General features: G+C 45.9%; 2 protein-coding genes across 2 annotated transcripts; both read right to left on the bottom strand.

Moving 5' to 3' along the window:
* Nucleotides 1-1,778: 1,778 nt before the first annotated feature.
* SDR16C5 (short chain dehydrogenase/reductase family 16C member 5) lies at nt 1,779-11,279 on the bottom strand. Its single transcript, XM_054180132.1, has 6 exons — nt 10,950-11,279; nt 7,825-7,956; nt 5,947-6,043; nt 4,091-4,235; nt 2,966-3,088; nt 1,779-1,887 (listed from the first exon to the last, which is right to left on the bottom strand). The coding sequence occupies exons 1-6, from the start codon at nt 11,277-11,279 to the stop codon at nt 1,779-1,781; spliced, it is 936 nt and encodes a 311-aa protein (XP_054036107.1).
* Nucleotides 11,280-19,840: 8,561 nt separating this feature from the next.
* PENK (proenkephalin) lies at nt 19,841-23,537 on the bottom strand. Its single transcript, XM_054179356.1, has 3 exons — nt 23,310-23,537; nt 22,611-22,752; nt 19,841-20,811 (listed from the first exon to the last, which is right to left on the bottom strand). The coding sequence occupies exons 2-3, from the start codon at nt 22,746-22,748 to the stop codon at nt 20,146-20,148; spliced, it is 804 nt and encodes a 267-aa protein (XP_054035331.1). The 5' UTR covers nt 22,749-22,752; nt 23,310-23,537; the 3' UTR covers nt 19,841-20,145.
* Between the last annotated feature and the right edge of the window lie 37,411 nt (nt 23,538-60,948).

Here is a 60,948-nt window from a genome sequence, read left to right as displayed (position 1 = left end):
TGAGATACTTCTGAAATGGAACACTGTACTTCCAAACAGAAAAGATATTTTCAGATTAAAACCCAGGAAGAGCATCTGATGACACCTCCTAACTTTAATAGGAGGGGTTTAGAAGTGTGTTCCAGGATCTGTAGCACTTCTGTACAAGCAGAGAATGAAACATTTCCCTGCTATTTTCATAGAAAATAAAGAGTTACTGATTTCTAGGGCTGATAAGGAGATCTATCAGCTCACTGTGAGACTTAGAAAGCATAAGCTTTACAAATTCCTGCTTGAGACAAGCAGATTAGCACAAGCGTGCCCTTGGCTGAGGCTGCAGCTATAGAGAGGAAGGCTGTGCAGAGGAGGTGAAATAAGGTGAAAAAAGAAACCAGTTCCCTTTATATTGTTCTTAATCTTCTCATGTCCTGTGTGTATAGATGGTAACTGACCACCACAAACGTCAGGAGTAAGGCTGGCATATTTTAGTGAAAAGAGAGTACTGTAAAAGGAGCCCTCCCAGTGTGCTCTTTGGGCTGCAAGTATTTTGTCATAGAATCACAGAATCACTAAGGTTGGAAAAGACCTCAAAGATCATCAAGTCCAACCTTGTCCTGATATACCAGAGAGTTACTGGTGGCTAGATGTAAGGAAGAACTTTTTTGTGCTGAGAGTGGGCCCAGGTTGCCCAGAGAGATGGTAGAAGCCCCAAGCTGGAACCATTCCAGGTCAGGTTGTTTGGGGTCTGAGCAACCTGCTCTAGTTGAGGCTGTCCCTGCTGACTACAGGGCGGTTGGACTGGGTGACCTTTAGAGGTTCCTTCCAACCCCAAAGCATTTATGATTCCATGATTCTACAGTTCATTAGTGCTCAACAGGCAGCTGCCTGCAGCAGATGCTCACCACAGAGCCTGTGTTCCTGTGCTCTGACTCTTTGGTTGCAGGAATGCTTTACAAAATTTGTTAAGGCAATTAATTTCCACATTAGTCATTTCTAGCATGGATTATTATTTTCTTACTGTCTGCTTCTTCTGCTTCTGGAGCTTCATCATCTTTCCTTGCCACCACTAGCTCTACAAATGCTTTTTATGCTAAGCCATGGCCTGTGAACATTGATCTGCTATCAGCCATGGCTATCAGCCATGGATTCAACCCTGCAGAGCTGTGCTTAGAGAACTGCACTGTGACTAAGGAGGAGCTGAATGAGCAGCACAGCACTGCACAGACTTTATCAGTGCTCACTGCAGTTCACTCCTCTCCAGGACGCAGGCTCCCCACGCTGCTCACCAGCCAGAGCACAGCATCCCACAGCACCCTGCTTCATGTCAGCTCTGTGTCAACTGCACTGCTGCTTTGGCCCTGAAAGGGAAATGTGTTAAATACTTTGTGGTTTGGTTGTTTGCTTTTTTCCCCTTCTTCTTCTTTTCCCCCTTTCTGCTGAATACTTTGTGCCTTTTTCTTTTCCTTTCTGCATGTACAGTAGCGTGTGTTTATCCTGTGCTTCGAGAGTTTGCTCAGAAAAGGAGGATTCAAAGGATGAAATGAAGTCCAACATTCCCACCTGCTGTCACTGGCTTTTATTGAGACCTCAGATAAAAGCAGAATGCTGTCTTGTAATGAAAGAGAAAACTAGAGCTAAGAAGCCAGTGCTTAAAAGACAGAAGAATTAAACTGCAGGCTAACTAATGTCAAATAGCATGAAAGAAGTTTTTTGGTGGGGTTTTTTTTGTGGTCAAAGAACAAACATGACTCAAGGTCAGTTTTTACTGGCAGTTTTCAATCAGGTGGCACTCCAGGGCTTCAGATTTTTTTGGTTCCATCTTTTTTCTTCCGACCATAGGCTCTGTCCATGCTCTCAGCTATCTTCAGACAGGACAGCAGGAACAGTATTATTTTTCTGGGAAGTAACCTGATGAAACCAACACAGAATTATTAACTTTTTTTTTTGGGTTGTTCCCCCAGAAAAATATACCCTATAAATAAAGAAATGATCACTGTCTTTCATGTGCTCAACCCTTCTAATGCCTGGCAATAACACGTTTGGTGTTCTGCATGGGACGGATGCCAGACAAAGGTATTTTGTGAAAGCCCAGCCAGCTGTGGAGAGCTACTGGAAGCAGACAGTTGTAGCCCAGGCACTGCTCCCAGTGTACCATCCCAGGAAAAGAAATTTAAGCTTCCTGTACTCAGCTATAGCTCAAGATGTGTATTAGAGACAGAAGTGGCCAGGGGAAAGCTTTTCACTTGGGCTGCATCAAAAGCAGCACAGCCAGCAGGTGGAGGGAGCTGATTCTCACCCTTTGCTCTGCTCTGGTGAGATCTCACTTGGAGTACTGTGTCCAGCTATGGGACCCCCAACACAAGAGAGACATGGACCTGCTGGAGTGGGCCCAGAGGAGGGCTATCAAGATGATCAGAGGGCTGGAGGGCTGATCAGACAGGCTGAGAGATTTGGGGCTGCTCAGCCTGGAGATGAGGGCTTTGGGGAGACCTTATAACTACATTTCAATACCTGAAAGGGACCTACAAGAAGGCTGGGGAGGGACAGTTTAGAAGCGTTTCTAGAAATAGGATAAGGGGCAAAGGTTTGCAACTGGAGCAGGGTAGGTTTAGGCTGGCCATTAGGAGGAAGTTCTTTACAATGAGAATGGTGAAATACTGGATCAGGCTACCCAGGGACAAGAGTGAGGCCACATCCCTGGAGACAGCCAAGATCAGACTTGGTGTGGTCCTGAGAAGCCTATCTAGCTGGAGGTGTCTCTGCTGACTGCTGGGGTGCTGGGCAAGGTGACCTTAGAGGGTCCCTTCCAACCTGATGCAGGCTGTGAATCTGTGAAATGAACCCCCCTGTGTCTTCATAACTGGGGACATACAGTTGGATTCCCTGCAGGAACACTAACTAAAGAACTCTCTTCACTGAGCTTTCCTGCTTATTTTGCAGGCATGTGGCAAAGGCAAGGTGGCCATGCTAGGAGTCACATTCTTACATTTTGAAACCTGCAATGTGTAGAGTTGGAGGCAGCATTACATAAAACTTGTCCTTCTGGATGGCATCCATGATCGTGCCAGCCACGTGCTCTGGTTCATAAACAGGAAGGAGAAGAGGGCACCTGGTGAAACAAGAAACAAAGCATGGCACAATTCGATCTCGAGAGTAAAGTTTTATCTTCTAACACAAAAATAAAGAAACCCTTTAAGAATGTTTCTCCCTCCCCTCAAGTAGTCTTACCAAGGCCTCCCTAGTCATCTCTGCTCCTTCTGTCATCAAAAGAAATTCAAAATCACTGAGGTGATAGTGTGCATTGTAACGACTAAGGAGCAACTTCCAGTGCAAGCCCTGCTCAGAGCCTCATGAAGTTACTGCCCACACTGATTGAGGCACTCAGCACTCCCTAGCTAATCCAGAGTGTAAGCTGTTCTGTGGGTCAGAGCTCTGCCCTCCACTCATCTCCCACTGTTCTGCCATTGATGTTGAGGTGACAGCCAAACAGACCACGGTCAGGCCTGTTTCCAGCCAGGAGAAAGGCTCTGCTCTGCACAGGATGTGCTGCTACAGGATGGTGAATGGTGGAAGCAGAAGCAGAGCACTGGAAACCCAACACCACTGGTTCTGCACTGCTGCAATAGCTAACCTGCTGCCTGCAGCCTCTCCCATTGCTATAACCACCAAGCTACCCAGCAGATACTACCACCACAGCTGTTCTCACCCAGAGAAGAACAGGCAGTGGGGCAGAGTTAATAAAGACAGGTCATGGCTTTCCTGACAGCCATACCTGTTATCTCAGTGCTAGACTTACTTGGGGCAGAGAAGCTCAGCAGTACCCATTCTACTGACTGCCTTAAATACTGCTGTGCACCCCAACAGTTCCTTGACTGTGAGGTTATTACACAGTCCCTGTTGCACATCATTTATTGGTTGTACTAAAGACTTGGACTTCTTGTGTCAAGAGACATGTTTGTGTGTGCCACCAGGGCAAAACTTGAGAAGCAAATCCACCTTATAATAATTAAAGACTGTGAGTAGTCTTTACTACTCTAAAGCCTTCCCTAGCTCTGGCATATCTAGTGAGTAGTGATGCCTTTTAGTGTCTGGGTTAGTAAATGTCACTTACTTGCTTTCAAAACCTCTAGCTAGTGCTGTATTTACAAAATAGGGGCAAACAATCGTGGTTTTGATGCCATCTTTTCCTGCACGAGACACTTCCCAGTTTATGGCCTCCATCATCCCCAGGGTTGCATATTTACTGGCAGAATAATCTGAAAAGTAAAGAAAGAAGGAATATTCCAAAGTACGTCAAAAGCACCACAGTAAGCATGAAGTACAGAAATCAATGCTTTGGAATAGTATTTAAGCCCTGATATTACTTGGTTAGATAATTAGCAGCCTTGTAATCAGTGTTTAAAACACAAGCTCTGAAGGTTAATGGCTCTTTGCCATGGCTGATGCACAGTTGTCTAAGGATAAGATTAATCCTTTCCAGAGGACTTTGTTTCAGTGCACAATAGAGAGACAGAGGAAGATGAGCTTATTCTGCATGTTCTGTGCATTTCCAGGTACTCATGCATAAGCCAGGGATCCTTTCCATTCAAAATGTCTTCATCACTTAATATGAAGTCACAGAATCATAGAATGCACTAGGTTGGAAGGGATCTTTAAAGCTCATCTAGTCCAAACCCCCTGCAGCAAGCGGGAGTATCCCCAGCTAGAGCAGGTTGCTCTGAACCCCTATCCCAGGTTACATTTTAGAAGGCATTATTTCTAGTGGTAAAATCCAAATACCCTGCTTGGAAATGTTACTTCAACCTCTTCTTCTGCTGTGCTCTGCACCTACAATACCATTTTGTTTGCCCAGGAAGACTGAATCTTGTCTCATTTTTATTGTTTGATGAATGTATGGAACTCCATCCTTGGAGATAATGAGAATTTGGCCTCAAAAGGCTCTGCACAAGCTGATCTAAGTTGGGCCTGCTTTTGCTTGGGCCAAATAACTTCCAGACATTCCTTCCAAGCCAAATTATTCTACAACTTTGCAAGCTTGTTGTAATATCTGTGGTTTCCTAAGGCTTTTTCTAATGTGTGTGGAAACAGATGCAACAAAATCCAATTTTGCTAAAAGAGCATCTTCAAAAACTGGCATCAGAGGCAGTTTGGTATTCTTCAGGAGTTCACCCAGAGAAGGTGATGGAACCATAGAGCCTAAAAATGCATGGCTAAGGTGTCAGAGGTTCTAATGCATGGGTGTGCAGCTCCACTCCTGTAAGCTTTACAGTCGAAAGATGAAAGCTGGATGTGATCTATTAGCAATACCAAATCTGACCCAGTCATAACAGGTGGCAAATAAACACATCAGCAGAAGAAATGAGGGTACTTATTGTACTGCTCCTCATATTCTCATAGGGTGACCTAAGAGAGATGTCAGAGAGGTTTGAGGAGAGACTGGGCAGCAGTCCCAGGCCAATGAAATAGGATTGCAGCAGACAGCTCTCCTGAGGGAAACAGCTGAGAATATGGAGCTGTTCAATAGCTTAAACCACAATTCATTCCAATTAGTCTTAATGAAAATTCTGCTAAAATACCTCCTGGACCTTGAAGACCATTTTTTCAACTAAAGGTATAAAGTTCCAGGTGTAACCCATGTAAGTCTGAACATTCCTCTGCAGAAAACCTGGCAGGAGACAACAGCAGCCAGCCTGCATGCAGGGCTCCCTCCTGCTGCTCACACAGGAGCTGTTTGGTCTTCCTGTGGAGATCAGACAGGCTGCAGTCAGGCAGCATGATCTACAGTGAGCTTGCTGTGCCACCCTCATCCTCTTCAATGCAGCACCTCTGCTGGCATCTGCAGGCTCTTCCCAGGTGTTCCAGATGAAACTGTCAGTCAGTATGAATGGCTTAAACCGAGCACTTGTTCCCCCAAGAGAAGCTGTTGGTATCTGGATGTGATTTGTAATGGCTCTTGATGATACCAACCTGAAAATCTGTAGACTCCCATCAGTGCTGCACTGTCTGTGGTGACCAGGTGCCCATGGTTTTGGGCCATCATGGCTGGAAGAAAGGTCTTGCAAGTCTAAGAGACATAGTGAACAAACCCTTTATAAGAAGGCATGCCCAAACCTGTTGCACTCCAAATTAGGCTTTAGAGCTCCATTTGCCTTCTGGGGCTTCAAAGTACAAGAAGCCCAACTGACCTTCTGTGTCTGTAAGAATTCACAGATGAGGCAGCATTTCCATGAGTGACTGCCTGAAGATCTGTCAGCGTTAAAATCATGTTATTAAAAGCATTATATATATGTATTTGTGTTTCCTCTGCCTCCTCATGGTTTGTGTTTGAGACGATCACCAAAGCTTTGGTACACAAGAGGGAGCTAGAAGTCAACACATCAAGGGACGCTCAGCTGTCTGTGGCCTCTATTTGTCTGTCTGACAGCTCTGCCACCCCAGACCTCCGCTGTGGGTGATGCTAGCTCCGGAAGAAGGAGGCTGGTGTTTTATGAAGGGGAAGAGAAGAAAAGAAAAGACATGAGTGGTAACAAACAGCTTTCACCAGCTGAGGTGTCCTGCGATGTCTGTTCCGCTCTGGATGTGTGTGCCTAGTACAGGTTTTTCTGGCTGTGGCCCCACAGTCACTGTCCCCCCTGCCCTATGTCTCTTCAGACCTCTCAGAAGGAACATCTCTGCCAGTCCCAAGGACTTCTCTCTGCAAGGATTTGCAGTTGAGAGATGCTATTTAGCGAGGGAGTTATTTAGTTAGTTGTAAGCTTACATTTCTCCTTGATGCAGGCTGTTCACTCAGGCATACATGCAATGAATGCAACAGGAGGTGGAAATCACAGTCCCTCCCTCCCAACAAAACGTCTTAAAGGTCAGCTGAGATCCCCAATAACACCAAATGCCTTCAGAGGTATGAAAACAAACCACAGATAATGCATGTGATGCAGTTTGGTGTTTTCTGTGTGCACTAAGCAGGAGGTGACTAGGGATGAGAACACAACCTAAATGCTGACACCAACATAGAATCACAGAAGCATTTAGTCTGGGAAAGACCTCTAAGATCATTGAGCCCAATCATAATCCTAACAGTGCCAATCCACCCCTAAACCATGATTGTGTCTCCTTGGATGCTACAGGTTTATTAGACAAAGGCTTCTGATACCAGCTAGCTCCAGGAGCAGGAAAGCCATAGAATCAGAATGGTTTGGGATGGATGGGACCTTTAAAGCTCATCTAGTCCAACCTTTCCTGCAGTGAGCAGGGACATCTTTAGTTAGATCAGGTTGCTCAGAGCCCCACACAACCTGGCCTGGAATGTTTCCAGGGGTGGGGCATCTCCCACCTCTCTGGGCATCCTGGGCCAGTGTTTCACCACCTTCAGTGTAAAAAATTTCTCCTTCTGTCTAGTCTGAGTCTCCCTCTTTTAGTTTCAAACCATCACCCCTTGTGCTGTCACAACAGGCCCTGCTAAAAGCACTGTCCTCATTCTTGCTACAGATCTGTAAGTACTGAACAGCTGCAGTGAGCTTCTCCAAGCTGAAATCACATGCCAGCATGTCAGCACTAACTTCAGCCACAGCAGGCACAGCCAGAGCATGTGTTAATCACCAGAGTTAATTTACCAGAGTGCTAGGCAGGTTTGTGTCAACATGAGTCAGACATACTGAGGATGCTGCCGATTTGGTGTGTCTCCAATTACAGGAGGATTAAATAAAACCCCAATGTGTCTTCCTCCATTCCATCTTTGTTCCAAATTGGGTTCCCCAGGGAGATGCTACCATGGTGGCTTTCACACTACAATACTTGTCTGTACCTTTTGGTCACCCAGGAGAGGAAAAAAAAGGCCTCATACATTACCCAGACTTGAGAGAGGAAGTTGACTCTTATAGTCTTTTCAAATTCTTCATCTGAAAGCTCAAGGAACTTCTTCCCAACTGCTATGCCAGCATTATTGATTAGAATAGTGACATCCCCAATCTCTTCTCTAACCTGAATAAGAATAATAAAAAGGATAAACAGAAAGCTTTAGAAGGTATCCGTGCCTTTTCTGCGTCCTTTAGGAAAATATTTAGTGATGTTTGCAGTTATTTATCTCTCTGCTGGAAGCACAAGTATGTAAGAATCATAGAATGGCCCAGCTTGGAAGGGACCTCCAAAGATCATCCAGTCCAACCCCCCTGCAGTCAGCAGGGGTATCCTCAACTAGATCAGGTTCCCCAGAGCCCTGTGGAGCCTCTCTTTGAATATCTCCAGGGATGGGGCCCCAGTTACCTCCCTGGGCAACCTGTGCCAGCATTCCACTGCCCTCATGGTAAAGAACCTGTTCCTAACATCCAGGAATTCCTAGATGAACACTGATCCTGAAAATCAGTTGCTGCCTACTTCACCAGTCTATTCTGCCTCTTCATTAGGGATTTCAGTGGTCTGATTTGATTCCTGGGGGGGGGGAAAAAAAGCATCCATTCTGGGAAAATCCTTAGGGCTTGGGTTGGGTTGGTTTTGCAGTGAATACACCAAATCAAAGCAATGTTTTTCTGCTCTTGTTTTAGCTTCTGTGTCCAAGCTGAAGCATTTGGATATTATCAACCAAAATGTGGCAGGTAATTCCAAGAGTAGAGGAGGCCCCTAGCTGAAAAACTCTCGATCTAAAGCAATTCCTGGCTCCATCATGACTGCTCAGTTCATGCAAATGCCTACAAAGATGTTGGAATTGTTAACCAGAATTTAGCATCTTCACAGCCATTCCTGCATTTTAAGCGGCTCTTTGAGTTTCTGCTGTGCACTTCAGAATACTCTCTGCTGATGCGGGCACAGCAAATTTGGCAGGCTGGAAGCCCTGTGGCTGATTCAGTTAATGTGTTTGGAGACTGAGAATTACTGGAGTGAACAAAACAAACATTTTGAGCTCTGTTAAATGAAGAACCAACAAATCATTTCAAAATGTTCAGCATGGACAGGAAAGTCCAGCAGAGAAATAGCTCATGTAAGCTTAAACTGTCTCGCTGCAAGCCTTTGCAAGAAGCAGACAGCGTTTGTGGGGGGGGAAAAAAGGATTTAATGGCAATTTAAAAGGTTATTTTTCAATAGAGATTTGATCTTGGTAAATTCTAAAGTGATTTTTCTTTCCCCTTGCAAAAATGGGATTCTAAAAGAACTGCTGTTTGATTTATGGTTATCACTGTGAGTAAAGATTAGGTGTCACATTTGCTGTGCTGACCACAAGTTGCTCAGGCTGGCTTTTCCTCATGATGAAGGGTGACAAGAGGTATTGAGATTGTTGAAATTGCTGGGATTCCTGCTCCCAAATTCTAGGAGTTCTACTCAGTGCCTTACAGAGTGAGGATCCTGTGGTCTGTATAGCCAGTTGGCAAAGATCATCTCCTTAAACACTGCGATTTGGGTCAGCACAGGCCAGAACAGCTTGCCTGCAGACATGCCATTATGCTCCAGTATCTTCTTGTCACCACTGTCCAAGCAATATTATTCTACCACCTGTGGCTCTGAGCATCCAGCACTGATGGCCCCAAACAGCATCTTTTTTTCCTCTGTGCACTGTTAGCTGGCTGTGCCCCAAATGCTGCCAACAAGAACAGGTGAAACAACACCTTGCTGAGAGTGCAAACCTGGGCACTGCAGCTCTGGATACTCACAGATCCTGAATCCAACTTGCCTTTGGGAAGTGCTTTTCATCAGGAACATTTCTTGAAGGAAATGATTTCAAACTTTCATGATTGTGTTGAGAAAGAACTCATTCTGCTTTGGTTAAGATTCAAAGCAACAACCACTAAACAAAGAGCCCCCCTCCCCCCCCCCCCAAAACCCCCAGCAACTCATAGAAAATTAATGTTGCATTTCAAGGCTGTTCCAAAACCAATCTGTCAACATTTAAGTGTCATGAAATGTTTTAGCTGAGTTCTCTGATGTATGCCTTCAGACACAGAGTGTCAAAGAGGTGACTTGAGGGTCTTGTGCATCGGTAGATGCACTGAGAATTAAACAGAGGAAGAGTTGAGCCTTGTAAAAAGGCAGAGGAGCTAAGTGGATTGTAAGTGAGGTCACACTGGGAAAATGTTTTCAGTTTAAGGGCAAACAAAAATTAGTTGTTTTAATTTAACAGCCAGGTTGTGGTCTTGGATGATGATAATAATAATAATAATAATAATAATAATAATAATAATAATAATAATAATAATAATAATAATAATAATAATAATGGAATATATTACAGAGTGTAGGTCTGTAAATTCCTTTAAAATGGAGTTGTTTTCTACCTTATTTTCCAACTGGATTGACCAAAAAATCAACTGAAATTGGGTTTGACTGGAGACCAGCCTCATCCTGGTGATATTTCTGAAACCATTACACTTCACATCATTCTGAGAGAGCTACAGTTTGCTAAACAAATGGACAGGGGACATCCTCCCATACAACTCCCACTGTCGTTTAGTTTTAATTGCTTTTATTTCTTGATATCTTAAAGACATTTTAAAGCCTAACCAAGCTAATACAGGCCTCTGTGGCATGTTTTCCCATACTCCTTTAAAGAAGTTTCCATCCCACAACAAAGGCTGGCAATAAAATCTTGACAAAGCAGATTCATAGAATCATAGAACGGTTTGGGTTGGAAGGGACCTCCAAAGGTCATCCAGTCCAACCCCCTGCAGTCACCAGGGACATCCTCCACTAGATGAGGTTGCTCAGAGCCTTGTCAAGCCTGACCTTGAGTATCTCCAGGGATGAGGCCTCAGCTACCTCCCTGGACAACCTGTTGCAGTGTTCCACCACCCTCATGGTGCAGAATTTGTTCCTGATTGTAAACATAGTTTAAGTTTGATCCAGAAGCTGCTCCTCCAAAGCCATTGCCTGACATTATTTCCCTTTAGTGAGCAGTACAGTTTCTAAAACCCAACTCCAATGGCATATACTGTCAAAAAAGAAGCAAAAAAAACCCCAGAATCAAGAAGCCAGAAGCTGTCCCTTACCTTGTCTGCCTGTTTATAGACCTCCTCCTTGCTGCTGCAGTCGCAGTGGTAGGTAAACACTCTTCTAGCTCCAAGCTGTTGGGCTAATTTGCTTGTTTCTTCGTTGCCTTCATCATCAATGTCCCAGAGAACCAAGGTTGCTGCCATTGGAGCGAATTTTAAGACAATCTGCCTGCCAATCCCATTTGCAGAGCCAGTAATAAGCACAACTTCCCCTATGAAGGACTTTTTGCGCCGAGGTCTTATTAACAAGATCAACTTCTCAAAAAGTTGAAAGAGGAGCAGTTTCAGGAGCCTTAGGACCTTCAGGAGGCTTCTGCAGTTGAACATCTTTCAGGCACCAGCACAGCTCCTCTGCTGTACAAACCTAGAAAGAGAACATGTTACTGTCCCTTCAAAACACAGAGAAATTGATGAAAACAAGAGATTAAGTAAAAAAAGAAAAGAAAAGAGAGAAAATAAATTGATTTTCAAGCAGCTCTTTTACATTGTCCTTTTGTGCAGGTGCAAAATAGATCACTAAAGGCTTGCTTTGTGAAAGCTGCTGTCTTCTTACTAGAAGGATTAAAGCAAATACACTCTGCTAGATCCTAAACATGTTTGTTTCAGCTTCCCAGGTAATGAAAGAGGTTTAGTAACATTTGACACGCTTTACATCCACTTTGCATACATTTTACTCGTGTATGTTGTGGCAGTGGCTACAGAGCACTTTGTTTTCATAGCAAGGTGCTATCAGCTGGACACTAAGGTGTAAGGAGTTCAGTTAGACGCCCTGTGCCCGGCGCTGCCCCAGTCCTGTGCCCGGTGCTGCCCCAGCCCTGTGCCCGGCCACAGCAGCCGGACAGACCTGCCCGTGCTCACCGCCGGCCTCTGCCTCGATCTGCCCTCCTGTCCGCCGCGGCTCGGGGGTGGCCTGGCCTGGCCTGGCATGGCATGGCATGGCATGGCTCGGATCTGCCCTGCCCCGACCTGCCCGCCCCCTCGGGGGCGGCTCCGTGCGGGGGCGGAGGCGGCCAGCGGAGCGGCGGGGCTGCGGCTGCGGCGGAGTTTGGGGTTGGCATCTCGCTTAGGACTTGAGAAACGACCTGGCCAAGGACTTTCCTTCCTCTCCTGCTGCTTTATGATGGTTATGAACTTAAACACTTCTGACTTTACCATAAATTGCACTTTGGGACTAAAAAGGAAGGTGCTGATCACAGCATCACAGTATATGAGAGGCTGGAAGGGACCTCAAGAGATCATCAGGGCCAAGCCCGCTGCCAAAGCAGGATCACTTAGGGTAGTCTGCACAGGAATGCGTCCAGGTGGGTTCTGAATGTGTCCAGAGAAGGAGACTCCACAACCCCCCTGGGCAGCCTGTTCCAGTGCTCCATCACCCTCACTGTTAAGAGGTTTCTCCTCATGTTGAGGTGAAATCTTCTATGTTCAAGCTTGAACCCATTGTTTCTTGTCTTATTAGTGTGCACCACCGAAAAGAGTTTGGCCCCCTCCACTCTACACCCATCCCTCATCAGCGTCTCCCTGTTTGTGATCCTCACATCCTAAGCATGAGAATTGTGGTTCCTGTTTTTCATACACACATCACCCAGCTTTAAAGCCCCAACCTGCACCACTGTAGTCACTGCTTTTTCTCTAGGACTGAATATAAAGCCATGCTCCTACCCAGCCCCCTAAGACTATCCTCCTCCTGCTGTATTCTCAGCCAGTCTCCATCACCGTGGCATCTTCCACACACCACTTGTGTTAAAAGGCAGCTGAAAGGAGCACTGCTACTGCACTTTGCATTTGAAATAGCTAATACAAAAATTATTGTTTACAGGCAAGTCATGGAGGTAAAGAATTTGAAGGAAGTCATGGTGCACCCTGCTCCACACATCTGTGTTGTAAACACAGTGCAGGTTGCAGCTGATGGGGAGCCATGGAGCGTTTTGCATTTCAGAGGATAGAGAGTGGTAGCTCACATCATTTGATGTCATTTACACCAAGAGACATGGTGCAAAATTCTACACTGTCCATGCTAATAATCCTAGGGGAGTGATGCACTGCCATGCACAAGTAACTGTTGCATATTCTGTGAGGATGCCAGCAAAAGGGGAAGCTGAAATACATCTGCTGAGGCTGACAGCAGAGCTCAAAGCCTGAACAAACTTGGATCCAAATAAGATGCCAACCAATGCAAAACAGGTGGCTGAGGCAACGACCCAGTGTCTTAGGCTATAATCAGTAATCACATGGCCAAACCAAGCAGCTAATGGGAGGGGAAAATGATTCAGCCATCAAATCATGGTTATGAAACAAAACCAGAGGCAATGCTTGTTTATTAGGACAATATTTCAGGGTAGACAACATTGGTAAGGGATGTGGTTGGAACCACAACTTGGCAAGCTGTAAGGTAGCAGGAGGAGCCTCTTTCCAAAGGACATGCTTGGATGAGCTAATACAGAACTTCCTTGCTCTTGCACTCCACTGACCCAAGGAGCAGTGGCTGCTGTTCCACAAGTAGTTGAGATGACAAAGATGATTAATAATTCATACACCTAAATTAAAGGCTGTGGTGTGGTACTGGAGGGTTACAGCTCGTTGCAAGCTTTAGGTTGAGAGTGGATGTGGTATATGAGAAGGCACTTCAAGGACCCATGTTTTATTTAGGTGTCAAAGGTTAGGGCTGGGCTAAAGGCATGATAAACATTCTCTCTTCCTTCCCAATGGAGATCTCTGAAGAATTCAGAGGGAGAAGTTAGTACTTCTGAACTCCTAATCTAGCCTGAGAACCTTCTTTAAGTAATTTTTGTCTCAATTACTACAGAGAAACTCAGTATGATGAATACCTGGGAGTGGAACACCTTCCATATCTCAAGTCTGCTGCTCTGCAGCTCAGAAGGCAGTTTAAGCCTGCAAGGGTTCCCATGGAAGTTCTTTGCTTTGACTAGTTTCCACTGCTTCTCTTCAGATGGAAGCTGACAGCTTATTTTCTGGCTGATGGGCAAAGAATGAGTTAATCACTTTCTGAGAATGACTTTGTCACATCAACTCTGTCATTAGCTGTCATAGCATGACAGCTATGCCATATTAACAACAAAAAATACAATAAAAAAGAAGACATTCTTCTATGGAATATTTTTATTCTGGATGGAGAAATGTGGTGCAGTTGAAATCTCAGCCCCCTTTGCCTCCCTTGTCAGCTTGTTATTTGCAGAGATGAAGATGGAAATATGAAAGTCTCACTGTAAAACTCGATTCTACTGCAGGTCATGACTGGAGAATGCTGCTGTACATGTTCTAAGAGGGCTCATGTGGCTTATCTCCCTCAACTGCTTTTATGAGAGAAATTCACCTCTTATTTATGCTGCTGCTGCTGCCATGGTCTTCTGCTAATGAGAGGGAGGGGAAAAAAAAGCATTACCCAACTAAATGTTCTAGAATGTTTCCCAGAGGTGCTAAGAGTTACAATGCAGATCTCCTAGGAGTGCAGGAAGAGTTTTTAGTAACTCAGTGTCCTGTAATTTTATATGGATTGGAAGCAAGATGGACTCTGATCAGAGGTCTGCACAGAGATCCCACTGCCCATGGGGTTCAAGTCACAGCATATATTTACATTTAGTAGGAAAATAGAGGGTTGGTAGGATCATATGCCAGCAGTCACTGTTCATGGAGTCATTCCTAGAATCATAGATTCACAGGATGGTTTGGGTCGGAAGGGAGCTTAAAGATCCACCTAGTTCCAACCCCCCTGCCATGGGCAGGGACACCTGTCCAACTTGACCTTGAACACCTCCAGGGAGGCAGCAGCCATGACCTCCCTGGGCTACCTGTTCCAGTGGCACACCACCCTCAACACAAAGAATTTCTTCCTAATCTCCAGTCTAAATCTACCCTCCTCAAGCTTCAGTCCATTCCTTCTTGTTCTATCACTGCAAGTCCTTGCAAAAGGTCTCTCCCCAGCTTTGTTTTAGTCTCCTTCAGGTATCGGAAGGTTATTCTAAGGTGTCCCCAGAGCCTTCTCCAGGCTAAATGGCCTCAGCTCTCTCAGTCTGTCCCCATAGGGGAGGTGGTCCAGCCCTTTGATCATCCTTTTTGGCCTTCCTCTGGACCCACTCCAACAGGGCTGGAGAAGATTGCGTTGAGACAAGGAGTGGAGGAGACACTGTTATCACAGTATCACAGTATCACAGTAACTAAGGTTGGAAGAGACCCCAAGGATCATCAAGTCCAACCTGTTCCAACAGACCTCACAACTAGATCATGGCACCAAGTGCCACGTCCAATCTCCCCTTGAACACCTCCAGGGACGGCGACTCCACCACCTCCCTGGGCAGCCCATTCCAATGACGAATGACTCGCTCAGTGAAGAACTTTTTCCTCACCTCGAGTCTAAACCTCCCCTGGCACAACTTGAGACTGTGTCCCCTTGTTCTGGTGCTGGTTGCCTGGGAGAAAAAGAGACTGTTGAAAAAGGGAGTAATGTCAGAAAGGCAAGAAGCAAGTTCATGTGTGCCCACATATACCTAGAGACTTGGATAGCCATGGAAGGGTTCAGGACTCCTAGTCTGAGTACCAGGACGTGGCAGCCTTCTCCTGGGGGAAGCAGTGCAGGGCAGTGCTGTTAGCACAGCTTTCAGCAGGGTGATGATGCACTTTTGTGGTGTCTGTTTAACCTTGAGGGATTTCATTCCGTAGTTCCAGCAGGGATTACAGTAAATGCTCCATTTAGGTAAAGTCACAATCTAGTTAAACAAATTCAGCCTAAATCCCTGCTGGGCCACTAAAGATTTGCCTGTCAAATACCTCTAAGCGTTTTCGATTTCTATAGCAACAGTTAATTGGATATGTGACTGTCAGTTTAAATGCTTTAAATGAGGCTGATGGGATTAGTAATTGAATGCTGGGATCAATGATTTATAGCTGGCTTTGCTACCCTGCTCCTTGCTTACAGCTATGTGCACGCTGGCTCCTTACCCCTCGCAGGTGGGTGGAGTGAGGTGATGTGGATCTGCAGCAGAGGAAATACAGTTATGATAATGATTTGATGTAATCAGTACCCTCCATACATTCAACTCTTTTGAATGCTGTTGGGCAGCAGAAGGTTCTGATCAAAACATTAAAAGCAGAAAAATAATCTAGCAAATAGCAACCTACCCTCCACAGCTAGGACCTGCAGTGTGCCCAGGCAGCCAAGAGGGCCAATGGCATCCGGGTCTGGATCAGAAATGGTGTCAGGGAGGTCATTGCGCCCCTGTACTCAGCACTGGGTAGGCTACACCTTGAGTCCTGTGTCCAGTTCTGAGCCCCTCAGTTCAGGAAAGATGTTGACTTGCTGGAACGTGTCCAGAGAAGGGCAACAAAGTTGGGGAGGGGTTTGGAACATAAGCCCTTTGAGGAGAGGCTGAGGGAGCTGGGGTTGATTAGCCTGGAGAGGAGGAGGCTCAGGGGAGACCTTATTGCTCTCTACAACTACCTGAAGGGTGGTTGTAGCCAGGAGGGGGTTGGTCTCTTCTCCCAGGCAGCCAGCACCAGAACAAGAGGACACAGTCTCAAGCTGTGCCAGGGGAAGTTTAGGCTTGAGGTGAGGAGAAAGTTCTTCACACAGAGAGTTGTTAGCCGTTGGAATGTACTGCCCAGGGAGGTGGTGGAGTCACCATCATTGGAGGTGTTTAGGAGGAGACTTGATAGGGTGCTTGGTTGCATGGTTTAGTTGATTAGATGCTGTTGGATGATAGGTTGGACACGATGATCTTGTAAGTCTCTTCCAACCTGGTCTGGTCTGGTCTGATCTATTCTATTCTACCTGGGAGTGGAGGTCTCAGTCATTCTCAGGTTAAATGTATACCACTGTCTTTTATGGCTTGTGTGGGAAAACAAACCTCAGCCTTGTGGGTGGGGAAATTACATCCAAGGCTGAGAGTGGAAGCTGACCAAGGGATTTCTATGAGAGAGGGAATGGAAGAGATGGAGTCTGTGCTCTGCCTAAGTGGCTGCTCCTGGAGAAACCAGCCTGCAAAGCTTGCTTAGGTGGAGGGATCTCTTTGGTGATGCTTCAGCCACCCATCTTGGTGGGAACTGGAGAGAAGCATCAAAGTTTTAAGACTGATAGGGAAGTGGCTGCACCATTCCATGTGTGACTTTTTACATCTCACTTCAGGGATTTAAGAGGCCAGCAATGTGGAACATTCCTTGGGGCTGTCCCAGGACATCACTATAAATAAAACAGATTTCAGGGCCAGCTAACCCATACCAGGAATTTCCTCATTCTCAAAGCAACCTGGGGTCAGGGAGCTTAACCATTCATTTGCCTTCTAAGTCGTGAATTCTAGGATGCTTCTGTTGGCACAAAAAGGAATCTCACTGTTTGTGTCCAGCTGAGCTTGAGGAAGAAGGCTGTAAAGAAAACTTTCTGTGGCACTGAGGTGCCATAGTTTTGCTATGGGTTTGTCCTCCTGCCCTTTGCCTAGGCCTCCTTAAGGACAGAGAAGCCCTCCTATACCATACATTGAAAACTTTGATTCTTGTTAATTAAGCTCCCTTCAGAATCAAAATGAGCCAGTGCATATTGAGAGTCTATGTGGAACTTCATTTAATAATACTTATTTCAGCTGATTCAATTAGAACATGTTTCTGTTCTCATAAAGATTCTATCCTGGGAAACATTATCTGAAGCAGCTAACAGCATTAATGTTACAATTACTTGTATTTATGATATGGTTATAAACAATTATGAAGTAAATTATCATCATTATTTAAACATCATTGTGAAATAGTTATTGTAGTTACTTATTTTATACCATACTGCATATGCATTTAGCAGGAAAAAAGCCCCACTATGAAATTCATAGCTATGCCCTGCATATTTCAGCTCATAGAAGTTCATTAGAGAGGTGGGAATGGGGCTGTGACCTTTCCTCATTATCCAAAGATTTAAGCTTAGGTTTTCAGGCAGAGCTCCAGCTGCATGAGGTTTGGTATTCAGAAATCACTGCATTTATCAGCTTCTCTCTCCCTCCTGATCTGCTCCTGTATGTGAACCCCATTTGGTTTAGGAAATACTTTTATTTCCTTCCTTCCCTCCTTCCCTCCCTCCCTCCCTCCCTCCCTCCTTCCTTCCTCCCTTCCTTCCTTCCTTCCTTCCTTCCTTCCTTCCTTCCTTCCTTCCTTCCTTCCTTCCTTCCTTCCTTCCTTCCTTCCTTCCTTCCTTCCTTCCTTCCTTCCTTCCTTCTTGCCTGCCTTCCTGCCTGCCTCCCTGCCTGCCTACCTGCCTTCCTCCCTGCCTCCCTGCCTTCCTGCCTTCCTTCCTTTTTTCCTGCCTGCCTTCCTTCCTTCCTCCCTCCCTGCCTTTCCTCTAATTAGTTCCTATTATAAAGTCCAACTCATTTTTCCCAAACCACCACTAGACTTTCTTCTTCCTCCTTTTGTTTCCTATTGCAGAGGCATTGATCTCTTTGACTGGCCCAGACCCTTCCAGCATTCATTGTTCTTATTCAGCTTTTATTATACTCATTGTTCAGACCAGTGACACTGTATTGGAGCATCCTCTGGAGTATTGATTGCTGTGTAAAAATGACAAGCTAATGAGAACAGCCAGGCAAAGGAAATGCAGAATCTGGTTGTTGGTCTTGGAGTGAGGTGGGCTGTTAATTTAAGAGGGAAGTAACCAGTAACTTGCAGTAGTAGGTGGGGGAAAAGTGCTCAGACCAAGCATGTATCTATCTGCTATCCTCTGCTTGAGAACAGGCTGAGGGAGCTGGGGTTGTTCAGCCTAGAGGAGAAGACTCCAGGGGGACCTTAGGACTGCCTTCCAGTACCTGAAGGGAACCTAGAGGAAGGCTGGAGAGGAACTTTTCATAAGGGTGTCTAGCAATAAGATAAGGGGGGGATGGCTTTAAGATGAGGGAGATTAGGATTAGACTGGATTTTAGAAAGAAGTTCTTCAGTATGAGGATGGTGAAACTCTGGAACAGGTTGCCTGGGGATGCTGTGGATGCTTCCTCCTTGGAGGTGTTCAAGGCCAGGTTGGATGAAGCTTTGAGCAACTGAGTCTAGTTGAGAGGTGTCCCTGCCTGTAGTGGGGAGGTTGGAGCAGATGATCTCTGAGGTCCCTCCCCACCTAAGACAGTCAGAATTTTGGGGTGGGAGCTGGCCTTTGATGTAAGTACCACCTGTGTAGATGCCAAAGGTTCTACAGTGTTAGTGCTGGGTTTTCCTGTTTGCTGCCAGCTTTACTTACATTGCTTTTGTTTGAAACAGCAAAGTCTGAGCAGCAGTTTCCCACATTTCAGTGATCTGTATACCAGCCGAGGAAGCAAACACAAAGCTGCTCCATGGAAAACCATTTGTCAGGTGCTCTGTAAAATTGGGATGTTGAAGTTGTTGTTTTTTTTTTTTTTAATGCAGCTTTGGGTCATGTTTAGTTTGCACACACTGATTTTTTTTTTGTTTGATTGTTTACTTAGTGTTGATAACTTTAAGGACAATTGTAGAACCCTGCATTGGATGGCTGTGAAATGTGTAACTAGTGAAAGAGGGCATTGTGCTGTGCACTGAGAAAATGCTTTTAGTGCTTAAAGTCACACACAGTTATTTTTATTTCATGTGAATGGCTGAACACTATGAATTGTAAATGTGGGCTTGAAACAGTTATCCTGTTCACTGGTTCAAATGAGAGCAGTTAGAGCAAATACAGATATATTCACTTTAGAGCATGTTTATTGTTCTAGTATTGTAAGAAACTGAGAAAGCTGAAGACAAAAAAGCGTGTTTCAGCTGTTGTGTGTGCAGTACAAGTCCTGCAGTTACAGAAGGAAAGAGGTTGGCATGGCTCTGATGGCTTAAAGATAAATTGAGATGATGTTTGATTAAATGTCTGAGAGAAAACAAATAACATTTCAGGATTTATGCAGTTAGGATGAAGAATTTATTATATATACAGTTAAGCAACTCTACTGTAGATGTACTTCCTCATTAAAGAAAATGAATACAGTAATCAAAATAGTTCTAGCATGGAAGCTACAACACAGACTGAAACCGGACTGGGACAGAAATCAGTTCTTTGACTGGAAAGAACACAACCTGAAACGACAAATCGCAGGTGGCATCAACCAAGGACAGTATAAAACTGTACAGTACAAGCAACACATTACAATAAGTTATGACCAATAAGGCAGTCTTTCTCATTTAGGACAAAAAGGGATAAAAGGAAAAGGTATTAAAATCTCATAAATCCACCATATCTCTTTTCCATCTCTGGGCCCTCTTTGGAGTAAGTTTCGCCATCATCATCTGAAGGGAGAATGGAGTCGGCGAAGCGCTTAAGAAAGCCTCCGTATCGTTTCTGGTAGTCCAGCCACCATTCTGGCCTGCCCACTCTTCTCATGAACCCACCATATCTCTTTTGCAGCTCCTTGGCTTCATCTTCCATTTCTGGGCTGCGCTTGACGCTCCTCATGAAGCCTCCGTACCTTTTGCTGACGTCCCCCTCCTTTTCGCTTAGCTCTCTGTATTGCCCTGCTTCAGGGTTATCTCCTGTTCCCAGAAGCTCCTTCAGCAGATCAGAGGAATTAGCAAGGGCATCATCATCTGAGTCTTTCTTCATAAACCCTCCATACCTCTTAGCCAGGATTTCCCCTCCGTTGCCCTCATCCTCCGGTTCTACCCGGTAGAGCTCGTCCATTTTCTTCATGAACCCCCCATATCTTTTCATGAAGCCTCCATACTTCTTTGCAAGCAGATGGTTCTCATCCAGCTCTTTCTTGTCTCCTGGAGTAATGCTGCCATCCTCAGAAAGATCCAGCTTTGCCAGCTGCAGGAGCTCCTTGCAGGTCTCCCAGGCTTTGGCAGAAGGCAGCTTTCCCTCACACTCTAGTGTACATGCCTGAAAAAAACCAGATGCAGTGTACTGAGAAAGATTTGATAGTAACAAGCCCCTCACTGCCACCTTGTCTTAGTCCTGTTTGTTTTAAAAAGAGCACCAGAGAGCATCTCTTTGTGAGTGGCTTGGAAGGACTGCTCTTTGTGAGCAGCTGATTTGATTCCTGTGTGTTCTCCACTTCAAGACATAGAACACCAGTCAGGATGGATCATAGGTCCTGTGTGTCAAGGCTGCCCCTCTGTTTCTGTTTCAAAGGAAGCCACAGGTAGTTTCCCTTTATGCTCAGATGCATTACAATATGTTTTTGTCCATATTTACTGCTTGGGAGCTGAAAACCAGTGGTGGTTTCCTTCATAATGGAAGTGCAGAATGGTAGTCAATCTCCACAATTATAGGTAACATTCAGAAATCTTAGGAATTCTGAAACTTCAGGGCATTGGCACTGCAAAGAAGCAACTTGTACCTGAATAGCTCTGAAGGCTGCATTTCTAACCCCTTACTATTAGTTTCCCTTCATGGGGCAGTTCTTTCAAATGTATACTAAATAAAATGGAGAAATAGAGACTCTCTTAGGCAGGATCAAATGTCTGGTGTTGCTAGTCTGACAGACAGGCCATCAGAAAAAGGGGGAAAAAATCCTAAGCTGTGTTGCCTTTCACTGCAAGGAAAAAAAAAATAGGCTAACACATAAGAAGTTTTCAGTACCTGGATGTGTACCTCATAACCTGTCATGTAAAAATAACAACACACATATTAGCTCCTTTTCTCTCTCTTTTCTGTCATGAGAAGTTACTTCTGGTGAAGTCACAAGGACTGCCCTTAGGAACACATTGTTGAGAGCATATCCTTGCTTTGGGTTTAAGCAGAAGTGCTCAGTGATTCCTGACTCTGTGTAAGGATAGGGTCCAGTCCTCCCTTTGTGTGCTCTCAAATAATCACTGACCTCTCAGGAACCAAACTTTTATTATCATTTAGATGTGCTGAGAGCACGATGCCTCAATACCTCTCTGAGGTAAGGAACTGCAGGTGACACTGGCAGAGGACTTGGCAGCCTGAGTTCCACTGTCTGCTAGGAGGGATGAGGGACCCAGTTTCATTATCATTAAAATTACAGATACTCTGGGGTTTTCTTGGCATGATTTGCCTTAGGAGACAGCCAAAGGCATCCTTCGGTCATATATCCCTAACGCTCTGTAGCGCCGTGCAACGAGGAAAAGCTGCGGGAGGTGTTGCTGCTCAAACCAGGCTTGAGCATCACTTTCAGTGAGATTCAGACAAGTTTTCAGGCATATCCATCACTTATCAGCTGCCTGGAGCGAGCTCATCCTGCCGGGTATCCCAAAACCTGGGGTGGAGGCTGCCCTCCCGTCCCACCTGGCTTCCCCCGACCCTGCCGGGGCTACAGTGGCCGGCAGCAAGCTCTCCTTTCCCCGCAGGGCCGCTCGCTCCGTCTGGATTTCTCTTCTCCTTTACTTTTACACGCGGCTTTTCGTTGCTCCCCTTGGTGCTGCCCGAGCAGCCTGTCTCCCCACGACCGCCTCTGGCCGTCGGGCAGAGGGAGGGACGGGCGGGTTGAAAGGGATCTGCTCGGGGCTCGCTGGATTGATATTGGGCTATTCCCCCCTCCTCATCCTGTGACCATCGCTCCGGGGTCCTCTCCTCCAAATCTCTACCCCTCCAAGCAACCCCGGCCGCTTGCCCCATTATGCACTTTTGTTATTTCGCTCTCTCCCAAAGGTAAGGCGGGACAGGGCCCCCACTCCAGCCGCGTATCTCCCCCTGCAAGCCCCCTTCCCGCTTACCAGGGGGTGGATGCCGGCGCGGGGTCCCAGGCGGTAGGCGCAGGCGGCACAGTCGCGACCGCAGTCTGCCCGTGCCCGCGGCAGCAGGCAGGTGCTGAGCGCCAGCAGCGAGCAGCCGAGTCTCAGGAACAGCGCCATGGGGCTGCGAGAAGAAGAGGTCAGCCAGGAACAGCTTCCTCCCTTTCCCATTCCCGGTTCTCCGCTCCCATCCCCGGTGCTGCCTCCGCGGAAGGGTCAGCAGCCAGCAGCTTCCCCCAGCTACCTCCCCCGGGCACTTCCTCCCCTAGCTTCGGGGCAGGAAAAGGTGGCACGAAACAGTTAAACGCCGCGGTTTAAAACTGTGTCCAGAGTCTCACGGAACTCCGGTAACACTCGCGTTGTGGAGGCGTGGTGGCTGCGCTTGCAAGGTAAACGGGCGCTTAAAGCAAGCGGACCCTTAGCGGCTGCAGGGCAGCAGAGCTGCGCCCGGAGAGGAGCAGACCCGAAGGATGCAGCGCCCAAGAACTCCCGTCCGGCGAAAGTCCCCGTCCCAAACCCCTTCATCCTGCCGTTCCCGCAACAACCGCGCCTCACGGGGACAGCCGCCCGTCTCGGACGGCACATAGCTCCTCCCGGGAAACCTTTCCCATCGGGGCGCCCCGACGTCGCGCCCCAGATCCAGCAGAGACAACCCCCTGCCCGTCCCTGGTCGTCACTCACACACAGGCTCCCGTCCGGGCTCCCTGGAGTCGCTGGGTGCAGAGCGGGCTGCGCCTTGCAGGATCTTCGGCGTCGGAGCCGCTGTTTTTTTATAGGGAGGCCGAGCAGCCTCTGGAGAAAGCCCGAGGGGGAGGAACCTGAAGCCCGCGGCCGCTGCTGTCAGCCTCGATGAGGGCAGCGTGGGGATGCCGAGCCGGGGGCCCGATGCCGAGCCGAGCGGGTGCGGGCGGCGGCACTTTATAATTAGGGAAAGGGGGGACAGAGCGGCCTCCCCCAATCGCCGTCGGGCTCCCTCTGACGCAGCACCTACGACATCTCCCCCCCTCCTCCCGGCACCACTGCCCCGCTAACGGGGATTGGGATGGGCGGGGGGAGGGTGCCCCTGCCATCGGGAGGAGCGGGGGACGGGCACCGGGAAAGTTACCGGGAGAAGTTTTCACCGGGAGTGGGCAGGGATGAGGCATCGCCCTGACTCACGATGTGGGGGGGATGAAGAAGAGGGGCTCTGGGGCTGGCGGCAGTGACCTTCAGTGTTGCACAGGGGTTGGGGTTTGGGGTTTTTGGTTGTTGCCTTCTCTCTCTGCCACCCTGCCACCTCCCCCAAGCCGCTGGTACTGAGGGTCCTTCTGCGTATGAAACAGCTTGGGGGAAGCAGGTTTTACTGGAGGGAGCAAGAAGACAAGTATTTTGAGTTGCAAATGCTGGAAGTTCACAGGTATGGATAGATTTGCCTGATTTTTGGTGTCCTGGAAAACACGAATATGAAGGAACCAGACAAAGAGAAACCCTCAAGCACTTCTGCACTTCAATCCCATCAGCTGGGGCAGCTCACTCGGCTCTTCTCCCTTTGACATCCTGGGGAACTGGTGCGGAGTGATGATGCTGATCTCTGACACCTCCTGTTCGTAGAGGGCTCTGCCCCATCTGTGCTAAACTGTGTTCCTTAGAGTGTCAGAAGCCACTGTTTATTTCCAGCCTCATATAATTTCTCTCTGGTTTATATTTATTTGCTCTTTCAGCATTGTTCCCCTTTCTTCTTCCAGGTGTGTTTCTGGGATGGGATTTTTCTCCCTAGTCCTCATTTTGCTGAGGTGAACAAGTTGTGCTCCTCAGCTTTCTGTCTTGAGATGGGTCCTTCTCAGGTGAATGTTCTGCTCTGCATTTGCTGTTCTTGGAGTTCATTATTTCTGGGCATGAATGATGGGAACAGTGCACAGTACATTGGTTGAAATTTCATTAGGGCATTAGCACACAATTATCTCCCCTGGAAGAGGAAAACACCTCGGTTTATACCTCCTCCTTCCCTAATGCTGCAGTACATTGATGCCACACATCTGGTAGCTGAGCTACAGCCAGGTCTTGATCCTTCAGAAAGCAGCACAAAATCTAATACCATTATTGTATGGAAATTGTGTTTTCTGCCACCTGTTATTCTTTACACCAGATATTTGACTGAGACTAAGGACACTGCAATGAGTGTCTGGATTGTCAGAAACACATCCATTCAAGCTCTTGCCTAGCCTTAGTGTACATGAGCAGAGAATCAAGCTCTCTAAATAGTAATATCAGCCAGCTTTGTAGATGAACTCTCAAGAGGAGAGGTAGACATTTAAAAATCATCCCAGTGGGTATATTTCTGCTAGCCTGTGAGGGCTCAGCATTTGGAGCAATGTGCCACCAAGTCAGCAGCAATGCCATTTTGTTCCTAAGATGGTTTGGGAAGCACTGACTACCTCCAGAGGTGACACATTTAGTGCCTTTTTTTTTGCTTTCTGGAGGCACAGCTTTTTGTGGTGCACATCATCAGATTAGTCCTCTGGGTCAATTACCAACCCTCCACTCCACCATCATTTATTTGCTTGCAGTCTAATTGCATGGTGTGATGGGACAGACATCCCAGCAGCCTGCTGATTATTCCTCCTGCAGCATCCATCCCATGCCACTGGGCTCACTGGCTCCTGCTCTCATGGCTCTGCTCACCAGCATCCATGCTCAGCCTGCCCACTCAGCTGCTCAGGCTGCCGTGTCCTCCAGTGCTCTGTTTAATGTCACTGTGTTTCATCTGGCTGTGATGCAAACCCACCTCTAGGTGTAGCAGTGCTGGCTACACAGAGTCTTCTCCTTCCTCCCAAGGGATGCTAATTTACACAGAGAATGTGTAGCAACACAAAGAAGAAGTAATTAAGCAAATATTTCTCAAAGAGCTCATTTTTCCCCCCAGTGTCAGCAGAAGAATGCTCTGTAATTGCCAGTCTGAGTCCAGTTTTGTGTGGGGAAGGTATTCTTTGCAGAGAGAGGATGAAAGCAGGAAAGAATTTGGAAAATTCTGCTATTTGCTATTGTTACTAAAAAGCAGAATCTACATCAGGAGGATTACTCGCTGCAGGAGCCGGGGATAATGTACCCTCAGCAACAGAGGAGTAAGAAACAAAGGAATAAGGGGGCATGAAAAGCAAGAGAACACTTTTCACAGCGGTAAAGATGCTATCTTGTTGCTCCCTCCTAACTTTATGTGCTGAGAAACACTCCAGCATGTATATAATCCAGTCCAGGTTGGACTTGATGATCCTTGGGGTCTCTTCCAACCTTAGTTACTGTGATACTGTGAATTACAACCAACACCAGCTGCTTTTCATCTGTCAGCAGCACACACCTGCCAAAAGAATCCTGTTTGTATCTCAGCGTTGCTTGCAGCCCCCCAAAGCCCTCTTGTCCTGCACTTTGTCTGGGAGCCCAGACTTCAGCTAGAACAAGGTGAAGCCAGGATGAAATCATCTTCATTTTACTGACTGGGAGCCCAATCTGAATGATTTTACACAGTCTTGCCAAAAGTGGGCAGCGGAGTTAGACATGAAATCCCTCCCTCTGGGATTTCACATCAGTGTCTTTACCACAGGGCCAGCTTTCCTTTCCAAACTCTACTCATTGTGCTAATTGAGCTGCTACAGAATCATTACATGGAGATGGATTTATGGAAATCAGGAGGAAATGTGCTGTTAGCACCCCAAGCAACCCTCCTCACGAGGCAGAGGCTTTTGGACAGGACTGAAATGAGGAGCAGGGAATGCAAACTAGCATGTTGATTATTTGCTTCAGCTCAGTGCAAAAGGTCACAGCATTTCTTGTAAGACCAAACAGTCAGGTTCCATTTAGCTCAGTCTAAATGAGCTTAAGTTTTAATGCAAACTTATAGAACTGGTATCAGAGCTGAGAAAGGCATTGCAGGTCAACTCTCCTATTCCAAACATCATCAAAATAATTGAGAGATGTGAGTTATTCACCTTCATAGCATCAATAAGGTTGGAAAAGACCTCAAAGGTCATCAAGTCCAACCTATCACCCAAGACCTCCTGACAACTAAACCATGGATTCAATCTCCTCTTGAATACCTCCAGGGACGGTGACTCCACCACCTCCCTGGGCAGCACATTCCAATGGCTAATGACTCTCTCTGGGAAGAACTTTCTCCTCACCTCCAGCCTAAACCTCCCCTGGTGCAGTTTGAGACTGTGTCCTCTTGTTCTGGTGCTGGTTGCCTGGGAGAAGAGACCAACCCCCTTCTGGCTACAACCTCCCTTCAGGAAGTTATAGAGAACAATAAGGTCTCCCCTGAGCCTCCTCTTCTCCAGGCTGAACAACCCCAGCTCCCTCAGCCTCTCCTCATAGGGCTGTGCTCGAGGCCTCTTACCAGCCTTGTTGCTCTTCTCTGGACATGTTCAAGTGTCTCAGTGTCCTACAGATACAAGTATGCATTGCTGCTTGTAAAAATAGCCTTTCCAATGCAAGCAAAGGGGCAATGCAGAGACTCAATGTGTGGCTCATATGGTGTAGCCCAAAGTATGCCTTTACAGGACAGAGCTGCTTAAAGTATACCTCTGCAGTTCCAGTGCTTCCCTTCTCTCTCTATCCCTTGGGATACCTCTGTGTGTATCATTTAAGATATGAAGATCTAAGAAAGGTATCACTGTTGCAGACATCTCTGCTGAGAGCTGCTAAAGGCAATCTTTGTGTGAAGAACTGGAATGCTGAACTTTTCATCTCAAGACAAAGCTTGGTCTTATTAACACTTTTACCCTTAAACAAAAGACACCTTCTCTATCTATCTCTATATCTCTATCTCTATCTCTATCTCTATCATCTCTCTCTAACATTTCTATCTGTATATCTACATCTATCTCTATCTCATCTGTATCATCTATCTCTATCTATCTATATATTCTGCACATTACTTTTCATATATATATATATATATATATATATGGGCAGAACTAATGATGATAGGGAGATGTTTTCACTGGCAGAGCACTGACAGCTACTGTCCCTGTCTGATGTCTGTTGATATGCAGCTTTTCAAGGGAGAAGGAGGAGGTTTTGTGCTGCGTTCTCTGAGTGTGACATTTGGGGTAAGCATACAGCAAATACATCTTTTAGTGCATTTGTTTGCCTGCAATTGTATCAGAGTAGATAAGAACGAAGCAGAGAAGCTTATCCTGTTCTGTGGAGCTGGAAGTTCACTTTATTACCTGCTTCTCTGCTTCTCACAGAGGTATGAATTGGTCCACTCAAAGATTTCTGGGATCAGACCTGAGCTGCAGTGAGTAGAATGTGCTGCAGAGCAACTAGAACAAGCTGTGCAAGATCTGAACTCGTTACAAAACCATTAAGTTGTTCATCTCCACAGGGGCCACAGGAGAGGTATTTCTAACAAAGTAAAAAGAAAACAGGCAGCTTGGTAGCAAAATGCATTGTGATGGAATCCAGGCACGCTGATTATTATTTAAGACAATAACTACTCCATGTGAGAGGGGTGATTAGCCTTATTTTCTGTTAAATTAAGAAAACTCATCCATAACTGACAAAGGAAGCATTAGATCCCATCTGTGAGAAGGATTGCAGTGTCTGCTGCACATGTGGAAGGATTAGCTGAAAATTGTAAGTGAGAGGTTTTGATCACTTCAGCCATACTAAGGAAAACAAACAAGCAGAGCCTGAACAATGTATCTGCAGTGCAAGCTTCATCTGTTTTCCCAGTATTCCCATTCTTACAGCAGAATTTGGGAGCTTTATTCCCCAGCTGCAGCCCTGCGTTCTCATTGCTAGTATTTTATTGCCCGGTTGGGGAGTGCTGTGCTCACACTTCAGCACGACGCTCAGAGCAAGTTGTTTGTGCAGACTGCAGCTGTAAGGAGAGCCTCACATGCCATGCAGGCAGGGAAAAGGCTGCCTGGATTCGTTCCTGGCTGTGCTCCTCACAGGGAACAGCTTGGTGCTGCGGGCAGGCAGAGGTGACCTGAAACTCCCTTACGTTGGGCAATTTGGAAACATAATTTAAAGTGGTTTCAGTGGTTGCTGTGATTTCCAGCATCCCAGCAGGGAATGTTTTCTGGCCAAGCACCAAGCTCTCTCCTTTCCAGTCCTGCCATGGGGGTGGGCATGACCTCTCTCTTGCTGCCTCCAGGCCATGAAGGAAGCAGTGGAGGGCCATGTGTGTTCTCCCTCTTCTGCTTGTGTGCCAGAGGTGATTTGGATAGAATCATAGGATCACAGAATGCCAGGCTGGGTGGGACTTCAAGGATCATCTGTTCCAGCCTTTCTAGGTAATAGTCTAGTTGAAATGATCTGACCCAGCCTTTCTAGGTAATACTCTAGTTGAAATGAGTTGGCCCAGCACCCTTCAAGCTGAGTCTTGAAACTGTCCAGTGCAGGTGAATCCACTACTCCCCTTGGGAGATGATTCCAATGTCCAATGACTGTCCTCATGGTGAAAAATTTTCTTCTGTAGTCCAGCTGGAACCTTCCCAGCAGTAACTTCTACCCATTGCCCCTTGTCTTTTCCATGTAAAAAGAGACTCTCCATCTTCTGGGTAGCCACCCTTTACACAGCACTTATGACCCCCCACATAGCAGTGAGGGTCATACTTTGTTGTGTTATACCTCTGCTGGAAATTCCCCCATCCACACTGTGAATCTGTCTGCCCTACACTGCCTGTAGCACGCAGCCCATGTACAAGCAGCATGGAGCTTCTTGTGCTCTTACAACACACCTTGGACTACCAGCGGGCCAAATTCCTCAGCTGCAGAAGCAACTTTATGCCCCTTTATGGTTGAGTTCACTCTAGATTAGCTATAGCCAGGGTTGTAATCCCTGTGGAATTGCAAATACTAAACAGATGATGTTCATGCAAGAGAGGAAAAACGGAGTGGGAAAGGTGCATAAAGTTCAGGGTTCTCAAAAGTACCAAACCTGCAGCAGCAAGCAGCTGATTGAAGCGCTCTGCTATTTTCTTGTGGCAATAACCACCATGACTCATTTGTCTGATCAGCTTGGCTTTGATGATTAAACTAGGCTGCAGTTTCCAGAATATCCAGGGTTGGTTTGGTGTGTCCTCTGTTTCTATACTTTGTGCTAAAAGTGGATTTAATGTCTGTGCCAACAAAGTGATGCCAGAGTTTGGAGAAGCTTTTTTTTTTTTTTTCTTAATGGATGTTTTCCTGCTGGTTCTTTTCATGCCAGTTTAGTTCTGGGGGGAAAAAAAATAAAGGCAGCAAGCTGCTTATTGGAAAGACTGCAAAAAATAAATATTAATGAATGCCTTTGAAATGATAGGAAAGTAAAGGATGTGGCAAAAATAATTGGCAGCTGTACGGCCTGATCAGAATGCCACCCCAAACAGGAGGGAGCAGGAGGCTCTCGAGGAGGCCAGGGTGCTTCTAGGCAAGGGTGACCACTGTCACCAGATTGGTTGTTCAGCTCTTGGCTTCAGCACTTGGGTTAGGGCTGGGTGTTGTTGCACAGCTGCTTTGCCCCCCTTTGGAGATGGGATCTATGCAGTAATTTTAAACAGTTTATAACGGTTCAGAACGGAGGTTCGGTTTTAATCATCTACTCCCTCTTTGATCTCGTGAAGAGAAACCCTTCTGTCTGAGGTGTGATTAGTATCTGTTGTGCAGTTAGCTGAGAACATGTGAAAGTTGTGGGGGAATAGTATCTGAAGAGCAGTGATCTAAGTATTAAATAATTGCTGCTTTTATGGATCACTGCTTCTTGAACATCGACTGAAAATAGAAAGCAATTACAGTATGTGATAGGGAAGAAACTCATGGCATTAGTAGCCATGATGATATTTCCTTTACAGGCCACTCTTTTTTGTTCCACCTTTTCTGAGCAGGAGGAAAAAGTTACAGGCAATTTCCTGCCTCTGGTCATCTGGGCATCTTGAGTCACCCCTAAATGCCAGCATTTAGAGTTAGAATTAACCAGGTTGGAAGAGACCTTTGAGATCATCAAGTCCAACCTATCATCCAACACTATCTAATCAACTAAACCACGGCAACAAGCACCCCATCCAGTCTCTTCCTCAACACCTCCAGTGATGGTGACTCCACCACCTCCCTGGGCAGCCCATTCCAAGGCCAATCACTTCTTCCTCACATCCAGCCTAAACCTCCCCTGGTGCAGCTTGAGACTGTGTCCTCTTGTTCTGGTGTTGGTATAGGTAGACATCTGTGTCATTCACCTTAGCCTGGTCTAATTTTTCCTGCTCTGATGAGTGAAGAGAGGTTGATTTTTAATTTTTGTTTTTCCTTTTTTCCTTTTTTCCCTTTTTTCCTTCCCCCCCCCCCCCCTTTTTTTACTTTTGTCTTTTTTTCCTTTTGTCTTTTTTTCCTTTTTTTTTCCTTTTCCCCTTTTTCCCTTTTTTCCTTTTTTAATTTTTTATTCCTTTTTTTCCCCTTTTGTCTTTTTTCCTTTCCCCCCTTTTTTCCTTTTTTCCCCTTTTCTCCTTTTTTCCCCTTTTCTCCTTTTTTCCTTTTTTTCCCTTCTCTAATTGTTGATTTTGCCTTTCTAATATCAGAATAGTATACAATGAAACTTCATTCTCAAAGGATCTCTGGATTCTCAGAGCCATGAACTTGGCATGTTCAACTACCTCTTTAATAACACAACACACAAAGTCATGAGAGATTTGCAGTCCTCCACCTTTCCCTGCTTGTTCAGAGGCACCTCCTTGCTTATTCTTATCTAATCTCTACCCAGGAGTCAAGATTCCCACGTCTTGATCCCGTGAAGAATCATTTCGTGGCCAAGGAGTACGAAGTGTCACCCCCCAGAAATTTAATGCCAGTGTCTTGGCTGGGCCAGATTCATGTAGCTATAGCAATGCCACATTTTGTATTCCAGATGAAGTTCAAATCTACTTTTCCTTGTCTGTGTGTCATGTACTCATGTTAATATTTTTTCCAGTCTGCCAGCTTTTATGGCACTGATCTTTTTTAGTCGCTGTGCATCATTTGATTTAATTCCATTACAGACAATGATTTATGGCTGCTTTATTCGAAAGGCAAAACAGGCAGGAAAGAAGCAGCTAGGTGCAGGGCTGTGAGCAGGGGCACTAAGCTGAGCTAACAGCTGATGTACTTTTCAGGGAAACCTTTTAACATAATGAAGTGCTTGGAGTGTTCCCCCCAAAATTAGGCTGTGCACGAGGTAAGTGGCGGCACCTTGATTGCTTGATTTATTTTCAGCCAGGTGATTTAATTATGCAGGGGGGCAGCAGTCTACCAGTGTAGTAAGGATCTTTAGGAAAGGTCACCCTACCTCTTACTTGGATGCTTCTCAGCATATTGCACTGAGAAGGTACCTGTAAGCCCACAAATACCTACACACTGCAGATCGGCCTTGCTGCAGAGCTTGTTCATCCTGTTACTAGTGGCAAAGCCAAACTCATCTTAAAAGTATTGAGAAAAATTCAGTTTCTTTCCCACCCCGGGGCATGTTTGCTCAGTTTTAAAGTATCTGTATACCCATCCCAGCACCTGAAAGCACCTGCACCGAACAGGCTGGTCAGTGCCACTCCTGTCAGGGCAGTACTCTGTGCTTTAGGCATGAATGTGTTTATCTGTGTGATTTCCTGCTGAAGCCATGTTACCTGAATTGCCTCCTCAATCAATCAATCAATCAATTTATCTCTCTCTTCCTTCCCTCCCCTCTCCCATCCCCATGTACCATTCACTTCTGTGTGTTCTTACACGCTTTGAACTTCCCTGGTTACACTTTGTCAGTGTTCTGCTCTAAAAGCATGGAGGTGATCCTCTCCTGAAAGCCTGCTTCAGATAACTAAACCTTTCAAGGGGTGACCTTTCCAAAAAATGTGACATTTCTTTGTTATCTCAGGTTTGCATCACAACCTGATCTCACAGGGATTAGCCTCTGCTCTAAGCCAAGGTTGTGCATGAGCAGTGAGAAGATCAGAACCTTGAGATTCCCATTTCCTTGTCCTCTTGAATGACATTTCCCATTTTACATCTAAACTGCTGCATTTCAGGCAGCATTATAGAATAGGGCAACCATTTCTTTGGCTGTCAAAACACAGTTTATGTGACCATATTTTAAAGTGGTGATGTATAGAGATTTCAAGGACTTCTATTGTCTCATATACAAAATTCATGTGCTATAGGTTCTGCCTGTAACTTTAATCCTACTACATTAAAGCTGCATATTTATAATACACATATATGTGTAAAAAAAACACTATATAAAATGGAATCAATTCTTCCTGTTTAAGTAGGTATTTACATTTATTTTCAAGCCAGATAAAGCCATAGAATAGAATAGAATAGAATAGAATAGAATAGAATAGAATAGAATAGAATAGAATAGAATAGAATAGAATTAACCAGGTTGGAAGAGACCTTTGAGATCATCAAGTACAACCTATCACTCAACACCATCTAATCAACTTAACCATGGCACTGAGTGCCTCATCCAGTCTCTTCCTAAACACCTCCAGTGATGGTGACTCCACCACCTCCCTAGGCAGCACATTCCAGTGGGGGTTGGTCTCTTCTCCCAGGCAACTGGCACCATAACAAGAGGACACAGTCTCAAGCTGTGCCAGGGGAGGTTTAGGTTGGATGTTAGGAAGAAGTTCTTCACAGAAAGAGAGACTGTCTATTCTATTCTATTCTATTCTATTCTATTCTATTCTATTCTATTCTATTCTATTCTATTCTACTCTACTCTACTCTACTCTACTCTACTCTACTCTACTCTACTCTACTCTACTCTACTCTACTCTATTCTATTCTATTCTATTCCATTCCATGAAGAACTTCTTTCTAACATCCAGCCTAAACCTCCCTTGGTGCAGCTTGAGACTGTGTCCTCTTGTTCTGGTGCTGGCTGCTGGGGAGAAGAGACCAACCCCCCCTCCTGGCTGCAACCTCCCTTCAGGTAGTTGCAGAGAGCAATAAGGTCTCCTCTGAGCCTCCTCTTCTGCAGGCTAATGAACCCCAGCTCCCTCAGCCTCTCCTCACAGGGCTTGTGCTCTGTTGCTTGAGTCTTCCTTTGTCACGCAGCAGCTTCTCTGGTTCTATTGCAGGCCACTTCTCAAGCTTCATGTTGATAGGGGGGGGAAAAAGCCCAAATCTTAGTTCAGTTTCTTGAAGTTTCCAAATCAATTCTGTATCCAAGTTTTCAAAATGTAGGGGAGGGCAGATCATGATCAGCAAATGCTAACTGCCTGTCACAGGAACTGTTTATGAAAACAACAGAGCTCTGTAGAAGAAGCTGTCGGTAGCGTCATGGCTATGAAATTTCATTTCCATTGATTAGACAATCATGTCTTTTACTGTTCAGGGACAGGGAGACAGAAAACATCAACTTTTCACAACACAAATCCCCAACTTATTCATTTTAGCAGAGGCAACTGAGAGGCAGCGGGATGCAAAGCAGACAAAGGAAAGAATAAATGCATGTGATTATAGATCTCAGCTGAAGCAAGCAGAGCTTTGCCTAAGGTATGTCTACATTTGTCAAACCCAAGGCAAAGTCTGATAAATAATTTGGAGCTGTGGTTTGCAAGGCTTGCTCAGACTAAGCTTATTTTAGATTATTTGCCATCCATCACTCCCTCCACTTGGGTTTACAGCAAGACAGTTTGGGAAGGATGTTGACTTGCTGGAATGTGTCCAGAGAAGGGCAACAAAGTTGGTGAGGGGCTTGGAACACAGCCCTATGAGGAGAGACTGAGGGAGCTGGGGTTGCTTAGCCTGGAGAAGAGGAGACTCAGGGGAGACCTTCTTGCTCTCTACAACTACCTGAAGGGAGGTTGTAGACAGGCAGAGGTTGGTCTCTTCTCCCAGGCAGCCAGCACCAGAACAAGAGGACACAGTCTCAGGCTGCACCAGGGGAAGTTTAGGCTGGATGTTAGGAAGAAGTTCTATACAGAGAGAGTGATTGCCCATTGGAATGGGCTGCCTGGGGAGGTGGTGGAGTCACCATCACTGGAGGTGTTCAGGAGGAGACTTGATGGGGTGCTTGGTGCCATGGTTTAGTTGATTAAGTGGTGTTGAATTGGTTGATGGGTTGGGTGCGATGATCTTGAAAGTCTCTTCCAACCTGGTCTGGTCTATTCTATTCTATTCTATTCTATTCTATTCTATTCTATTCTATTCTATTCTATTCAACAGGATCACTTGCACAAATACCTTTCCTCCACTTCAGACTGCACTTCATAATCTGTTATATGTACTCCTCAAACTAAAAAGCAATTTTCTCTATACTGAATCAGTCCACATGGAACCTTTGGGAAGCAACCTGGATTTCAAACTCACTCAGTAGCAGCACCTTAGCTTGGTAAGTCTTGCCTAATAATAAAAATGTCAGTGACAGAAAAAATGTTTCCATTTCTTATTGATGACTTTCAAGGGATGAGAATCTGTTTATTCATCATGTAGGTCTTTAAACAAAATGCAGTCACAGAATCACAATCGCCAAGGTTGGAAGAGACCTCAAAGATCATCAAGTCCAACCTGTTGCCACAGACCTCATGACTAAACCATGGCACCAAGTGCCACATCCAATCCCCTCTTGAACACCACCAGAGATGGAGACTCCACCACCTCCCTGGGCAGCACATTCCAATGGCTAACAACTCTCTCAGTGAAGAACTTTCTCCTCACCTCCAGCTTAAACTTCCCCTGGCACAGCTTGGGATTGTGTCCTCTTGTTCTGGTGCTGGTTGCCTGGGAGAAGAGACCAACCCCCACCTGGCTACAACCTCCCTTCAGGTAGTTGTAGAGAGCAATAAGGTCTCCCCTGAGCCTCCTCTTCTCCAGGCTAAACAACCCCAGCTCCCTCAGCCTCTCCTCATAGGGCTTGTGCTCAAGACCTCTCCCCAGCCTCGTTGCCCTTCTCTGGACACATTCAAGAGCCTCAATGTCCTTCTTAAACTGAGGGGCCCAGAACTGGACACAGGACTCAAGGTGTGGCCTAACCAGTGCTGAGTACAGGGCACAATGACTTCCCTGCTCCTGCTGGCCACACTATTCCTGATGCAGGCCAGGATGCCATTGGCCTTCTTGGCCACCTGGGCACACTGCTGGCTCATGTTTAGGCGGCTGTCAACCAGTACCCCCAGGTCCCTTTCTGTTAGGCAGCTCTCCAGGTTTCTGCAGGACCCTGCATGCTGCATGGTGTTGTTCAACGTGACTGCAAGACAAATTTGGCCCCAAAGAAAATGACTCATGTTAGTCTCCCTTTGCAGTCATTTTAATAATGAAGCAATTAGAGCTGAGCCTGGCTGTTTCTCTTCTTTCTTTCTGCCCAGACCACCGACAGCTCTATTTTATGCCAACCCACTGGCACCATGTCCAGTTAGCTGATGGCTATCTTGTTAACAAGAGGATTTATGACCTTTTTATCCCCCCTCCCCAAGTAGTTAATACTCTACACAATCCTTTTATACAAGTGTGGAACTGAAAGGGCTTGTGTACAGTTTTCCTACTTAAATATTAGACATAATGATCTTTACAGCAGTTATTGAAAGGTGAAAAATGCAGAAAGCTAATAAATGCTTCCTTGTATTGAACAAACCCCCTGCAGGATAAGAACTTCATTGATCTGAGCTCTGCATCTGTCCCAGGCAGACTGGGAGTCTGCAGAGTCCTGTGTGCTCCTGACAGAAAGCAATCAGTCTGGGAGAATGGTTTTGGGGAAGGCTCTGACCTGGGTTTGTTCATGTGCAGGCTCACAACATGCTCTTTGATGGAGGGTAGCCAGCAAACACCTGAGGTTTGTAGAGATTCTTGATGAAGGGACACAACTCCTCTTTTGTGAAAATGAAATCATTATTCTCTTTCTAGTACATCTGGAGACAATAGCCTGAGTGCCTTCCTACCTCTGCAGTCTCTAGTCAGGGGGTGATGACCGCTGAGCCCTTGAAATCAGTGGGAGCTGAAGGTAAGATGTAGTTGCGATGCTGTGATTCTCTGTTGGTGTCTCTAGCTTGAGCATCCATGACATTGTGGTGGTGAAAAACAAGGAGGCATCTGGATGGAGGCTGAGGCATTTTGTCTTTGTTAAAGTGAAGCAGAAGAGCTCATGATCATAAACCAAGCTAATGCTGTAATTCCCTCCCCCAGTTACATAATTCCCTCTTCCTTCTCTCATGCTAATAAAATGAGCCATCCTGGCTTAGACCAGTGATCCATTTAGTTCATCAGCCAGTACCCCACTGTGTCCATAAGCACTTGGTTACATCACTGTCTAGGAAAGTGCAAGCACAGGCCAAGCATTTGCAATATCTCCCTCTCATATTTTCTGAGCCTTTAGTTATTGCAGCACAGAGGCCTCCTGAGCTGGGTTGGTTTCTGTGTCCCGTAGCAGAGGACCCCTTTCACATCAGCATCTCAGCTGGAAGCCTTGTCAAGTTTTAGTGCTCACAGGGTCATCTCTCAAAGACCTCTGCAGATCCACTGCTATATGTGGGACCACCAGCTTCATAGAAAGGTTAGGTTTGGAAGGGATCTTTGAATCATGGAATTGTTAGGGTTGGAAGGGATCTCAAGGATCATCTAGTTCCAACCTCCCTGCCATGGTCAGGGACACCTCACACTAGATCAGGTTGCTCACAGCCACATCCAATCTGGCCTTAAAAACCTCCAGGGATCTTAAAAGATCATCCAGTTCCAACCCCCTCCCTGCCATGGGCAGGGATACCTTCCACTAGACCAGGTTGCTCAAGGTCTCATCCAGCCTGGCCTAGAGCACTTGCATGGATAGGGCATCCACAACGTCTCTCAGCAACCTGTTCCAGTGTCTCACTACCCTCATTGTAAAGCATTTATTCTTAATATCCAGTCTAAATGTACCCTCATGGTGGTAGTGCATTTATTTTCCTCACTACTGAAAGACAGAATCTCAAATCTTGATTAAATTTTGTTCTGTGGTTCCACATTGTGGACATAGGAGCTCTCTTGCTCTTGCTCTGATTTCCAAATAATTTGGTGTCAAAGAACAAGGTCCCCCAAGAACACAACTGCTTCACTTTCTAGAAGGCAAATGAGGTTATGTTAAATCTACTGTGTCTGCTCCATCAACTTAGAAGCTGTTCCAGTGAGACAACTGCCAGGGGGATTTTCTTATAGCTGCTACTCCCAGGAGATGTTGGGATAAAGAACTTATGACTGGAAAGGGTCTGTGGAGCTGGGGGTTTGCTGGAATTCATTCAGTATGTAAATTCATGGAGTTAAACACATGGCAAGCAATGTGTATCCCCCCTGGTTTGCAGCAGAGATCCCCAAAGACTCCCTCTCCTGCTTTTACCCACGCTCTCCAGTGCTACAACAGGGATTGCTTGTCTGCAGCCGTGTAGGGTTCAGCAGAACTTGAGAGCAGTTACACAGCTCACAAAACCAAAATACCATTTAGCAAACTATCTCCACTGAATGCAGAACTCCCACCCCCCAAAAAAATTAAGAAGATGCTAAATCATAGAATCAGTCAGGGTTGGAAGGGACCACAAGGATCATCTAGTTCCAACCTCCCTGCCATGGACAGGGACACCCCACACTAGATCAGGCTGGCCAGAGCCTCATCCAGCCTGCTCTTAAACACCTCTAGGGACGATGCCTCAACCACCTCCCTGGACAACCCATTCCAGGGCTTCACCACTCTCATGGTGAAGAACTTCCTCAAGTCCAGCCTGAATCTCCCCACCTCCAGCTTCATTCCATTCCCCCTAGTCCTATCACTACCTGAGATCCTGAGCAGTCCCTCCCCAGCCTTCTTGGAGGCCCCCTTCAGATACTGGAAGGCCACAATTAGGTCACCTCAGAGCCTTCTCTTCTCCAGACTGAACAGCCCCAACTCCTTCAGTCTGTCCTCATAGGAGAGGTGCTCCAGCCCTCTGCTCAACCTCGTGGCCCTTCTCTGGACACCTTCCAGCACCTCCAGATCCCTCTTGTAATAGGGGCTCCAGAACTGGATGCAGTACTCCAGGTGGGGTCTCACCAGAGCTGAGTAGAGGGAGAGAATCACCTCCCTTGAGAAATGTTTAGGTTCATTTCAGTAAAGCTCTGCTGAAGTTCTTTAGACCCTGGTTGCTTGAATCCCTCTGAGGGATATTAATAAGCCTGGATTTTCCACAAATATGTTTTCCATGGCATTGGGCAGTGGATATTTCACTTACCAATTTCCACCCAACATTTTCTGCTAGCTCATGTCTGATCTGAGAAATCATCAAATGTTTCTTGAGGACCTCAACTAAGTGTAATGAAAAATCAATTCACTGCACTTCTTTGATGTTTGGCCTACAACCAAGGAGGAAATATTAGTTAGAATGCTGGTGTCATTCCATGTGGAATTATTCCTTTGATGAAAACCATCAGCACTGTAGTTCTGCTTATTATGTGGCTTTGTATGCCCTGTGCACATAAAATCAGAGGTACTTTTGCAGGAGCTGTTGGCTTTGATTTAGTATAAAAGCAGGGAGGTTTGTACCTTCTTTCTACCAGGGATTAAAACCCCCCCAAACCAATTAAAACAATGTGGTGACCCTTTTGGGCTCAGCAGTGGCATATTAATGTACAAACTAACTGAACTACAGGACCTTGCTGCATCCTCACCTTTGGATGGAAGCTTCTAGATGGATTTGGGGGCTTCAAATGAAAGAGAGGAAACTGAATGCATTTTGGTGAAGGTTTGGTGCCTTCTCTGTTGGGAATGGTCTAGGGCAGAGCTGTTGAGCTGCAGGTCTGAGGTTTAAAAGTAGCTAACTTCCACAGGAGTGAGGGCCTGCTTCTTTTCCCATGAGATGATTTTGGTGCCCAGGCAGTCACAGACTCATGACATCACAGAATGGTAGGGGTTGGAAAGGACCTCTGAAGATCATCTGGTCCAACCACACCGCTCGATCGGCTTGCCCAGGATCACATCCACAGTACCACAGTATCACTAAGGTTGGAAGACCTCAAAGATCATCAAGTCCAACCTGTTACCAAAGACCTCATAACCAGACCATGGCACCAAGTGCCACATCCAATCCCCTCTTGAACACCTCCAGGGATGGTGACTCCACCACCTCCCTGGGCAGCACATTCCAATGATGAATGACTCGCTCTGTGAAGAACTTTCTCCTTCCAAGGAGGTTTGGAATCTTTCCAAAGGAGGAGACTCCACAACCTCTCTGGGGAGCCTGCTCCAGGGCTCCAACATGCTCAAGGTAAAGAAGTTTCTTACAGATTCACAGATTGCATTGCATTGGAAGAGACCCTCAAAGGTCATCTTGTCTAACCTCCTCTTCAGTCAGGAGGGACTGGTTTGGATGATGACAAATTCTGCAGTTTGAATTTACATCACCCTCCACCCCTTTTTTTCCCCCCTTCCTTTTCCTGCATAAAGTGCATGGGAACAAAAGGGGGAAAAGGAAAATTTTAGGAATGAACATAAAAGAAATGCTACATTTGAAAGTAAATGAACTTCAGATAATCATCTGCCACTCAGTTGTCCCAGTATTATCCCTTAATAACCTTATTGTCTCTTTGCCTATTTGCTTCTTATCTATTTAAAGCAGTTGTTTATCATTCACAGCCTGATTGGTTCATCATCTGTGTATTTCCAAAAGAAAGGGAAGATAATATCCCTAGGACTCAGATAGTTTTCCCTCCTTTTTGTTCCATTAGTTGATGGGAAAGTGAGGAATTAGCATTAAAAAACCTCCCTTTGCCAGCACTAGATTGAAGAGGGCCTTGAAATACAGGGCTTGGAGCCAGATCCATCTTTCCCAAAGTTTGGATGAGCTCAGATTTGGACTCTGGGGCTGGCAAAATGCTGATCCAGGCTAGCAAAGTCCAGGAAAAGCACAGCCTTTTGTTCCCAATGAATAACAGAGACACTGAGGGCCCCGACTGTCAATTGCTTAACTTGTTCAGTGTGTGGAGAGTTCTGGGCTCCCACGAGCTCAGAATCAGGCACTGTGAAGTTCTTGAAGAGATGCTGAACTTGGAGAGACCAAAGAACTCTGAGCCTGGCACAACTGACCCCAAGAAACCACTGTGGACACCTACAAACATGTTCATCTTCACTCCTGGAGGCATTGAAATGCAGTCAGTAGGTCTGGCTGTACCAGGCAGTTGGTCCATTCATACATGCTCCACAAGTGAGGAGTTGAGGTTCAAAATAGCACTTCTGGGGCTGGTTTATAAAGGATGGTGTTTGACTTTGTCAGTGTATTCCCAGTCAGCCTGGTTTCAAGCATGCTGGTGCTGTCAGGATTGGCAGCAGAGCCATCTCCATGTTAATCCACATGTATGGACTGAAGCTCTGTCCCAGTTGTGGATGGGAATCATAGAATCATAGAATCAATAAGGTTGGAAAAGACCTCAAAGATCACCAAGTCCAACCTATCACCCAAGACTTCATGACTACTAAACCATGGCACCAAGTGCCACGTCCAATCCCCTCTTGAACACCTCCAGGGATGGTGACTCCACCGCCTCCCTGGGCAGCACATTCCAATGGCTAAAAACTCTCTCTGTGAAGAACTTTCTCCTCACCTCCAGCCTAAACTTCCCCTGGTGAAGCTTGAGACTGTGTCCTCTTGTTCTGGTGCTAGTTGCCTGGGAGAAGAGACCAACCCCCACCTAGCTACAACCTCCCTTCAGAGAGTTGTAGAGAGCAATAAGGTCTCCCCTGAGTCTCCTCTTCTCCAGGCTAAACAATTCCAGCTCCTTCAGCCTCTCCTCATGACAGAAGCCACTGCTGCTTCTGCCCCACCGTGGGTACAAGGGGTAGTGTCACTTGTGTGAGGTCGGTGTGAACTGGGATGACTAAAATTCCCCCTGTAACTCCTCATCTCCAGGAGTGGGAGCTCTAGCAGACTGAAGTAAACAATAATTATGTTTCCTACCCCAGGCTGTAAACTGTGAAGATGGGAGAGCTGTCACAAGACTGCTCAGCCGTGGTGCGAGCTGGTGCTTCGGGTGCTGGACCAGATGAGCAGCTGGCAGGGGTGGGCAACCGCTCCATCCTCATTCAGGAAGATCAGCTTCTTCTCCCCTAAAGTGGTAGATATTTCTGTCAAAGCAATCAGCAGTGAAGCAGTTAATGATGCTGCCAGCGAGGGTTTCTGGAGGAGCACCCCACAGCAGACCTCATTCAGAGCTCTTCTTGCTGCCACCGAGCAGGGCACGTGGCTGCCAGGTTGCTGCCTGTGCGCCCCGGGTTGTATAACATCCCTCTTGCAGCTAAAGCAATTCTGTACTTGGAAAATTAATATTATTCACTGTTTTTCTTTTTTTCTTCTGTGTTTTGTTGTCTTTTTGGTGTTTTTTTTTTTTTTTTTTGTTCTTACCCATCTTTTAATGTGCTTTAACAGCTGGAGATGAGGAGAAGGCAGCACCAGGAGGGCAGCCAGCTCTCTGCAGACAAGGCAGGGAGTGCTCCGGGGACTACCTCTGGCCCATGGATGACAGATGGGAACTTATGGTCTATAACTTAACAGATGGATCACAGCTCTGTTTTTCACTTCTGTGGAGAGAATCAAATGGTTGTGGGGCAGCTAAATAAAAGCAGCTAATCAGAAAGATCTGTGATTCAGTGTAGTCACTCGGGAGGATGTAATTTGCAGGGCTGAAAAACTTGTGGCAGTGACTAATGTGTAAAAGTGATGGCAAGAAAGATGAATTATTGCCCTGATTCACATGCCAGAAAACTGTATTTCATCAAACAAGCATCTCTTTGGTTATTTTTTTGGGTCTGCCACTCACAAACATTTTATTTTCTTTCTGTGAAAAAGCATGATTTTGTTTCAGACAGTGGAAATCTAATCTACTGTGGAGACTCAGGTAGAGCTGCAATGCTGTGTTTTGATGTGGCAAGCTCCATGCACATTTATATAGATACAAATATGTTCATCACCCCCACTCGAGACTATCTTCTGTGTTTGCTTTGCCAGCTGCCACTGAACTGGCAAAATCAGCCAGCACTTTTGTGGTCTCTGCCAGTCCCTGAGCCTTTGCACCCTAGCAGGACGTGGCACATTTGTGTACCTGTCACTGCTGGTAATGTGATGGCTTTTTTGTGTGCATTCTATGGATGCTTGTCACGGGAAGAGATGATCTTTGCTATCGTTAGCTCTCTATAGCCGGCAGGTCGAGGGAGGGGATTCTCCCCCTCTGCTCCGCTCTGGTGAGAACCCACCTGGAATACTGTGTCCAGTTCTGGAGGCCCTATTACAGGAAGGATCTGGAGGTGCTGGAAGGTGTCCAGAGAAGGGCCACGAGGATGAGCACAGGGCTGCAGCTCCTCTGCTTTACTGTGTCCTGGAGGTGTTCAAGAGGGGATTGGACGTGGCACTTGGTGCCGTGGTCTAGTCGTGAGGTCTGTGGTGACAGGTTGGACTCCATGATCTTTGAGGTCTCTTCCAACCTTAGTGATACTGTGATACTGATACTGTGATACTGTGCTATGAGGACAGACTGAAAGTTGGGGTTGTTCAGTCTGGAGAAGAGAAGGCTCTGAGGAGACCTTCTTGTGGCCTTCCAGTGTCTGAAGTGGGCTACAAGAAAGCTGGGGAGGGACTTTTTAGGTGTCAGGGAGTGATCGAAGCAGGGGGAATGTAAGAGAACTAGAAATGGGTAGATTTAGATTGGATGTTAGGAAGAAGTTTTTCCCCATGAGGGTGTTGAGACACTGGCACAGGTTGCACAGGGAGGTGGTGGAAACCTCATCCCTGGAGGTGTTGAAGGCCAGGCTGGATGTGGCTGTGAGCAACCTGATCTAGTGTGAGGTGTCCCTGCCCATAGAATCAACCAAGTTGGAAGAGACCTCCAAGGTCATCCAGTCCAACCTATCACCCAGCCCTATCTTTGAATTTCCTCTGCATTTTATACCTTGCACACATAAATCTGCTTTCTCCTTTACACTTAGCCTGAGTGCAAACATGCAATGAGCCCACAAGTTGATGTTCTCTTTGTGCCTAGCCTCTAAGTGCTTTGTGGGGGAAAGCCCACACACTCTTCACGTTGCCTTGAGAATGGTTGGAAATTACTGTTTATTGTTATGATAATTGTTAGTTGGTAGGTTTTGCTCTCCTCCTGTAAGTCTCTGTGAACAGCTGAAGACACAGGCTCTCTATCCAGCTCTGATTGCTCTTTTACAGATGTTTGGTTGCTCTTTGGTTTGGGTTTGGGTGTGGGTGTGGGTGGGATAATATTAGAATCATAGAATTGTTAGGGTTGGAAGGGACCCCCAGGATCATCTAGTTCCAACCCCACCGCCATGGGCAGAGACACCTCACACTAGATCAGGTTGCTCACAGCCACCTCCCTGGGCAGCACATTCCAATGGCCAACAAATCTTTCTGTGAAGAACTTTCTCCTCCCCTCGAGCCAGTTCCCTCAGCCACTCCTCAGAAGACCTATTCTCAACACCCTGCGCTCTGTTGCTCTTCTCTGGACATGCTCCGGCCCCAAATGTGCCTCCTCGATTCACGCTGCTACAAAACTGGATTTAAATGAGCCCTTGCCCAGCAGCTGCTCTGCAGTTCTTCCCATTTCTAAGCAAGAAGTGAATGAGAAAAGTGTTTTGTATTTCCCCTGAATTGACCTTTTTGATTGAAGGGCAGAGGAAGGTGGATGTGTGCATGCTCATAAGTATTCTTTTATTAGCAGGGGGGTTATTTAGATGGCTGCTGAATTTTACAGCTCATAACAAAGATCTGTTGCAGGATGTTTTAAATCAGAGATGGGCTGCAGACCAGAAGGGTTTCTGTGTGATAGGTTGGAAATTAAAAGCATCTCACCAGCCCGTTCTCTGATGTTGAATAGAGCTCTTTAAACCTTCGGTTTTGAATGAAGTCTTGAGTTGCGTGAAGATTTATTTACAAGGAAAGCTTGTGGAAGATTTCTGAGCCTGCCTCCAATAAAGCATTTCAATTCTTTTTTTTTGCATTTGAAATGACTGCCTGAGTCAATTCCAATCTGTTGTGTGCAAAGTTAAGGAGTCAAAATAACAGGAAAATGGAAAGAAAACATTTCCATTGATCACAAGTCACCCTTTGCCTCCGATGTTTCCCCTCTGAGAAGGGAAACTTGCTGCAAACATTGGGCAGGTATTTAGTGGCTCAGGAAAGAAATCCTACCAATACTCTTGCTAGTAAATTTTCTTTTGAATACTCAAGACTGTCATAAAGTGGAGCTATTAATGCTGATAACGAGATGCTTCTACTAAGTGCCAGCAATAACCTCATTAGTGCCTGATAAACAAATGCAAATCCTGCTTACAGCCTCAGTTTGATCTGAGAAATAGATTTTTCTTTTATCTGAAAATAAAATACATCCCAAACCCTCCCCCCCCCAACAAAAAATAGTCCTCAATGGAACCAGTCCTCAATGGTCCTTAAAGATGTTTGCCTGTTTGGTTTGTGACTGCAACGGAACTTTCAGCTGAATTTCTTCTGTGGTAGAAAGGAGATGGAACTTTTTCCTCCCCTCCTCCCCATTTTCCAATCAGCCATTAACTTTGTTAGAGGTCACATTAATATGTAGGAGCTGCATTAGATGTTTGCTTAATGTGCTGGGGAGTGAGGAAACATCACAGGTTTAAAAAGCTTTGGGGTTTTTTTGTTGGCTGGTTTGGGGTTTTCTGTTAGTTGGTTGGTTGGTTGGTTGGTTGTTTTGTTGTTGTTTGAGGGAGTTTTTTCTCCCTCCAGAGGGTAGTGACATCATTTTCTTTCCTTGTGTAGGAAAGCTCAGAGACCATGCACAGATGGATGACTTTAATACCCATCTAGCAGTGACATTTAGAGAAGTGCCATGTTTGAGGGAAATAATTGGACAAGGAGCTTTGCCCTGCCAGCCCCAGCTCCCCAAAAGACACACCATTGAAGAAATAGAGCCACTCTTCTTCGGGGGACAAAGGAGGCTGCAAGTCTGTTAATGAATCACATTTGAAGCCTTTTGACTGCAATAACATCTTCCCTGCTGAGAAGTTAATAATCTGTTGGCTCTCTTGTCCTCTCTTTGAACGTTAGTTTGAAGAGCTTCCATTATTGTCTTTTGTTCCTAGCTGGGGAGAAAGCAAATTCTTTGACCCTGTTCTTATGGAAAAAAAAAAAAAGAAAAAAGAAGGTTGGGTTTTTTTTTTTTTTTTTCCATTGCAGTCACAAACCAAACAGACAAACATCTCTAAGGACCAACCTCCCACCTCTGCCCAGCTGAGTGATCACAGGGAACTTCAGGTCGATGCTCTGTTCAAGTCCTTGTCGAGTTGGCCTCTACTCAGTGGCCTTTTTTTCTTATGAAAAAAAGGAGGACTCTGGATAAGAACCAAGGTTGCAACCTTGTTCTAAATCATGTGGCACTGCTCCTTCACTCACAGTGTTCTGTTAACATTACTGTGAGTGTACTCAGTCTTGTTTGTACTTTAAGTTGTTTATTGTAGGTTAGCATGTATCGAATTCAGTGTGCAAATGCAATACTTTCCTTCTTACAGCACTGGTTAGGCCACTCCTGGAGTCCTGTGTCCAGTTCTGGGCTCCTCAGTTCAGGAAAGATGTTGAGTTGCTGGAAGGTGTCCAGAGAAGGGCAACAAAGCTGGGGAGGGGTCTGGAGCAGTGAGGAGAGGCTGAGGGAGCTGGGGTTACTTAGCCTGGAGAAGAGGAGGCTCAGGGGAGACCTTATTGCTCTCTACAACTCCCTGAAGGGAGGTTGTGGACAGGTGGGGATTGGTCTCTTCTCCCAGGCATCCAGCACCAGAACAAGAGGACACAGTCTCAAGCTGTGCCAGGGGAGGTTTAGAGTGGATGTTAGGAAGAAATTCTTCACAGAAAGAGAGATTGGCCATTGGAATGTGCTGCCCAGGGAGGTGGTGGAGTCACCATCACTGGAGGTGTTTAGGAAGAGATTGATGGGGTGCTTGGTGCCATGGTTTAGTTGATTAGGTGGTGTTGGATGATAGGTCAGACTTGATGATCTTGAAGGTCTTTTCCAACCTGGTCTATTCTATTCTATTCTATTCTATTCTATTCTATTCTATTCTATTCTATTCTATTCTATTCTATTCTATTCTATTCTATTCTATTCTATTCTATTCTATTCTATTCCATTCCATTCCATTCCATTCCATTCCATTCTATCCTATCCTAGCCTATCCTATCCTATCCCATCCCATCCTATCCTATCCTATCCTATCCTATCCTATATTTCATTTTTAATTTGGTGTGTGAAAAATTTGGATGCCAGATGATCAGGGAAACATCAGTCAACCAACAGTGTTTTTCTCCCCACATGAAGGCAGTGAAACCCCTAGGATTTAGAGTATTGAAATGCAATTCTTGTCTGTCAAATGCTACTTACTATTGTAATAAGGTATTAACAAATCTGATCTCACATCTCTCTTCTGGCATGTACCTAAATCCTGTTAATATGATCATGGGTTTTGCTTAAGTGTCTTTTATACCACAGCGGGAATGACAACCAGGAACAGGACCAGATGTAGGCATAGAGGCAAAAAATCCTGGACTGCTTGATGGGCCTTCAAGACACAACAGATGGATCATTACTGATCCACACACTGGTTCACAAAAGCTGGCCCATCTTGGGGGTTCTGTGATTACATGGCTGCTATACTGCTTTAATCTTATTCCAGAATATTTAGAATCATAGAATGGTTTGGGTTGGAAAGGACCTTAAAGATCATCCAGATCCAACCCTCCTGCCATGGGCAGGGACACCTCCCACTAGCCCAGGTTGCTCAGGGTCTCACCCAACCTGGTCTTGAACACCTCCAGAGAGTGGGCATCCACAGCATCCCTGGGCAACCTATTCCAATGCCTCACCACCTTCACTGGAAAGAATTTCTTCCTAATCTCCAGTCTAAATCTCCCTTCCTCAAGCTTCAGTCCATTCCCTCTTGTCCTATCACTACAAGCACGTGTGAAAAGTCTCTTCCTGGCTTTCTTGTAGGCCCCCTTCAGCTACTGGAGGCTGCTCTAAGGTCTCCCCTGGACCTTTCATTTCTCCAGAATGTTCAAGTTAAATTTAGAGTGTCAGCAATTCTAATAAAAAGTTCACACTTTACCTTTATCATTATTGTTATTTAAAGTATTATTCTTATTAGCAAAGCATCTGAGATGTGAGAATTCTTGTTTCCAAATCTGGATTTCATCTCCAGCTCTTTATATTTCGAGTGCTTGGCTCACTCCTTGTGACGTGGCTACATGCCCCTGTAGCAAAATTTCTGCTGACTAATTTAGGAGAATCTTAATTAAGACACAAGGAACCTAAAAACTGGTAAGTGTGAGAACTGAGCCTTATGGTGTTCTATTTCTTGGGGCAGTCTTTGAAAGTCACTGCTTTTGGGAGCTGAAGAAATGATACAGCCAACCCTTTTTAAAGAGGGTGCTCAACAATGACAAACTTGAAGCCCCTTTTGACTTGGGGAACTTCTGTTCTTTGTTTCTGACTGTTGATTTCCTCAGGGTTTTTGAAATACCTCCAGTTTTTCTGTGCTTCTTTGCTCTCACTCTTCTTGAGAGGGAAGAAAAGGGAAACCCATGCTTAGATCTCATTGCTCTAAGGAAGGGAGTCGGAGCTAAATAACCAAGACTGTGTTTCAAAGTAAGAATTAAAGCAATTTGTACCTTCCTGACATGTGGGCTGGAGTAACTGTTTCATGAAAAATCAGCTCTGGGTTTTAGCTCAACCAACACACTCAGGACAAAACTCAGTTCAGCCCCAGCTGGCCATGCAAAATGTTGGGATCTCCTTCCCTCCCAGTGACTTCTTTCCATAGCTGTTCAGCACCGAGAGTGTGCATGACAAAGTTGTGTAAGGAGTGAGATCCTCTAAGGCATGAAGAACCAAAACCACAGGACTGAGACCTTTCAAATCATCAAGTCCAACCATTAACCCAGCACTGCCAGGTCTCCACTAAACCTTGTCCCTCAGCACCACATCTACACAGCTTTCAAGTCCCCCAGGGATGGGTGGTTCACCAGTGCCCTGGGCAGTCTGTTCCAGGCCTTGCCAACTCTTTCTATGAAAATTTTTTGCCTACTATCCAAACTAAACCTCCCCTGGTGCAACTTGAGGCCATTTCCTCTTGTCCAATCACTTACATGGGAAAGGAGACTGATCCCCACCTCACTGCACCCTCCTTTCAGATAGTTATAGAGAACAAGGTCTTTCCTCCTCTCCCTCTTCTCCATGTTAAATAATCCTCATATGCTCCTCAGAAGACTTGAGCTCCAGACCAATTAAAACCACTTAAACCCAAGACCATATCATATGAGAAAGAAGCTTCATCAGTCACTGCTTCCTCAGGCACTGCTGCAGCCTAGGCACTGGTGTAGAGCATCCTGTCTCATCTCTTGCTGTGGTACTCATGGATGGCTTTTACTCAGCAAAATAAATTCTTCCCTTCATAGTGGTTATGATTTGGTTTTCACATCTTTCATATTCCAGAAGCAGAGTCTGAGTGGCAGCACTTTTCATGTTGCCTATTTTTGAGTCAGACTCAAGTGCTTATGAGGAGATATTCTGCATTTTCTGTGGACATAATGACAGCAGAGGAGCATAAAAGTTCATGGAAGATTTGGCAACTGAGAAGCTAGATGCATGCCTTAATTGCCACAAAGTGAAAGACTTCTGTCACAACAAAGCTTTCAGCACCCAGCAGAGAGTTTATGGATAGTCTAATCTCTTATTAATCAGCAAAGTGCCTGCTACATTACTGAGAGAAGTGGGGTTCCAAAAAGCACCACTGTTTAATTGCCCAGCTGGAGTTATAAACAGTCATCAAATCTGACTGCTAATGTCACAAACCCATCTTTAAGGTGGATTATGAAATCATGCCTCATCCTGGGCAGGGTGAAAATAAAGCCATAGAAGACAGAGAGTCAGTCGAGGGGCTGTGATCTTGGTGCTGTTCAGCTGGGTAATAGTTCTGCAGAGGTTGGAATAAAGCTGTTCTGCAATTTTTTTATTGGATCAGTGCTAATCCCATTGGCCCACTTCTCCAGCTGCACTTGGAAGTGGTTGACACTCTTCTTCTTAGGTTCCACAACTAGCAAATTTGGAGTTTGTTTGCTGGTGAGGGCTATTCCCCCACACAGGCAGGACCTTGACTTTGTGCCTCCTTCTGAACTGTGAGAACAGGCATCTCTGAGCAGGTCTGCCTTTGTGTTTGGGGCCAGCTCAGAGGATCATAGACTCATAGAATCAATGAGGTTGGAAAATACCTCAGAGATGCCCTTGGCCAGCTGTAAGAGAAGTGTGGCAACCTCCCTAACTGGTGTTCTGCGTTGGATCTAGTACCCAATTTGTGGGCAGAACTCTCCCAGGATCCACTTCTGCTTCTTCCCCATGACAAATCTTCCTTACTGGGGATGGCAGAGAGTGTGGCACAGGGCAGGGGAGGTGAGGGAGGCAGATGAGCAGTTTCTCACACCCCTGAGCTCACTGGAGACTCCGTGGGGGTTGTTCATTTTGTTTTAGTAGGAACACAAACATGAATGCTGATAGAGGGCACAGCTGTCTCTGTGGTGAATTATTCTACTACCAGAGATTGTCTTTAGCTCCTCTTACTAAGACTCATCACGGACACAAGAAGCTCAGCTCTCCTCCCTGCCTTTCAGCTCTGGTTACAGCTGTGGTGTTTGCTGTTGTCCAAGAGCAGCCCTGGTGACATGGACCAGTGCCTATTTGAGGTTGTTTCCCAGAGCATCACTCCTGCCATCCCCTTATTTCCAGTCCCAGGAGATGTTCTCATTAACCCTTCACATTAAGTGTATTTGTACCTTTGGGTCACAGCTGTGTTCTGGTTTCCAAGAAGAGCAATGCTCCTCTGATGCTGCTCCTCCTAAAGAGATTCAAAACGCACAGTGATTAATTTCAGCCCTGTTTGAAATGGAAGGAGGCCACAGCAACAAGTTCCCAGGGGGGAGATAATGAATGTGGCACATTTTCTCAGTGGTTCTCATGTTTCAATGTCAGTTGAAAATGATCATTTTCCCTTCCACGAAAAGATAGATTCTGAAGCTCTTCTGCAGGGAGAGTTTATGTTATCTTTTGAGTCATCAGTCACTGATTATAATTTCAAAGCAGAACTAATAGCTATCAGTACTCATTTCATAATAAGTTTGACCAGAGGGGTTTTGGCTGAGGAAGTACTAAGACAATTAATCACTGAGTTATCACTGCAGATGATAATTTTATGTTAAACTTCAGCTTAGCAAAGGCAGAGTGGATGCTGTGCCTGTGCCTTGGCAATGACAGGGGAACCTTTGATGAGTGTTGTGTTTTCCTCTACCTTCAGAGAGCATATCAGTGAAAGGAGCATTTGAAAGATGATCTTAATAAGCCCAGAGCAGTCATGCCAGTGGGCTGCATACAGGGACCCTTCATGATTCCTGCTGGTTATGAATAGTGGCTTAGTTATGCAATATAAAACTGACTTAACAGTTTGCCAGGGCTATTATCTTGTTGAGGTTATTTCTCATTGTTTAATGGAACACTTGTAATCTTAACATCTGGGGTGTATTTCTCTCGTGTTGTTTGCTGTGATCATACATATGGATGAGCTCTGGAACACAATTTTCATTTGTCAGACTCTTCAGCTTTGCTGCTCATGGTCTTCAGAGTAAGTCTCACCCTCCCTCCCTGGCTGGTGGTACTGTATTAGAAAAGCAAGAAACCTCGGAGATGGCAGCGCAGCTCGCCAGGCTCCCCCTGAAGGACATAGAATACATAGAATACATAGAATAAACCAGGTTGGAAGAGACCTTCAAGATCATCGCGTCCAACCCATCAACCAATCCAACACCGCCGAAGCAACTAACCCACAGCACCAAGCACCCTGTCAAGTCTTCTCCTAAAAACCTCCAGTGATGGCGACTCCACCACCTCCCCAGGCAGCCCATTCCAATGTGCAATCACTCTTTCTGTATAGAACTTTTTTCTAACATCCAGCCTGAATCTCCCCTGGCGCAGCCTGAGACTGTGTCCTCTTGTTCTGGTACTGCTTGCCTGGGAGAAGAGACCAACATCCGTCTGTCTACAACCTCCCTTCAGGTAGTTGTAGAGAGTAATAAGGTCACCCCTGAGTCTCCTCTTCTCCAGGCTAAGCAACCCCAGCTCCCTCAGCCTCTCCTCGTAGGGCTTATGTTCCAAACCCCTCACCAACTTTGTTGCTCTTCTCTGGACTCGTTCCAGCAAGTCAACATCCTTCCTCCAGGGTAACTCCTGCCCCCACACCCTGCTTATTTGCTCAGCCCAAGACTCTACTGCAGTACCCTGTTACTAATTTGCTGGCTTTTGTAGCTGTCTGCCAGCAGATGAGTGAAGGACAGCGGGGACAAGCGAGGGAAGATCCTCTGGGTTATCAGCTGTGCATGACACTTCAGTGGTAGCTATCTGAGCCCGTGCTGGACATCCTGTACAGTAAGGGCTTGTTCCATCAGCTTCCAGTGGTGGAATGCATCCAGAGAAGGGCCAGGAGGATGAGCAGAGGGCTGGAGCATCTCTTCTGTGAAGACAGGCTGACAGAGTTGGGGCTGTTCAGTCTGGAGAAAGCTCCAAGGAGACCTTCCTGTGGCCTTCCAGTATCTGAAGGGGGCTACAGGAAAGCTGGGGAGGGACTTCTTAGGCTGTCAGGGAGTGATAAGACCAGGGGGAATGGAGCAAAACTAGAAACGGGTAGATTCAGCTTGGATATTAGGAAGAAGTTTTTCCCCATGAGGGTGGTGAGAGACTGGAACAGGTTGCCCAGAGAGATGGTGGAAACCTCATCCCTGGAGTTTTTGAAGGCCGGGCTGGACGTGGCTGTGAGCAACCTGATGTGCTGTGAGGTGTCCATGCCCATGGCAGTGGGGGTTGGAACTGGATGGTCCTTGGGGTCCCTTCTAACCCTAACAATTCTGTGATTCTATGGTGCATGGTGCCCTTCCCATGAAGGCTTCAGAGCTGCAGCATGTCACAATGGTCTTCATCGTCCCTCTGGCACACGACCAAGGGTTGGGTGGCCCCATTGCTGAGAAGCTCAGAAGCTTCTGTGCATTATCAGTGTAGAAAGCTGGAAATTCAGAAGCTTGTACTTAGGTGCTTTTGGAATGAGCAGAAGCTTGATGTCATGATATTGAGTGGAATCTGTCACTAGAAAACAAGCACTGGATTCCAGTTTCCTATTTTTAGCTCTGCTGCAGAATCTCTGGGAAGTTTAATTTTCATTTTTACTCTCTGTCTAATAATTTTCAGGCCTTCCTCATCAGCCTTCAAGTGTATATTCTTTTTTCATCACAGAGATAAAAAGGCTTCTGCCTGCTTCCCCCCCCAACCCCTCCCCAGGATTTTCTTAGCTCCTCCACGTGCACACGCCAAATGCTGAGGCATAATTGTATCCTCCCTGAGGCATTTTAATCTCCTTGTAATTTAATTAAAAATATTTGCTGTGGATTTGCTCAGTGATAATGGAACCCTGGGCTTTGCATTCGTTTTGTGATTTAATTGAACTCAAGTCCTGTCAAAACAAGAAATGATGCTGCCTAATGGATTCTGGGCACAGATTAGCTGCTCTGAGTGGGCCTGTTTCCTCAACAGCTCTCCTGCTTTCTCAAGAAATTGCAAATCCCACTGGTGATTCTCAGAATCTTCCCCTCAAAACTGTTCCTGCCATGTGTCTGAGCACAGGCAGGCAGATGGTGTGGTACTTCACAGCTTCATTTCTTGGAGAGAAGCTGTTTGGTTTGCATCCAGACAGCAACTATCACCACACACTTCTGATAAGCAGCTCCCGACACAGAGAAATAGGGTTCTGTGTCCTAAGCCTTTCCCCATTTTGTTCAATCTCTTCTATATCTTGTCTGATGTAGTCACAGCCTGCCCACCACTGGGTTTTTTAATTACCAGTATTCTTCAACTCATCCTCAGCTGGTGCACAGCTCCTCCAAAAAGACCAGGCAAGGTCCCTAGTTAAAACAGGACACGAGTGGATTGAGCTGCATTTGGGGTCACTGATGTTATCTACACAGTCTGTGGATCAAGGGAAACCCTTCTGTTAGCTGCCTGGGTGCCCATTTGTAAATCTCAAGGTACATCCCTCCTTCCACTGGCGGGAGAAGCAATCTAAGGAGCTAACTCACTTCCTTAGTTTCTTCTGCAGCACAGATGATAGCCCAGATGAGGCTGGCTTGTGCTCCCCTTGGGATGTCTGACTCTCCATTCTGCCTGGAAAAACCTTCCTTGTTGACAACAAGCAGAAAGCATTTTCCCAGGTCAGTAACTTGTAAATGTTCTTCAAGTGCTGCTGCTTTTTCTGGCAGTGAGGAACACCTTGCTGGACATTTCCATTTGTTTCCAGAGGGCTACTTGCAGGGTGAGCTTTATCTCAGTATGATGAGCAGCCAAGGCAGAATAAGGATAAGATTTATGTACTGGACAAGCAGATACATCCAAAGCTTTAAATGTCAGCTTCATTTCAAAGAGCTTCCTTGACTGTCAGCTGAGGCTGAAGGACTTCATTCTGATTTTTCCCCAGGCAAACTCCTCTTATGTACTTTGAAGCCCCTAATGGTCCCATCCAGTATGGTAGAAGAGGTCACATTATAGGAATCAAGGTAGTAATTGAAAATCCTTGATAAAGGGCTTGGCAGCTTTTTCTCATGTGGAGTTCTCCAGCTAGGATGCTCCTCTGCATGTTAAGCCTTGTGGCTCAGTTAATCACATGAGAAGTCTCAGCACACCAGGGCAAGTACAGAGTTTATCAGAAAGTCTTTTAGATGAACTGACCACTGCTGAAGCAGCCAATGAACTGCAAGAGCCTGTGTAGATACTCTGCCCTCTACAAAGATAAACCTTTACTCCTGTGGGAGGGAGGGAGAAGCCATGCACCATGGAGTGAATGGTATTTGGTGAAGCTTTTGCAGGGAAAAAGTTCAAACCAAGCCTACAGAAGTAACAAGGGATTGATCTAAGAACTCTGGATGTTAAATCAGGCAAACTGCTTATGGCAGAGTGAAAAACCTGATCACCAGACCAGGTTGATCACCTCCAGAGTGGGTGTAAAGAATCAACAGGAACATTGTCCCAGCCCTGTTTAGTGTACGGGTACAAAGCAGCCTGAGCAGGTCCTTGGCTTTGTGAAAGCAGGCAGCTGTCAGTCTTCAGTGGGGGAGTTGTGCTTCATAACAATGTAGGAATGTGGGAAGTCAACCTGTCACCTGTCAGCCTGGCTGAAACGTGCTGGAGGCTCCTCGCTCAGCCCAAGATCCCTAGCTGCAGGCAGTGACAACCTGTGGCGCTGAACAGAAACGTTACGCAGGTGTTTATGGGCAAGTTAAGCAGAGAGGAGGTTCTACCCCTTGCAGAAGGAGGAGAGGTGGTGATGGTGGTGGTCTGTGGAACAAAGTGCACTGATTGTTTTCTTGACAAGCAAAATGACTCAGCTCCTGGTGGAAGGCATTTTGACATTGCAGGGCAGCAAGAGGTCTCTTTGGCAGCTCAGTGTGAGATGCATCGCAAATGAATATTAGCAATAATTATCACTGCTACGTTCTGCTGAGCAAAACCCCCACCTCTTGTTCTCATTTCATTTCCACAATCATGCACACAAAATTTTATATATATATATATATATATATATATTTGTTTTTTTCCCCTGGAAAATATTGGATCCCAGGGTGAAAGTGGAAAGGATTGGCTGACATTGCTGTGAAGCAACGTTAAATCAGTTAAAATATTCACTCTCCAGTCATGAGATGAGCAGGGGCTTGCAATCCTTTTCTTGACGAGTTTTCTGCCTGGATTCAGACCTGGTTGGATTTTGAGCTGGGCTCCATGCAGAAGGAGCCCATGGTATGTGGCATGAGCCTGGCAGATTGTGTCCTGCTGTGTTCCTTTTAGCATTTGATCAGCTAAAATCCCCTGGAGGGACCACGTTCTGTGCTCTGGAGGATTCTGCCCTGCCTGGTGTACTGGTTTGTAACTGCCACCTACCAAAACAGCCTGGATACTCTGTTTTTCCAATTTATCCAGCATTTCCTCTCTATTCCCTTGCCTGCTCTCCCAGAACAGGCCACTTGCATTAATTTGTACCTCTTTATAGTGATTTATTAGCCCTGTATATTATCCTGCCATATCCTGTTACATCAATTAAATCTTTGTTCTGGCTAAAACCTTACACCCCAAATCCCTCAGGCTTATTCCTCATGTTTTTGATGAACTGACACATTTTGTTCCTCTCCATCCTTCAACCCTCTTCTGAGCAAGTCAGTTTTCAAGTCTCAGACTCCTTGTCCAGTTTAAGCTGTTCTTCCACATTGATGTTTTCTCTATGACTCTTGTGTAAAGCTTTCCTCACAAGCTTAGTGAGACAATGTCCATCCATAACCAACCTCTCATGACCATCTTCCTATATTTGAAGAAGTAAAGCTCCCTGGGAGGGAAGCTTCACCCTCACGCACCTTGAGGAAGGCTTGCAGTGTACCAGCCAAGCCTGAAGGGAATGAAAAGTGGATGATGGGTTGGTTCTAGTGTGGCATCCTCATGGAAAGCAAATATGCATCTTTTTGACAGGTTCTCATGTAAGTCACATCGTGGATGGATGTTGGGCTGTGGGTATAAGATTAAGCTCTTACAGAGAAGGGGAGAGATGGTTCTGCACTGATTTTATTAACTGATCCAACAAATGGTTAGCTGAAGCCTAGAAAGATCAGGCAAAAGTGGCTGAGGAGGGATGCTGTCCTTCCAGGGTCTGAGGGCACAGAGAGCTGTCAAACAGATCTTTATCTCCTACCCACTCTTCCCTTGATTTGCAGCACAACCTAAGACAATGAATAAAAGCTTTATGGCTTGCAAAGTTACATCTTCTTAGTCATATTATTGTTCTAATCTCTCCCCTCTCTCCCTGAACATACAGTCTGTCCCAAGCAAACAATGTCATCATTTCTATTTTATCTGCTGAGCTATTCCCAATTAGCCAGACTGTTACACCAAGTTCCTCACACAGTTTCATTCAGCGTTTCTGAGAAGAGCTGGGTGGAAAAAAAATGGCCCAACAATAGCTGTATAAAAGCCAATTTAACACAATCCAGCTGTTCCCTGAATTTAGCACTGTGGTCTCCACCATTTTGTATGAAATGCTGCTTTTTAAAGCTACCTCAAAATAGCAGTGTACAAAAACCCCAACCAACCATGCCCAACGAAGCCATTACACAACGAGGAGAGAAAGACCCTGCGAGCCCTGATTTGCAGAGGGGCTGAACACTGCTCACCCAAAATAGAAACCTGGTTTGTAAAAGGGGCAGGTGTTCAACATCTTGAAACCATTTTGATTCGAGGAGCCTGGTAGTGGCAGGAGTAGAAAGGTGTTTTTGTGTAGAGGCTGTGCAGGCCAGTTTTATGTACTTGAGTCCTGTGTCCAGTTCTGGGCCCCTCAGTTCAGGAAGGAGGTTGACTTGCTGGAACTTGTCCAGAGAAGGGCAACAAAGTTGGTGAGGGGCTTGGAACACAAGCCCTGTGAGGAGAGGCTGAGGGAGCTGGGGTTGCTTAGCCTGGAGAAGAGGAGGCTCAGGGGAGACCTTCTTGCTGTTTACAACTACCTGAAGGGAGGTTGTAGCCAGGTAGGGGCTGGTCTCTTCTCCCAGGCAAGCAGCACCAGAACAAGAGGACACATTTTCAAGCTGTGCCAGGGGAGGTTTAGGCTGGATGTTAGGAAGAAATTCTACACAGAGAGAGTGATTGCCTATTGGAATGTGCTGCCTGGGGAGGTGGTGGAGTCACCATCACTGGAGGTGTTTAGGAGGAGACTTGATAGGGTGCTTGGTGACATGGTTTAGTTGATCAGGTGATGTTGGATAATAGGTTGTATGCAATGATCTTGAAGGTCTCTTCCAACCTGGTTTATTCAATTCAATTCAATTCAATTCAATTCAAATTCTGTTCTATTCTATTCTATTCTATTCTATTCTATTCTATTCTATTCTATTCTATTCTATTCTATGACTCAAGGAGGGCAATCTAAAGCAGGGCTCCACATGGCTGTGGTTCTCCTGCCTCTCCAGATTTGTGCCCTCTCTGCTTTCACAACGGCTGTGGCTGTACAAATGTCCCCTTGCCATTGTCAGGCTCATTTGTTCCTCCCCACTGGTGGCAGCAGCAGTGGGCGCACTGGGGTGGAGAAGGTCTCATGGCAAGCTGCTGCTGTAGGCTTCATACTGTTTAATCCTTTCCAGAGCTGGTCTGTTGTCTTCTTTTTAATGCTGCTGCTGTCAGTCATGGGGCCAAACGTGTGGTCGTGTGTGGTGGGCTGGAATTTCCCCCCGCAACATTAACTTTGCCAGCCCAGCCCAGCTGGAAGCAAATGAAAGCTGTATTTACAAGCCAAAACTACACTCTACCATGCAATGCAATGAATATGTACAGAATATACAGTATGTACAAGATTTACAGATCTTTACAATTAATAAACACCACACAAACTCCCCTGGACAGAGACCAGGGGAAGCTACTAGCTTCTCCTTGCATGCCTCCCCCCAGCTCCCTTGTACCAAAGGGAGAAGAATCATAGCATCACAGAATTGTTAGGGCTGGAAGGGACCTCAAAGATCATCCAGTTCCAACCCTCCTGCCATGGGCAGGGACACCTAACAGCACATCAGGTTGCTCACAGCCACATCCAGCCTGGCCTTCAAAACCTCCAGGGATGAGGCTTCCACCACCTCCCTGGGCAACCTGTGCCAGTGTCTCACCACCCTTATGGGGAAGAACTTCTTCCTAACATCCAATCTGAATCTACCCATTTCTAGGTTTTTTTCCATTCCCCCCGGTCCTATCACTCCCTGACACCCTAAAAAGTCCCTCCCCAGCTTTCTTAGAAGCAGAGAAGTTAATACCAAAACAATGCAGCCCAGGTCAAGCAGAAGCAAGTTAGTATCTCTCCTAGAGCCAAGAAGTGAGAAGGGAAGATAAATTGTTTGGTACAACTGATCTTATGGTAGAGATAATGATTTAGAATAGGATAGAGTAGAATAGAGTAGAATAGAATAGAGTAGAGTAGAGTAGAGTAGAATAGAATAGAATAGAATAGAACAGAACAGAACAGAATAGAATAAACCAGGTTGGGAAAGACCTTTGAGATCATCGAGTCCAACCTATCATCCAACACTATATTTATATACATTTTAGTCCTTTTCTGCTCAAGATCTGTGAAAAATGTTAAAGGCATAGCCTAAAACTGCCACATCATGTTAAATACCAGGGGGGAAAAAAGAAAGAAAGAAATCCTGGTAGAGACAAAGGCAAACAAATAGATGAAGAACCAAAGCCCCAGAGAGAGAAAACCAATGAGATTCTCTTTTAAAATTGCTAATCAAGTGTCACAGGTGGGCTGTTTGATGTGACAGGGCCTGTCTGATCTCTGGGTGTCCTGAAGCTGATGCTGTTGCTGGTTAGCCAAAGGAAAGGGAGGCACCGAGGTGCTTACTGCCCTGTGTCACCCAGAAGAGTGTTCCCTGCGTGCTGCTGTGGGGCTGTGCCTCTCTGTGGGCATGTGGAACACAGAAGAGAAACAAAATGCTCCCATGTTAGGAATTTTCTTATTGCTTGTGATGTTTAGGGACCTGGATTCATCTCCAGGAAGCAGCCAGTGTCTGATGCCTCACTGGAAGGGGCAAGGTGCTCCACAGCAACCCAGCGGTGTTACTCTGGCTGGGGAAGGAAAGCTGCTGCTGCCTTTTGCTCTTTGGCATCTGTCTTTATCCATACCTGTGTGGGAACACACAGTGCAGCTGAGGGGCTTAAAGACTTGGGCAGTGATTTCTGGGTTCTAAGGTTCAGGGCAGCTTTTTCTGGTCATTCCTGGAAAGAAGACAAGAGAGAGGGAAGAATTTAAGTTAAATAACAATTAAAAAAAAGAGCTTTTGGGATTAGCAAAACTCTTCTGTGTGGAAAAAAAAACCCCAAACCAAACAGGAGAGGTCTGATTTTCCTTCCAGTGAAGGGTAAAAATGAATTCCAAAATCTCTCAAGATGTCATGAACGAGAATTGCTGTGCCCTGGCTGGCTCTTGCCACTGTGTGATGAGGGAGGTTTCTCTTCAGTTCCTGGAATTTGGAAACAGTGTTTTTATCTAAACCCACAAAACTTTATATACTTCAGAAGCTTGCAGCCTATCTCTGTAGCTAAGTTTATTACACATCTTATTCATTTTGAGCCTTTCTAAGCTCTTTGACTGAGTGTTCTTTTGTGACTGAGATATTAAAGGGCCACATCCAGGAGCTGAAGAAGAAAAGAAATGAATTTGTTTTTCAAAGCTGAAGTTCAGAACCTGGGGATAGGCAGGTCTGCACTGTGCAAGCAAGAGAAAAGAGATTGGTGCATTTAAAATCAGTTGCAGGTATGACTTACAGATCAGCACATTCTGTTCTCCCTCTGAAATGCATTGCTCTTGTCTTGGGGGCACAGAGCAGGAAAGGGGAGCAAACTGCATTTTGCTGAGTCTAAGGAAAATAGTATCTTAAATCTAGTGTCTCGAATCCTGCTTTATTTGGAGCAGAGCAGAAGAGAAATCAACGAGGCAAAAGACTAATTTCATTCAGTCAGTCACCAGTCACCAAACCTCTCTGACCTACCCCAGATTGCTGCAAGCACTGAACAGCAAAGTGTTCTTCTCTGCCTGTCCAAATGGAGCTGCTTTCTGGAGTGGCTGGGTGAAAAACCCAACACAGCATCAGTCTGCTGATGCTGCACTTGGGATTTTACAAAGGAAGGGCAAAACCAGGCCTGTTTTGTGACACCAGGTAATGCACTATAGCAATCACTGCCTGGAATGGTGAAATAACACACAGGGAAATGGCACAGAAGGAAGGGACTGTCAGTAACATCCTAACACTGAATCATTAAGACTGGTAGGGAGGTTTTCCTCCTTGAATAGAGAGAATTGTGACAACTCAAATCACACAAAGATGTTTGGCACCCAGGAAAACTCCTTTGAAAACTCCTTTCCCACCCTATTGTACTTCTGGGGCAATGGCTGCAAGTGGATGCCTAAAGTAGGCTGTCCCCTGCATCAACCTCAGCTTTGCATCAGGAGTTTGAGATTCTACCCTGAAGCTCAACATCTTTGCCTTCTCTGGTCACCCCTTTTGTCATTCTGTGCCTTCCTTTGCTCAGCAGTCAGCAAAGATGAGACCTGGAGGAGGTCTGCCTGAAAATAAAAACAGTCGTGCTGGCTGAGTCACGACTCAGAGAGGGATTGTTTGAGAGAGCAAACAACCCAGCAAACCTCCAAGCTGGACCAAGTCACCTGTGGGCAAAAGGACAACCAACAGCCACCCCTCACCTCCTGCCTTCTGGAGAGAGAAGC

The sequence above is a fragment of the Dryobates pubescens genome, chromosome 3 (genome assembly GCF_014839835.1).
Source record: "Dryobates pubescens isolate bDryPub1 chromosome 3, bDryPub1.pri, whole genome shotgun sequence".
Lineage (NCBI taxonomy): Eukaryota > Metazoa > Chordata > Aves > Piciformes > Picidae > Dryobates > Dryobates pubescens.
Note: the sequence above shows the minus strand (reverse complement) of the source record. Positions and strands in the feature narration are given on the sequence as shown.

Bases quoted from the DNA above. Each gene is read 5' to 3' on its own strand.
- PENK (XM_054179356.1), bottom strand. From the start codon at position 22,748: ATGGCGCTGTTCCTGAGACTCGGCTGCTCGCTGCTGGCGCTCAGCACC. The intron at 20,812-22,610 runs GTAAGCGGGAAG...GGTTTTTTTCAG, and splicing joins GCGCCGGCATCCACCCCCTG to GCATGTACACTAGAGTGTGA.
- SDR16C5 (XM_054180132.1), bottom strand. From the start codon at position 11,279: ATGTTCAACTGCAGAAGCCTCCTGAAGGTCCTAAGGCTCCTGAAACTG. The intron at 4,236-5,946 runs GTTGGTATCATC...TTTACTTTTCAG, and splicing joins GGGAGTCTACAGATTTTCAG to ATTATTCTGCCAGTAAATAT. The intron at 3,089-4,090 runs GTAAGTGACATT...TTGTTTCACCAG, and splicing joins GCTAGAGGTTTTGAAAGCAA to GTGCCCTCTTCTCCTTCCTG.